A 72089-nucleotide genomic window follows, 5' to 3' on the forward strand; every position below is an offset into this window, starting at 1 on the left:
AAGAGATAAAAAATCTTAACCAACCCATCACAAGCACAGAAATCGAAACTGTAATGAAAAATATTCCAACAAACAAAAGCCCAGGACCAAATGGCTTCACAGGTGAATTCTACCAAACATTTAAAGAAGAGCTAACACCTATCCTACACAAACTGAGAGGAAGATAAAGTGTCAAACTCGTTCTGTGAGGCCACCACTACCCTAATACAAAATCCAGACAAAGATTCCACAAAAAAAAAGAGAATTACAGGCCAATATCACTGATGAAAATAAAAGTAAAAATACTCAACAAAATTCTAGGAAACGGAATCCAACAACATATTAAAAAGATCATACATCATGACCAAGTGGACTTTATCCCAGGGATGCAAGGATTCTTCAATATTCACAAAGTAATCAATGTGATACACCACATTAAGAAATTGAAGGATAAAAACCATATGATTATCTCAATAGATGCAGAGAAAGACTTTGACAAAATTCAATATCCATTTATGATAACCCTCCAGAAAGCAGGCACAGAAGGAACATATTCCAACATAATAAAAGCCATATATGACAAACTAACAGCAAACATTATCCTCAATGTTGAAAAATTGAAAGCATTTCCCCTAAAGTCCGGAAGATAACAAGGGTGCCAAATCTCACCACTACTGTTCAACATAGTTTTGGAAGTTTTAGCCAAAGCAATCAGAGCAGAAAAAGAAATAAAAGGAATCCAGATTGGAAAAGAAGAAGTAAAACTCTCACTGTTGCAGACGACTTGATCCTCAGCATAGAAAACCCTACATGCTGCTGCTGCTGCTAAGTCGCTTCAGTCGTGTCCAACTCTATGCGACCCCATAGACGGCAGCCCATGAGGCTCTCCCGTCCCTGAGATTCTCCAGGCAAGAACACTGGAGTGGGTTGCCATTTCCTTCTACAATGCAGGAAAGTGAAAAATGAAAGTGAAGTCATTCAGTCGTATCCGACTCTTCGTGACCCCATGGGCTGCAGCCTACCAGGCTCCTCCATGGGATTTTCCAGGCAAGAGTACTGGAGTGGGGTGCCATTGCTTTCTCCGAAAACCCTACACAGAATACTGCAAAATAAAATTACTAGAGCTAGTCAATGAACATGATAAAGTTGCAGGATATAAAATTAACATACAGAAATCCCTTGCAGTCCTACACAGTACCAATGAGAGAACAGAAAGAGAAATTAAGGAAACAATTCCATTCACCATTGCAATGAAAATAACAAAATACTTAAGAATAAATCTACCTAAAGAAACAAAAGACCTATATACAGAAAACTATAAAACATTGATGAAAGAAATCAAAGATGACACAAATAAATGGAGAAATATACCACATTCATGGATAAGAAGAATAACTATAGTGAAAATGTGTCTACTACCCAAAGTGATCTATAGATTCAATGCAATCCCTGTCAAGCTACCAACAGTAATTTTCAAAGAATTAGAACAAATAATTTCACAATTTGCATGGAAATACAAAAAACTTCGAATAGCCAAAGCAATCTTGAGAAAGAACAATGGAACTAGAGGAAACGACCTGCTTGACTTTAGACAATACTACAAAGCTACAGTCATCAAGACAGTATTGTCCTGACACAAAGACAGAAATATAGATCAATGGAACAAAATAGAAAGCCCAGAGATACATCCACGTACCAATGGACACCTTATGTTTGACAAAGGAGGAAAGAATATATGATGAAGAAAAGACAATTTCTTTAACAAGTGGTGCTGGGAAAACTGGTCCACCACTTGTAAAAGAAATAAACCCGAACACTTTCTAACACAATACACAAAAATAAACTCAAAATGGATTAAAGATCTAAATGTAAGACCAGAAACTATAATACTCCTGAGGAAATTATAGGCAAAACACTCTCTGACATATATCACAGCAGGATCCTCTATGACCCACCTCCCAGAATAATGGAAATAAAAGCAAAAATAAACAAATGAGACCTAATTAAACTTAAAAGCTTCTGCACAATGAAAGAAACTATAAGCAAGGTGCAAAAACAACTTTCAGAATGGGAGACAATAATAGCAAATGAAGCAACTGACAAAGAATTAATCTCAAAAATATACAAGCAACACCTGCAGCTCAATTCCAGAAAAACTAATGTGGATTGGCCAAAGAACTAAACAGACTTTTCTTCAAAGAAGATGTACAGATGGCTAACAAACACATGAAAAGATGCTGAACATCACTCATTATCAGAGAGATGCAAATCAAAACCACTATGAGGTACCATGTCTTGCCCCTCAGCATGGCTGCTATCCAAAAGTCTACAAACAATAAATGCTGGAGACGGTGTGGAGAAAAGGAAACCCTCTTACACTTTTGGTGGAAATTCAAGCTAGTATAGCCACTATGTAGAACAGTGTGGAGATACCTTAACAAACTAGAAATAGAACTGCCATACTACCCAGCAATCCCACTGCTAGGTTTACATAAGGAGGAAGCCAGAATTGAAAGAGACACGTGTACCCCAATGTTCATTGCAGCACTGTTTATAATAGCTAGGACATGGAAGCAACCTAGATATTCATCAGCAGAGGAATGGATAAGAAAGCTATGGTATATATACACAATGGAATATTACTCAGCTATTAAAAAGATCACATTTGAATCAGTTCTAATGAGGTGGATGAAACTGGAGCCTATTATACAGAGTGAAGTAAATCAGAAAGAAAAACACCAATACAGTATACTAATGCATATATGTGATATTTAGAAAGATGATAACGATGACCCTATATGCCTGACATCAAAAGAGACACAGATGTAAAGAACAGACTTTTTGACTTGGTGGGAGAAAGCGAGGGTGGAACGATTTGAAAGAATAGCATTGAAACATGTATACTACCATATGGGAAATAGATTGCAGTCCAAGTTCGATGCCTGAGACAGAGTGCTTAGGACCGTTGCACTGGGACAACCCTGATGGATGGGATGGAGAGGGTGATGGGAAGGGGCTCAGGATGTGGGCCACATGTACATCCATGGCTGATTTATGTGAATGTATGGCAAAAACCACTACAATATTTTAATTAGCCTCCAATTAAAATAAATAAGTTAATTTACAAAAAATATATTTGCTATATTCATTTTATTTTTTTTTACTTTCATCTATTTCTATTTATACTCAAAGTACATTTTCAGAAAATGTTGAAAATGATAAACATAGAGGGAAGAATATACATGAAACATCTCATAACTTGTGGGGGAAAAAAAAAAACATCATATTACTTGAAGAATTATGTTTAACTTCAATCAAGATAGTATTATTCTAATTAAAGATTTCTCAGCTTTACTGATAAAAAAGCAGTATTTTACAATATATTTTCTTTTTGTTGTTGTTGTTTAATTTTATTTTATTTTTAAACTTTACAATATTGTATTAGTTTTGCCAAATATTGAAATGAATCTGCCACAGGTATACCCACGTTCTGCATCCTGAACCCTCCACCCTCCTCCCTCCCCTGCCCTCCATCTGGGTCGTCCCAGTGCCCCACCCCCAAGCATCCAGTATTGTGCATCGAACCTGGACTAGCGACTTGTTTCATACATGATATTATACATGTTTCAATGCTATTTTCCCAAATCTCCCCACCCTCTCCCTCTCCCACAGAGTCCATAAGACTGATCTATATATCGGTGTCTCTTTTGCTGTCTCGTACACAGGGTTATTGTTTCCATCTTTCTAAATTCCATATATATGCTTTAGTATACTGTATTGGTGTTTTTCTTTCTGGCTTACTTCACTCTGTATAATAGGTTCCAGATTCATCCATCTCATTAGAACTGATTCAAATGTATTCTTTTTAATGGCTGAGTAATACTCCATTGTGTATATGTACCATTGCTTTCTTATCCATTCATCTGCTGATGGGCATCTAGGTTGCTTCCATGTCCTGGCTATTATAAACAGTGCTGCGATGAACATTGGGGTACACGTGTCTCTTTCCCTTCTGGTTTCCTCAGTGTGTATGCCCAGCAGTGGGATTGCTGGGTCATAAGGCAGTTCTATTTCCAGTTTTTTTAAGGAATCACCACACTGTTCTCCATAGTGGCTGTACTAGTTTGCATTCCCACCAACAGTGCAAGAGGGTTCCCTTCTCTCCACACCCTCTCCAGCATTTATTGCTTGTAGACTTATGGATTGCAGCCATTCTTACTGGTGTGAAATGGTACCTCATAGTGGTTTTGATTTGCATTTCTCTGATAATGAGTGATGTTGAGCATCTTTTCATGTGTTTGTTAGCCATCTGTATGTCTTCTTTGGAGAAATGTCTATTTAGTTCTTTGGCCCATTTTTTTGATTGGGTCATTTATTTTTCTGGAGTTGAGCTATAGGAGTTGCTTGTATATTTTTGAGATTAGTTGTTTGTCAGTTGCTTCATTTGCTATTATTTTCTCCCATTCTGAAGGCTGTCTTTTCACCTTGCTAATAGTTTCCTTTGTTGTGCAGAAGCTTTTAAGTTTAATTAGGTCCCATTTGTTTATTTTTGCTTTTATTTCCAATATTCTGGGAGGTGGGTCATAGAGGCTCCTGCTGTGATGTATGTTGGAGAGTGTTTTGCCTATGTTCTCCTCTAGGAGTTTTATAGTTTCTTGTCTTACGTTTAGATCTTTAATCCATTTTGAGTTTATTTTTGTGTATGGTGTTAGAAAGTGGTCTAGTTTCATTCTTTTACAAGTGGTTGACCAGTTTTCCCAGTACCACTTGTTAAAGAGATTGTCTTTAATTTATTGTATATTCTTGCCTCCTTTGTCAAAGATAAGGTTTCCATATGTGCGTGGATTTATCTCTGGGCTTTCTATTTTGTTCCATTGTTCAATATTTCTGTCTTTGTGCCAGTACCATACTGTCTTGATAACTGTGGCTTTGTAGTAGATCCTGAAGTCAGGCAGGTTGATTCCTCCAGTTCCATTCTTCTTTCTCAAGATAGCTTTGGCTATTCGAGGTTTTTTGTATTTCCATACAAATTGTGAAATTATTTGCTCTAGCTCTGTGAAGAATACCATCGGTAGCTTGATAGGGATTGCATTGAATCTATAAATTGCTTTGGGTAGTATACTCATTTTCACTATATTGATTCTTCCAATCCATGAACATGGTATATTTCTCCATCTATTAGTCTCCTCTTTGATTTCTTTCACCAGTGTTTTATAGTTTTCTATATATAGGTCTTTGGTTTCTTTAGGTACATATATTCCTAAGTATTTTATTTTTTCCGTTGCAATGGTGAATGGAATTGTTTCCTTAATTTCTCTTTCTGTTTTCTCATTATTAGTGTATAGGAATGCAAGGGATTTCTGTGTGTTGATTTTATATCCTGCAACTTTACTATAATCATTGATTAGTTCTAGTAATTTTCTGGTGGAGTCTTTAGGGTTTTCTATGTAAAGGATCATGTCATCTGCAAACAGTGAGAGTTTTACTTCTTCTTTTCCAATTTGGATTCCTTTTTTTTCTTTTTTGCTCTGATTGCTGTGGCCAAAACTTCCAAAACTATGTAAAATATATTTTCTTAATTATTGTATTCAGAGAAAACCTTTTAAGATTATGTCTAAATACAACAAATTGATTCTTAAATATTATAAAATAATTTATACTTAAGTAAATAATTCTTTAGTGGTTTATACTGAATACACATATTATTTGTAGATGGTTTATCGATTTTAAAGTCAGTATAAACATCAACATCAATTTTTAAATAAAAAAAGCACAGTACAATAGTCTCCTTATATTACAACATATATAAATTGTAAGAGAGTCCCCATTAATATCCCATTTCAGTTAATTTTATGAAAACGAATGTGTTTAATTGAATATTATTTTTTTAATACTGTGTTGACTTTTGCTAGAGTGTAGGGTAACAGAATCAACCAATTTCTTACAGCACATAAAATTAACTTTTCCAAGTGAGTCAGATGTGTTTTACATGTGCAATTAGATTCTCATTGATAGTATAAGGGAAATTTGAAATCATTCTTAGGCCTATGTGTAAGCTCTCACAAATTAGACTGGCCTGGTTTAGCATGAGTTATTTGGAAGCTTATGTAATCCACTCTGAATTTCAAGTGGAATCTAAATATCTCAATTCTCAAAGCTCTCAGGAAGTTTAATGTACCATAACAAGCACTGTTTTGACTAATTGGCTTCATTTTCAGGTGCCAGTGGGACTTATGAGGGAAGAAAGTATACATTTGCCAGGGCTCAAGCCAATGGAAGCATTCTAGTCTAATGTGATAATGAATCAGCTCATGGTTACTTTGCCCAAATGGAAGGATTTTCACCTCTGAAGATTCACAGCATAGTAACCAACTGATCAGCAGTACATGAAAGTTTCAGTATTCATTGAAACTTTATACAAATATACAAACGAGGATGTTCTCATGTTATATTGAGACCACCACACATTTCCAGCCTTGTAAACAGCCATGAAATTAAAAGACGCTTACTCCTTGGAAGGGAAGTTATGACCAACCTAGATAGCATATTCAAAAGCAGAGACGTTACTTTGCCAACAAAGGTCCGTCTAGTCAAAGCTATGGTTTTTCCAGTGGTCATGTATGGATGTGAGAGTTGGACTGTGAAGAAGACTGAGCACCAAAGAATTGATGCCTTTGAACTGTGGTGTTGGAGAAAACTCTTGAGAGTCCCTTGGACTGCAAGAAGATCCAACCAGTCCATTCTGAAGGAGATCAGCCCTGGGATTTCTTTGGAAGGAATGATGCTAAAGCTGAAACTCCAGTACTTTGGCCACCTCATGCAAAGAGTTGACTCATTGGAAAAGACTCTGATGCTGGGAGGGATTGGGGACAGGAGGAGAAGGGGATGACAGAGGATGAGATGGCTGGATGGCATCACTGACTCAAGTGGCGTGAGTCTGAGTGAACCCAGAGAGTTGGTGATGGACATGGAGGCCTGGCATGCTGCAGTTCTTGGGGTCACAAAGAGTCAGACACGACTGAGTGACTGAACTGAACTGAAACAGCATCTGGGGCTCAGGGAAGAGAAGAAAGGGGATGATTTACATCGGACTCAGGCAAACCAAATTAAATGGATAGAAAAAGAGAGCAATGGCAAGCTAAGTATTGTTAGCAATGATGGCAATAGAAAATGAACATGTATAGTCACTCTTATATACATTTTACACTATCCACTTCCTTAGGAACCAACACTTCTGTGGATTACAACAGCTGCCCTTTTTCCAATCAGGATGACTGTGTCTTCGTAGTTTTCAACCACTGGTCCAAACATTTTTCATGGGAACTAAGAAATAGGATTGTGTTTCAATAGTTGGAAATTCCCAGGATAATTCTGAAAGGCTGGGGAAAGGAGATGTGGAGACTGAAATTACAAAATTTCTGCCAGCTATTCAGTAAAAGTAGTAAGAAACTACTACTTTCAGATCTATATTTATCAGTTTTTAGCTTTTTGATACTATGTTCCCCTGAAATTTTGAAAGCATTTTAAGACCTTGATGTGAAGACAAGAATAGATTATTTTAGAATAAAAATGTTTGCTGCTGCTGCTGCTGCATTGCTTCAGTCGTGTCCGACTCTGTGCGACCCCATAGATGACAGCCCACCAAGCTTCCCGTCCCTGGGATTCTCCAGGCAAGAACACTGGAGTGGGTTGCCATTTCCTTCTCCAATGCATGAAAGTGAAAAGTGAAAGTGAAGTCACTCAGTCGTTTCCGAATCTAGCGACCCCATGGACTGCAGCCTACCAGGCTCCCCCGTCCATGGGATTTTCTAGGCAAAAGTACTGGAGTGGGGTGCCATTTCCTTCTCCAAAAAATGTTTGAGACAGTCCAAATAATACTTATCCTTTAAAACCAGTTCCAATTTCTTCTTCCCCAAGAAAGACTTCCAAGACACTTTAGCCCAAATGCATATGTCCTACTCTGAACCTCTCCAGAACCTATTTCCTTTATTACTCATTGTGATACAAGTGATTAATCACATTCAGTTCAGCTCAGTTCAGTCGCTCAGTTGTGTCTGACTCTTTGTGATCCCAAGAATTGCAGCATGCCAGGCCTCCCTGTCCATCACCAACTCCTGGAGTTCACTCAAACTCACATCCATCGAGTCCGTGATGCCATCCAGCCATCTCATCCTCTGTCATCCCCTTCTCGTGCCCCTAATCCCTCCCAGCATCAGAGTCTTTTCCAAAGAGTCAACTCTTCACATGAGGTGGCCAAAGTACTGGAGTTTCAGCTTTAGCATCATTCCTTCCAAAGAACACCCAGGACCGATCTCCATTAGAATGGACTGGTTGGATCTCCTTGCAGTCCAAGGGACTCTCAAGAGTCTTCTCCAACACCACAGTTCAAAAGCATCAGTTCTTTGGTGCTCAGTTTTCTTCTCAGTCCAACTCTCACATCCATACATGACCAATGGAAAAACCATAGCCTTGACTAGGCGGACCTTTGTTGGCAAAGTAATGTCTCTGCTTTTGATTATGCCATCTAGGTTGGTCATAACTTTCCTTCCAAGAGTAAGTATCTTTTAATTCCATGGCTGCAGTCACCATCTGCAGTGATTTTGGAGCACTACCCCCCCCCCCAAAAAAAAATAAAGTCTGACATTGTTTCCACTGTTTCCCCATCTATTTCCTATTGCCTTTTAGCAATTCAACTTTTTCTTGATTTCTGTTCTTTTAAATAATTTTAACTTTTCACATGTCTATATATAACTCTAGATGATAAGCTCCTTGAGACTTTCATTCTTATACATCTTAGCATCTCTCCTGATACTTCCCAAAAGATTTACATATACAGAAGCTCTTAGTATAAGTGTGTTAACTAACTGGGGATAATCAAAAATTAAGAAAAATGGAAACCACCAAGGAGTAAAATTCCACCAGAAATTCTAAAGAAATTGAACCAGATCAGAAAGGTGAAAACACAAAACACTGATGAATGGACTTTTGTGTCTCAGTTACTTTCTTAAATATATTCACATTTTGTGTTAGTAATATTGTGTGTGTGCTAAGTTGCTTCAGTCACCTCTGACTCTTTGTAACCTTATGGATCATAGCCAACCAGGTTCATCTGTCCATGAGATTCTCCAGAAAAGAATAATACTGGAGTGGGTTGCTGTACCCTCCTTCAGGGGATCTTCCCAAACCAGAGATTGAACCCATTTGTTGGCGGGTGGGTTCTTTACCACTCACACCACCTGGGAAGTTAGTAATATTATCACATTCAGTTTTAAGTTAAGTTAGTTTCCTTTAGAAATAATCTTGAGGCAAGTTGGACACGCCATTAATTGATTATAAGCTCTATTTTAATCATCCTAACGCTTTTCTTTCCCCCAAATCATATTCATGTCTTAAATTGAAACATGTTTATTACCATAGGTAAAATAGATGACCAGTGCAAGTTTGATGCATGAAGCAGGGCACTCAAAGCCAGTACTCTGGGACAACCCAGAGGGGAGGGCGGTAGGATGGGGTTCACGATCGGGAGCCACATATGCACCCATGGGTGATTCATGTGGATGTGTGGCACAAACCACCACAGTATTGTAAAGTAATTAACCTCCAATTTAAATAAATAAATTAATTTTTAAAAAGCCAAATTTATTTTCTGTTTTTAAATAAACTTGAGCTTCCTTTGAAAAACAAGGAGATCAAACCAGTCTATCCTAAATGAAATCAACTCTGAATATACGTTGGAAGGGCTGATGTTGAAGCTGAAGTTCCAATACTTCAGTCACCTGATATGAAGAGCTGATTCTTTGGAAAAGACCCTGAAGCTGGTAAAGATTGAGGGCAGGAGGAGAAGTGGGTGGCAGAGGATGGGATGGCTAGATAGCACCAGTGACTCAACGGACATGAGTTTGAGCAAACTGTGGGACATAGTGAAGGACAGGGAAGCCTGGAGCGCTGCAGTCCATGGGGGTCACAAAAAGCTGAACATGACTGAGCCCCTGAGAAACAACAGCAACAATAGAGAGCTTCATTTGTTAGGCCAGGAATATTAAAGACAGAACTCAATCAAATTGTGTTAAATGTTCAACAAAAAAACTGAATTGGATTTTAATATTATTCAGCACTTTTAAACTCTCATTAAGCACCAAGATTGTGTGTGCTAAGTGCTTTACATGTAAAATTCTTTTTCATTTTAATAATATCACTTTGAATATAATTACTGTTATTAATCTCATTTTAGAGATTAAAAACTGAGTGCAAGGTCATACAGACAGAAAATCCTAGAGATAAGATTTGAATTTTAATCTGTCTAACCAAAGATACCAAATGATGGCATCTTAGCTATGTTGTCATTCTAGAAAGACTAAACAGAAATCATAGTCATATGTCAGAACATAGCTATTCATGACCTAATTGAATGAATGATTTTGAACAAGCTGAGAAAAGCAAAGACATGAAACCAGGCCAATCACTAATGGGACACATGGTGTTTGAGGGATTGGGACAGATGAGACAGACTTAGCTATAGGTGGTAAGAAAATTTAGTCTAGAAACATAATGTGCACCAAAAGAATATGGTCACAGAAAATAGGAAGTTTAGGTAAAATAGTATTACTTATCTCAGGCTGGCTGTGAGGTATATGTGATTTAATATTTTGAAAGTACATAGAATAGACATTAGATAATAGTTAGCAGTAATAAATGTTATCCCTTTTACCAGCAATATTATATAAATCCAATGCATACAGTAATCAGAACAGAAAGGGGGATCTTGTTGGCTGTAAAATTGAAAGTCCAGAAAACTAGCTCAAAAAAATCTATGAATTAAGTTTATATCCTGAAACTTTACTATATTAATTGATTAGTTCTAAACTTTTGTGGTGTCTTTAGGGTTTTCAATGGAGAAGATCATGATAACTGAAAAGAGTGAGAGTTTTACTTCTTTTCCAATCTGGATGCCATTTATTTCTTTTTCTTTTCTGATTGCTGTGGCTAAAACTTCCAAAACTATGTTGAATAGTAGTGGTGAGAGTGGGTACCCATATCTTATTCCTGACTTTAGAGGAAATGCTTTCAAATTTTAGCCACTGAGGATAATGCTTGCTGCAGGTTTATCACGGATGACTTTTAATATGTTGAGATATGTTCCTTCTATGCCTGCTTTCTAAAGAGTTTTTATCCTAAACCAGTGTTGAATTTTGTCAAAGGCTTTCTCTGCATCTATTGAGATAATCATATGGTTTTTATCTTTCAAGTTCCTAGTGTGGTGTATGACATTGATTGATTTGTGAATACTGAAGAATCCTTGCATCCCTCGTATAAAGTCCACTTGGTCATGATGTACGATCTTTTTAATATGTTGTTGGATTCTGTTTGCTAGAATTTTGTTGAGCATTTTTGCATCTATGTTCGTCAGTGATACTGGCCTGTAGCTTTCTTATTTTTTTTTTCTGGCATTTTTGTCTGATTTTGGCATTAGGGTAATAGTGCCCTCATAAAATGAGTTTGAGAGTTACATTCCTCTGCAATTTTCTGGAAGAGGTTGAGTAGGATAGGTGTTAGCTCTTCTTTAAGTTGCATTCCTATACACTTACAATGAGAAAACAGAAAGAAAAATCAAGGAAACAATTCCATTCACCATTGCAACAAAAAGAATAAAATACTTAGGAATAAATTTACCTATATAAACAAAAGAACTAAATATAGAAAAGTATAAAAAACTGATGAAAGAAATCATAGATGAAACAAATAGATGGAGAAATATACCATGTGCATGGATCAGAAGAATCAATATAGTGAAAATGAGTATACTACTCAAAGCAATCTACAGATTCAATGCAATCCCTGTCAAGTTACCAATGGTATTTTTCACAGAAATAAAACAAATAATTTCACAATTTGTATGGAGAATACAAAAACAAACAAACAAAACAAACAAACAAAAAAAAACTTGAATAGCCAAAGCAATCTTGAGAAAGAAGAATAGAATTGGAGGAATCAACCTGCCTGACTTCAGACTATACTATAAAGCTGCAGTCATCAAGACAGTATGGTCCTGACACAGAGACAGAAATATAGATCAATGGAACAAAATAGAAAGCCCAGAGATACATCCATGCACCTATGATTAACTTATATTTGGCAAAGGAGGCAAAAAAAAATACAATGGAGAAAAGATATTCTTTTTCACAAGTGGTGCTGGGAAAACTGGTCCACCACTTGTTAAAGAATGAAACTAGAATACTTTCTAACACCATACACAAAAATAAACTCAAAATGGATTACAGATCTAAATGTAATACCAGAAACTATAAAACTCCTAGAGGAAAACACAGGCAGAACACTCTGACATAAATCACAACACTTCCCAGAGTAATGGAAATAAAAGTAAAAATAAACAAATGGGACCTAATTAAACTTAAAAGCTTTGGCACAGTGAAGGAAACTATAAGAAAGGTGAAAAGACAGCCTTCAGAATGGGTGAAAATAGCAACAAATGAAGCAACTGACAAAGAATTAATCTCCAAAATATAAAAGCAGCTCATGTATCTCAATACGAGAAAAAATAAATGACCCAATCAAAAATGGGCCAAAGAACTAAACAGACATTTCTCCAAAGAAGACATACAGATGGCTAACAAACACATGAAAAGATGCTCCAAATCACTCATTATCAGAGAAATGCAAATCAAAACCACGAGGAGGTACCATGTCACGCTGGTCAGAATGGCTGCCATCAAAAAGTCTACAAACAATAAATGCTGGAGAGGGTGTGAAGAAAATGGAAACCTCTTACACTGTTGGTGGGAATGCAAACTAGTACAGCCACTATGGAGAACAGTGTGGAGATTCCTTGAAAAACTGGAAATAGAACTGTCATATGACCCAGCAATCCCATGTCTGGGCATACACACTGAGGAAACCTGTATTGAAAGAGACACATGTACTCCAATGTTCATTGCAGCACTGTTTATGATAGCTAGGACATGGAAGTGACCTAGAATTCCATTGGCGGATGAATGGATAAGTTGTGGTTCACTTCAGTTTAGCCACTCAGTCATGTCCAACTCTTTGCAACCCCACAGATGCAAAGGAAGCATGCCAGGCTTCTGTGGCTGTTTGGGGCCAGCGTGAGGCACTCCACCCATGGCAAAGGTCAAGAGGAAGGAGGCTCGACATACACAAAGGCGGGATCGAGCCTCAGGAGTCCCCCTGGAAATTCTTGAGCATCTACCCCCAAAACCAGAGTCTGCCTACTTTACTACTTTGTGCTCTCACCTACACCTCTGACTTTACGGGGGGCTATCCCCCACCACCTCTTTCGGAGAAGGAGTTAACTTAGAGTTCCAGTTAATAAAAACTCCTGGGCGTGACAAAAGTGTTTTAACATACAAACTCCTCTGAAGATTCTCTAGCCTGCCTGACAGGCATGTCTGGCCACATGTGATTGCTCACAGCCTCCCAACCGTGAGAGGCACGAGATGCTTTAAACCTTCTAAAAACAGGTTCTTTAGAAAAGTTAGAAAACCATTAGTATAAGTATAGTGGGCAGATTAGAAACTGTATTGGTGAAGGGTTTTTCATTTGTTGAGCCAATGTTTGTTGCTAAGTCTCCACAGCTCCTGCCCTTACACACATTAATGAATATACAGAAGAAATAAGTATTAACCTTTGATATTAATCATGTTAGACCTTAGGCTAAGTAAATTATTTCCTTAATTAAAACCCACTACACCCTCACTCTATAGGAATGTAACTTTATCTGGTACCTTTGGAAGGTGGAGTGTTTTTTAAGAATAATCACCCCTGGAGAAATAAGTGTCCTGGTTGACTGACCGCTGTCACAAGGAGAGGGTCATAAATTGTCAGCAGTCCCCCTGGCCAGAAGATGATGTAACACCCATAAGATCTCTGTATACATTTGTATGAAGCACCTGACTTTAATAAAAGTCAGGGCTGCTGACCCCATGTGACTTTTGCATACCATCTCAGTGTATAAAAGTAGACCATGGAAAATAAAGAATTGGGATCAGTTTCTCGAAATACTGGTCTCCTCATGTTGCTCTGTCTCTCAAACTCTGGCTGAGTCTCCATCTGGAGCATGGAACCCACCAAGTTTACTAATTTTGTCTGGGCTTCTAAGATCCAACCGGGGAGGCCTCAGTGTCTCCTCTCCTTCGGGAGAACAGAAGGATGCCCGTGGCCTACGTAAGTGGTGCAAACTTCTTGTCTTGAAGTTTTATTGGTCTCCCGAGTAAACCAAGCTACTCAGCCTCTTTTCTCCACTGAGTTTTCCTACTGAGCTATCCTTATTCTATTATTCTTTACATCTCTAATTAATGTCTAATTGAAGCTATTGTATCCTGATCCTCGCCGACGCCATCCCCGCTTCGAACTCCCTGGATCAGCCGGGGCTGGACCTCGGCATGTGGCCATCACCAACTCCTGGAGCTTGCTCAAACTCATGTCCATAGAGTCATTGATGCCATCCAACCATTTCATCCTCTGTCATCCCCTTCTCCTCCTGCCTTCAATCTTTCCCAGCATCAGGGTCTTTTCCAATGAGTCAGTTCTTTGCATCACGTGGCCAAAGTAATGGAGTTTCAGCTTTGGCATCAGTCCTTCCAGTGGATATCCAGGGCTGATTTCCTTTAGGATTAACTGGTGGATCTTCTTGCAGTCCAAGGGACTCTCAAGTCTTCTCCAACACCACAGTTCAAATGCATCAATTCTTTGATGGTCAGCTTTCTTTATATTCCATCTCTCACATCTATACAGGACTTCTAGAAAAACCATAGCATTTACTAGACAGACCTTTGTTGGCATGATGCCATGATCTTAGTTTTCTGAATGATGATTTTTTAAATATAACTTTATTTTAATTTGAGGCTAATTACTTTACAATATCATATTGGTTTTGCCATACATTGGCATGAATCCACCACGGGTGTACATGTGTTCCCCATCCTGAACTCCCCTCCCACTTCCCTCCCTATCCCATCCCTCGGGGTCATCCCAGTGTACCAGCCCCGAGCATCCTGTATCATGCATTGAACCTGGACTGACGATTTGTTTCATATATGATAATATACATGTTTCAATGCCATTTTAAGCCAGCTTTTCCACTCTCCTCTTTCACTTCCATCAAGAAGCTCTTTAGTTCTTCTTTATTTTCTGCCATAAACATGGTGTCATCTGGGTATCTGAAGTTATTGATATTCCTCCCTGCAATCTTGATTCTAGGTTGTGCTTCATCCAGCTCAGCATTTTGCTTGATGTATTCTGCATATAAGTTAAATAAGCAAGGTAACAATATACAGCCTTATTATAATATTTTTTTAAAATTTGAAACAAGTCTGTTCTTCCATATCCAGTTCTAACTGTTGCTTCTTGACCTGTGTGCAGATTTCTCAGAGGCAGGTCAGGTGGTCTGGTATTCCCATCCCTTTAAGTATTTTACACAGTTTTTTTGTGATCCACACCGTCAAAGGCTTTGGCATAGTCCATAAAGCAAAAGTAAAGAGAATAGTACTCAGCTATTAAAAAGAAAGCAATTGAGTCAGTTCTAATGAGGTGAATGAAACTGGAGCCTATTATAGAGAGTGAAGTAAGTCAGAAAGAAAAACACCAATACAGTATACTAAGGTATATATGTGAATTTAGAAAGACAGCAATGATGACCCTATATGGAAGACAGCAACAGAGACACAGATGTAAAGAACAGACTTTTGGACTCCGTTGGAGAAGGCGAGGGTGGGATGGCTTGAGAGAATAGCATTGAAATATGTATATTACACATGTGGTTTAGATGACCAGTCCAAGTTTGATGCATGAAATAAGGCACTCAAAGCCGGTGCACTGGGACAACCCAGAGGGATGGGATGGGGATGTAGGTGGGAGAGGGGTTCAGGACAGGGGGACACATGTACACCCATGGCTGATTCATGTTGATGTATGTCAAAAACCACCACAGTGTTGTATTTAGTCTTAAATTAAAACAAATAGTATTCCTCTGGACAAGTTACACTGACCAGGGCAAAATTATCTTTGATCATTGCATATTTTAAAACACATTCAAAATTTAAACAAACATATTTGGAATGGATATCATGTTACCTTTTACTGATATCCCTCTAAGATATATCCTTTATTTCAATTAATATATCTTTTATATTTTAAAATCTATCCTCATATCTTACTTTCCCCCCAAGTATTTATCTTTACTGAAAGCTATACATGGGGTTTCCCAGGTGGTGCAAGTGGTAAAGAACCCACCTGCCAATGCAGGAGATGTAAGAGATGCAAGTTCAACCCCTGGACTGGGAAGATCCCCTGGAAGAGGGCATGGCAATGCACTCCAGTATTCTTGCCTAGAGACTCCCATGGACAGAAGAACCTGGTGGGCTACGGTCCATGGAGTCACAAAGAGTCAGAGTCAGACACGACTGAAGTGATTTAGCATGCACACATGCAAAGCTACATAGCATAGTAAGGAATTACTAACATTGATGGTGGACATGGCATTTTGCATAAAGATGTGATGGAGGAGATGATAGGTGGGCTATATCTTAAAGGAAGAATTAGAAATATTTAGGTAGAGTAAGGTAGGATCTTGGTGAAATTTTAAAGAAATGTATGAGCAAAGTTGGGCTTCCCAGGTGGCGCTAGTGGTAAAGAACCTGCCTGCCAGTGCAGGAGACAAAAGAGACATAGATTCGATCCCTGGGTTGGGAAGATCCCCTGGAGGAGGGCATGGAAACCCACTCCAGTATTCTTGCCTGGAGAGTCCCATGAACAAAGGAGCCTGGCGGGCTACAGTTCATAGAGTTGCAAAGGGTCAGACACGACTGAGGTGATTTAGCATGCATGCATGCATAAGCAAAGTTACTGGAGTAATAAACACTGTGTTTTAGTGCTGTTGGAGCGTTCATTACAAGGCAGGGAATAGCAAGGGATGAATCTGTAATGATAAAGATAGTTCTGATTATGAATAATCTTGTATCCTCTGTTAAGGAACTTAAATCTAAGACTGTGATAGAAGCTCTTTGAAGAGTTTTAGTTTCAGGATGGCTGTAGTACATTTATTCACTCTAGAGACTATGGGTATGGTTGATGAGAGAAAAGTGTATGAAAAAAGAAAAACACATACTGAGGTATTTGCCTTGGTCTAGGAAATGGGAACCCACTCCAGTGTTCTTGCCTGGAGAATCCCAGGGATGGGGAAGCCTGGTAGGCTGCCATCTATGGGGTCGCACAGAGTCGGACACGACTGAAGCAACTTAGCAGCAGCAGCAGCAGCAGCAGCAGCAGCAGGACAACAAAAGCTCTTTGAGGGTCTGAACTAAGTAAGGTAGTGGCTGGAGAGATAAATGATGAGAACCAATCAATTAAATTCAATATTACCTGGTAAATAATCAGATTTGGATGTTGAGGGGAAGCCAAGAGTCAAGAAACATTCCAGTTTTATTGGCTGAGTAACTGGGTGCATGTGGTACCTTAACAGAGATGGGGGAATTGTTCAGAGAGGAATCAGTTTAGTTGAGAGACAAGTTCGGTTTTAGAATTATTGAGAAGGCTGGGGGAAGCTTCTAGCAAGAAGTAAATTAAATAATTTAAAAGCTTAAAGAAGTTTAGGCTATGTATAATCATTTAGGAGTAAATTTACTACTCATGGAAAGTAGCTACAAAAATGAAAGTGAAATCAGCCAGAGATACTACCCATCAAATGAAGGCCCAGGAGTTTTCCTCTGCCATGGAAAATTGACAGACAAAGAAAGAGAAGCTTCTGAAGGACATAGTGATGGAAGAATAGAAAAGTAAGAAGAACAGAGCTTAAAAAAATAATTTGAAGAAGGAAGAGATAATACCAACACTAAAAATAAATGAAAGTAAAGGTATATGAAAAATACCATTAGATTTGTCAAGGAAGAAGTCATTGATGATTCCAACTCAGGCGATTTTGGAAAGATGATGAGAGGAGAAAAGCAGATTGCAGGGCCTGAGGCATGATTGGGGGATAATAAATACATCATGTGATTGGAAGATAATAAAAACATCAAAGGAGTGTGGAGAAATATTGGGTAGGGGCATATGATGTCAGGCTAGGTTTCTTTCTTTCAGAGTGAGAAATACATCTTATGTTTATAGGCTTGGAGGAAAAAATCCTTTAGGGAAAAAAGAATAGCTTGAAAAGAGGGAAAAAGAAAGGATGACTAGAAGAAAAGTCTTAGAGCAGTGGGTGGGGCTAACCACACAGATGGAGTTTCTAAATATAAAAAGTTCTTATTTACCATTGAGACAGGAGGGAAATAGATGATAGAGTTGGAACTAAGTAAATTTTTAAAGGATGTTAATCGAAGGTAATTATATTTGATAACCTCAATTTTATTGTTGCTATAATTGAGATTATATGGTTATTTTTGAGACAAATTCCTGAGGATTCCCGAAGGTTGAATATGATGTTTAATTGAAAATGAGAAAGTTTTAATAGTCATTGTATAAAAACTGATGGGAACTGATTAAATATAAGTAGAAAAATCGTTAATGATACCATCACAGCAGATGTTAGAAACTATGAATTTGCAAAGTGCTAATGCTCAAACTACCCCACAATTGCACTCATCTCACACGCTAGTAAAGTAATGCTCAAAATTCTCCAAGCCAGGCTTCAGCAATACGTGAACCGTGAACTTCCAGATGTACAAGCTGGTTTTAAAAAAGGCAGAGGAACCACAGATCAAATTGCCAACATCCGCTGTATCATCGAAAAAGCAAGAGAGTTTCAGGAGAACATCTACTTCTGCTTTATTGACTATGCCAAAGCCTAGGATCATAATAAACTGTGGAAAATTCTGAAAGAGATGGGAATCCCAGACCACCTGACCTGCTTCTTGAGAAACCTGTATGCAGGTCAGGAAGCAACAGTTAGAACTGGACATGGAACAACAGACTGGTTCCAAATAGGAAAAGGAGTACATCAAGGCTGTATATTGTCACCCTGCTTATTTAACTTATACACAGAGTATATCATGAGAAACACTTGTCTGGAAGAAGCACAAGCTCGAATCAAGATTGCCGGGAGAAATATCAATAACCTCAGATATGTAGATGACACCACCCTTATGGCAGAAAGTGAAGAGGAACTGAAAAGCCTCTTGATGAAAGTGAAAGTGGAGAGTGAAAAAGTTGTCTTAAAGCTCAACATTCAGAAAACGAAGATCATGGCATCTGGTCCCATCACTTCATGGGAAATAGATGGGGAAACAGTGGAAACAATGTCAGACTTTATCTTTTTGGGCTCCAAAATCACTGCAGATGGTGACTGCAGCCATGAAATTAAAAGACGCTTACTCCTTGGAAGAAAAGTTGTGACCAACCTAGATAGCATATTGAAAAGCAGAGACATTACTTTGCCAACAAAGGTCCATCTTGTCAAGGCTATGGTTTTTCCAGTGTTCATGTATGGATGTGAGAGTTGGACTGTGAAGAAAGCTGAGTGCTGAAGAATTGATGCTTTTGAACTGCGGTGTTGGAGAAGACTCTTGAGAGTCCCTTGGACAGCAAGGAGATCCAATCAGTCCATTCTAAAGGAGATCAGCCCTGGGTGTTCTTTGGAAGGAATGATGATAAAGCTGAAACTCCAGTACTTTGGCCATCTCATGTGAAGAGTTGACTCATTGTAAAAGACTCTGATTCTGGGAGGGATTGGGGGCCAGAGGAGAAGGGGACGACAGAGGATGAGATGGCTGGATGGCATCACTGACTCGATGGACATGAGTCTGAGTGAACTCCGGGAGTTGGTGATGGACAGGGAGGCCTGGTGTGCTGTGATTCATGGGGTCACAAAGAGTCGGACACGACTGAGCAACTGAACTGAACTGAACCTGTATGAATGCATGCTTTGTGTAAGAAATATCCAGTTGCCTAAATATAGAAAAATCATTATGGCATTGAACCAATTTTAGGGTTTTGATGACTGTTTGGAAGATTTGGGATAGAAGGGAATCTGTTGTTATAGAAATGGTTCAGATGATCAATCATCGAGTCTAAGATGGGTAAGGAAGGAAGAAAGGTCTTAGGTACTATATTCTGACAGAAATTGGTAGGTTCATGGAATGAAGTGTCAAGTGGAGATCAAGAAAAGTGGAAGTGAGATTATAAAACACCTGAAATAATTAATGATTGTCATCAGTTTGATATTAGAGTTTAGGGTTTTAGGGTTTGATTAGTTTCACTGGATTCTAAGATTCACCATATTTCCCCAGGAAGGAGTGCTGATGCAGGGGAAAAGTGAGGATTTTTGACGTTTCAAAGAGTTATGGTTCAAGATTATTAAACGATTTCCTCCATGTACATTGAAATCTCCTGGAATCACCATAGAATTTATCTAAAGAAAATGACTGATAAAAATTCCCCAAATAATCAATAACTAAGGGATATTGACTGGAAGTTGATAGTTATTAGCGACCTTAGTTAATAATGGATCTTACAGCCAAGTGGCATCCTTGATAGAAATAAGGACATGTATGTTACAGCGGAAGAACATGGCCAGAGTGTCTCCAGGGAGACAATCTCTCCTGAATCCATGGACTATGAAATGTGAAAGAATAAGTAGCTTCTGCAGATGAGAGTTACCCTGGAAGGAGAGTCTGCAGGGTTGAGCTAAGTGCTATTTGAGATAGGTATATGCAGAAATTATTCTGGAGAAAAGCTGATGACATAAGGAAGTTAGTTAACAATAGATGAAGATTCTTGAAAATACAGCTAAGAGAATAAAGAAAATTTACTTTCTGGTGACTCAGAAAGTAAAGAATCTGCCTGCAGTGCAAGAGACCCGTGTTGAATCCCTAGATTGGGAAGATCCCCTGGAGAAGAGAATGGCTACCCACTCCAGTTGTTTTGGCTGGAGAATTACATGAACAGAGGAGCTTGGTGGGCTGTAGTCCATGGGGTCACAGAGAATCAAACATGACTGAACAAGTAACACTTTCACATTTTTTTCTCACAAAACTCGTGGAGTCACAGGAGGATGAGATTCTTGTGTGAAATACAGAGTGTTTTCCCATAGATGCCCTGAGAAGTAGTACTGAGAACCCTTAATGAATTTGATCAAATCCAAGTAATTCACACTTCCTGAGCTACCTCCTCATCTTTTTGCCATAATTTCTTTGCATTGTTACCAACCTTCTCCTTTCCTCTTAGAAGCCTGTCTAAGAGGAAAGTGATCTTCTATTACATTACAAGTAATCTATTTGTGTTTCTGACTATAACTATTCTTAATTTCTCTGAAATTTCCTTCTGTTAATTATGTCTTGTTTCTCTTACATTTCAGTCTTTCTTACTTTACTCATTTTGTTTTTCCGCAAATTGTTGTTAAAGAGACATGTTGATACCTCCTTAATAGTACCTTCTTTCTAATCTGCCACACCTTCAAGCTCCCTAGAGAATGGTTGATTTCTCTTTCTTACTTAGGTCATGTTTCTTGACTATGTATTTTCACATATGCTTTCCCCGCTTCTTCATCAGCTGCTGCTGCTAAGTAGCTTCAGTCGCGTCCAACTCTGTGGGACCCCATAGACAGCAGCCCACCAGGCTCTGCTGTCCCTGGGATTCTCCAGGTAAGAACACTGGAGTGGGTTGCCATTTCCTTCTCCAATGCATGACAGTGAAAAGTGAAAAGGAAATCTCTCAGTCGTGTCCGACTCTTCACGACCCCATGGACTGCAGCCTACCAGGCTCCTCCGTCCATGGGATTTTCCAGGCAAGAGTACTGGAGTGGGGTGCCTTCACCTTCTCTGCTTCATCAGCTACTAAGCTTTAACCCTCTACAGTTTGACATCTATTTCCAGCAATTTGTTTTAAATGATTTTCTCCATGGTTATCATTTGCTGTATCTTTTTACACTTTTATCCTTGTTATGTCCTTGTGTCTGCCATTATTAATCTTTTTAGCCTCTCTAATACAGTAACTCTCCTGATTCTTGTTCTACCCCTTGACTGCACTTCTGTTTCCTTTCTTTATTCCTACTTCTCATGTTCTCAGTTTCTTGACCGTATGTTATCCTACATTCTGTCATCTTTATGACTTTGTCCAGAACTTCTAATACCTAGTATAATGCCTGGAACATGACATGCATACAATAAATACCTTTAAAAGAATTAGTGAATCAAAGAACAGTGAAGTATTAATATACTACAGTGACTTCTCAAACTATCAGATTTCTTTATCTGACATACCTATAGAAGAGTATTGTTGCAACACTTCACAAATTTAGGTCCAAACCTAAAGTTAGGCTCCTTCTTCTCAAGAATTCTTCTATTTCTGTTAATATATCATCATTTCATTTTAGAAGCTGGGAATATCAGCTTCTTTCTTTAGTTTATTCATTTCTTTTACTTAATTCATATGGCGATTTTCCAAGCATTATATGTAGGGAAAACTCTATCCTTGCTCTCAAAGAAGTTCATAGGCTTTAGAACCAAGAAAGAGCAATTCAAATCCCATCTCAAAAAATAACAAACTGTGTGACTTTGATCAAGTTTCTGTGAGCTTTAGTTTGTTTATTTCAAAAATGTGAGAGATTGACCCACTGTCAAGAAACAAAGCAATCAACAGAATCAAACTCAGAGATGCACAGATGTTGGGAATATAAGGCAGGAAATTTAAAATAATAATTTCTGAGATTCCTTCTAGCCCTAAAATTATGTTTGTATAATTCCATATATTGTACATTGTGATTTATTTTTCTCATCCATGCCTTCTTCTCTGTTTCCAACCTTTTTCTACACGTCAGCCTCTTCCTACTCTAACTTATTCCATATGTTACCCCTGAAGACATCTTCTTAATTCATTACTTAAACATTACCTTTGTTCAGAATTTTTTGGTCACTCCTAAAAATTAAACCATATATTAACCTTTTAACTAGACATTTAAGATCTCTATAAACTAACTTCAAACTTTCCAACATTTTGCCATATTTGCTAATTTCAGAAAAAATTGAAATGAGAAGTTAAAAAACCAAAGTTATAGTAACAACCTCCCAGAAATTTGAACTACACAGTTAACCAACTTGAATTAATATAATATATTCTCAACAAATAGAGAACATAAATGCTTTTCATCTACAGATTAAACATGTAAAATTTTGCTACTGATTTTAATTAATATGTTCATAGGGTATAAATTCAAAAGTGTGTATAGTAAAAAAAAAATCTATTGCCCTTATTTATTCAAGCATCTAGTTCTCTTTTCCTGAATGAACCATTGTTACCAGTATCTCTATTTTTGCAGAGACGTTCTATGCATACACAAACAAATATGTATTTGTATTATAGGTAATAATTTTTTCTAACATATTCTGTGCACTCTGCTTTTTTATTTTTAATCCTTATTCTTTTAGTATTACTATTGAAATCCTAACATGTGCCCTTAACAAAGTAATACTAACATTGCTACCTTTTTTCCTAACCAAATCAAAACTTTAAAAATCAATCTGATTCACAGCCACACTCCTACCATTTAAAACATTACTGCCACCAATGGTATTCTTCACAGAGCTAGAACAAATAATTTCACAATTTATATGGAAATACAAAAAACCTCAAATAGCCAAAGCTATCTTGAGAAAGAAGAATGGAACTGGAGGAATCAACCTACCTGACTTCAGGCTCTATTACAAAGCCACAGTTATCAAGACAGTATGGTACTGGCACAAAGACAGAAATATTGATCAATGGAACAAAATAGAAAGCCCAGAGATAAATCCACGCACATATGGAAACCTTATCTTTGACAAAGGAGGCAAGAATATACAATGGATTAAAGACAATCTCTTTAACAAGTGGTGCTGGGAAATCTGGTCAACCACTTGTAAAAGAATGAGACTAGAACACTTTCTAACACCATAGCCAAAAATAAACTCAAAATGGATTAAAGATCTAAACGTAAGACAAGAAACTATAAAACTCCTAGAGGAGAACATAGGCAAAACACTCTCCAACATACATCACAGCAGGAGCCTCTATGACCCACCTCCCAGAATATTGGAAATAAAAGCAAAAATAAACAAATGGGACCTAATTAAACTTAAAAGCTTCTGCACAACAAAGGAAACTGAAACAAAGCAAGGTGAAAAGGCAGCCTTCAGAATGGGAGAAAATAATAGCAAATGAAGCAACTGACAAACAACTAATCTCAAAAATACACAAGCAACTCCTACAGCTCAACTCCAGAAAAATAAACGACCCAATCAAAAAATGGGCCAAAGAACTAAATAGACATTTCTCCAAAGAAGACATACAGATGGCTAACAAACACATGAAAAGACGCTCAACATCACTCATTATCAGAGAAATGCAAATCAAAACCACTATGAGGTACCATTTCACTCCTGTCAGAATGGCTGCGATCCAAAAGTCTACTAGCAATAAATGCTGGAGAGGGTGTAAAGAAAAGGGAACTCTCTTACACTGTTGGTGGGAATTCAAACTAGTACAGTCACTATGGAGAACAGTGTGGAGATTCCTTAAAAAACTGGAAATAGAACTGCCTTATGATCCAGCAATCCCACTGCTGGGCATACACACTGAGGAAACCAGAAGGGAAAGAGACACGTGTACCCCAATGTTCATCGCAGCACTGTTTATAATAGCCAGGACATGGAAACAACCTAGATGTCCATCAGCAGATGAATGGATAATAAAGCAATGGTACATATACACAATGGAGTATTACTCAGCCATTAAAAAGAATACATTTGAATCAGTTCTAATGAGATGGATGAATCTGGAACCTATTATACAGAGTGAAGTAAGCCAGAAAGAAAAACACCAATACAGTATATTAACGCATATATATGGAATTTAGAAAGATGGTAACAATAACCCTGTGTACGAGACAGCAAAAGAGACACTGATGTATAGATCAGTCTTATGGACTCTGTGGCAGAGGGAGAGGGTGGGGAGATTTGGGAGAATGGCATTGAAACATGTATAATATCATGTATGAAATGAGTCGCCAGTCCAGGTTCGATGCACGATACTGGATGCCTAGGGCTGGTGCACTGGGACGACCCAGAAGGAGGGTATGGGGAGGGAGGAGGGAGGAGGGTTCAGGAGGGGGAACACGGGTATACCTGTGGCAGATTCATTTCGATATTTGGCAAAACTAACACAATATTGTAAAGTTTAAAAATAAAATAAAATTAAAAAAAAAAAAAACACATTACTGCCAGGATTTTACCTCTGCTTCTCAATTAAAAATTATTATAATTACTGACATTTTGTTAATTCAGGGTTCATTTCTATTTATCTGGATTTTTAAAACTCTCTCTGCTCTCCTTTTTTTCATCCCTTTCTTCTGGGATTAATTTCTCTATTTTTAGGTATACATGTTTTAAGAAGTTTTTTCAATGAAGAACTGGAAACAGGCTTTGATTCTCTGCATATATTTTTGTTTATTCATTCCTGGTGGAAAGATTCACTTTATATAAAATTCGAGAATGATTTTTGTTTTCTCTTAGCCCCCTTAGAATGTTAGTCTAACAACTTCTGGTTTCCAACTTTGCAGAAAAATCTCTCCCGCTTATTTAAATTTTCTTTAATTTTCAGCAGTTGTTATGAGTTGAATTGTGTTCCCCAAATATGTTCTTAAAGTCCTAACCAGTACCTTCAGCTGTGACTTTATGGGGAAATAGAGTTTTTACAGAGGTAATCAAGTTTTCCTGAGGCCTCAAGGGCAAACCCTAATCAAATATAGCTGGTGACCCTATAAAAAGGGGAAATTTGGACATGGAGACAGACATGCAGAGAGCAAGACAATCTGAAGACATTCACAGAGAAAATGACCGTGTGACTGGAGTGATGGAGCTACAAGTGAAAGAATCCAAAAGCTTGGGCAAACACGAGAAGCCAGAAGAAACAGGAAGTATTCCTCCCTAGGAAGAGACTGAGCACATCAGAATGAGCATGGCCCTGCTGACACCCTGATTTTGGACTTCTACCCTCCAGAACTGTGAGACAATAAATTTCTGTTGTTTTGAACTTCACAGTGTTCGGTACTGTGTCACAGCAGCAATATGAAACTCATCCAGCGGTGTGCTGTGGTGTGGGCCATACATGCTTTATACATTTCGTGTTAAATGTATTCCTAAATATTTCACGTGTTTGGATATTTTTGTAAATGATAGTGGTTTTGAAAACAAGTTTCTAATTTTTCATTGTTCATTTTTGTATGTTGACTATGTATCCTAGAGTTTTGCTAAATTCATTGATTAATCAGTCTTAATAACTTTTTTATAGTTTCCTTAAGATTTTTAATTTCCATGATCATGTTACATCTTGCTTTCTAGTCTGTATGCCTTTCATTTATTTCCTTATATTTTACTAGTACAATATTGAATCGAAGCGGGTTGTAGTGGACATCACGGGCTTGTTCTTTCTTGTAGGGGGAATGCATTCTGTATTTAATAATTAAGGGTTGTGTTAGCTGCAGGTTTTTTGTAAACACCTCTTACCAGTTTCAAGAGGTTTCCTTCTTACTAGTTTCCTGAGACATTTTGTCGTAATGGACGTTAAACTTTTTTAAATGATTATTTATGTCTATTAAAATAAGTAAAACTTACGTATATACATGAAACAACTTCAGTAACCATTAATTAGAGCTAGAGAGAAAAATCAACAAATTTACAACCATTAAAAGAAAGTGCAGTATAGTTCTCTCTTAATCATTTATTGGTCAAGGAAACCAAAATTTAGGGACAATACAAAATAAACCACGGAATTAACAAATTTATCTCATGGTTAAAGAACTCTGAACTTAACATTTAACAAATTCATATTCCTCTCTTATATACAAGAAACATTTTAAAGAATTATTAATATACTATTCAATAATTCATTTTTTGACAGATTTCAAAGAATTGATATGATTTAGGCTAATCAACTATGTCAATTTTTAAAGAAAGAGATATATTATACCCATACCCTTGATAAATTTTAAAAACAGACACATACTATAAAGAACATTTTTTTTTCAAAATCTGTTATATCTGCATCTGCCGTGGATTAATCAGTCAATAGTGTCTTAAATTTAATCAAATACGGAAATATCTTCTAGACCCATGAAGAAAATTTAATGCATATTTACATACAAATATTTGTGTGATGCAAAGAAGTACTCAGGGGAATGCTTACATTAACAAAGTGTTCAAAGCTCTGCTTTTGAATATGCTCTCTAGGTTGGTCATAACTTTCCTTCCAAGGAGTAGGCGTCTTTTGATTTCATGGCTGCAGTCGCCATCTACAGTGATTTTGGAGCCCCCCAAAGTGGGGTCTGACACTGTTTCCACTGTTTCCCCATCTATTTCCCGTGGGGTGATGGGACCGGATGCCATGATCTTCATTTTCTGAATGTTGAGCTTTGGGCCAACTTTTTCACTCTCCTCTTTCACTTGGATCAAGAGGCTTTTTAGTTCCTCTTCACTTTCTCCCATAAGTGTGGTGTCATCTGCATATCTGAAGTTATTTATATTTCTCCCAGCAATCTTGATTCCAGCTTGTGTTTCTTCCAGTCCAGAATTTCTCATGATGTACTCCGCATATATGTTAAATAAACAGGGTGATAATAATAAAAAAAAAAAAGACAAAGCTTGATAATTATAATGTACTCATTCAGTTTTTAGGAAAGAGAATCAGGTCAGTTCAGTTGCTCAGTCTTGTCCGACTCTTTGCAACCGCATGGACTGCAGCACACCAGGCTTCCCTGTCCATCTCCAACTTCTGGAGCTTGCTCAAACTCATGTTCATCAAGTCAGTGATGCCATCCAACCATCTTGTCCTCTGTCATAAAAATCCAAGGAAAGAAGGCCTTAAAGTAAGAGCAAAAATCAATAAAACAAGAAACAAATTTCTAGTTAGGATTATTAAGCCCAAAATTTAATCCTTTAAGTGAATTACAAAATAAACCTCTGATGAAATTTATGGCAGATTAAAAAGAAGGTACAGTTAGTATTCAAATGATAATATGATTGATATATCAGGAAATACATTAAAAAATAGAAGTAGAAATGTTGTAGCAAAAAGTTTGAAAACTTAAAGTGAAGAAATTCTTTTAAAATATATGATTTACTGCACCTTGAATTAGTACATCATTCTACATCTACTACAAAATGGAATTCGTAATTTAAAATATTCCCACAAAGGAATGGTAATTTTATAGATAAGTTCTATCAAAATTTCAAAGAACAGAACTTTTTAATCTACAGATTAATCTCCCAGAGATTAAAATAGGACTGGTTTTCTATATTTAGTTGGGCTTGTGTAACTTTGATTTTAAGCCGAAAGGTTAGTACAAGGAAGGAAATGGGCCAGAATCAATTGTAAATAAAAATTGAAAATCGTTTATGAAATATCACTGAACTTACAAGATTTTCCTCAGTCTGATAGGATGTAAATCAGCAGATATCACTTTTAATGGAGAAATATTAGATAAATTCTATTTAAAATCAGAATTAGAAAGAAATGTAAAAGTTCTTTTTCTTTCCAGTATTGAACTTACTAGCATAAAAAGACAAGAAAAAGGAAAAAGGCTTTAGGACTGGAAAGAAAGATTGTCTCCATAGGAAAATACTAACAAAACCATTAAAAATAAGGGGGGAAGGATATCCAAGGTGGCTCAGTGGTAAAGAATCTGCCTATCCATGCAGAAGATGTGTGTTCAACCCATGGGTCGGGAAGATCCCCCGGAGGAGGAAATGGCAACCTACTCCAGTATTCTTACTGGAAAAACCTCATGGACAAAGGAGCCTGGTGGGCTACAGTCCATGTGATCACAGAGTCGGACATGACTTAGCCACTGAGCATGCACACATGGTTAGTGCACTACTACTACAAGGAAAAAAGAGACTTTAACAAGTTGGCTGATTATCATTGTTTTACAATAAAACTGCATTTCTGTTTTAGAAAACATCATTTTAATAGCATTTCTAAAATCAATAGAAATGATAAGATACAAAGGATAAATCCAACAAATAAGGAAAATTTGAATGACCAAATTTAAAAAATTTCAGAGAGATCCTAAAGGCAACTTGAATGAAGAGAATGCCATATTCATAGCTTGTAAAACAATGCTGTAAAATGTGTCATTTCTCCCTAATTGACATTTTGATTTAATTTATTTATTGTCAAAATCCCAATAGAATGTTTTTTGTGCAGTTTGATAATCTGAATCTAAAATTTAAATGGAAGAGCAAAGACTGAAGGAGAAAGATCAAAGATATGAATAATTAGGTGAATTATTTGCATTTCAATATATAACATTGTAATAACAAGGATAGTGAGTTATTGGTTTATAGATAATTAGCTTGTACAAGGAAAACAAGTAGAGCACCAAATAAGTCCTAGCAGATAGAATACATTTATTTATAACAGAAGAAGTAACATTGCAGATCATTGTGGAAAGAGGATGATTAAATAAACAATGCTGAGATATGTGTTATCCATATTAAAAAAGTAAATTTGCATCCATATCTCCTGTCATTCACAAACTCATTTCAAGATGGACAAGGATATAAATGCACAAAGCAACATTTTTAAACTTTCAGAAGGAAATAAAAGTATCTCTGTACTTGTATATAAGCTCGGGAAATTTCTTAAAGGAGACCCTGGAAACAGTTTTAGAAGAAAAGATTGATATATTCAGTGCCATTAAACTTAAGTGCTTGAATTCATCAGAATATGAAAAGACAAGATCCACATAGAGAACATAACTGCAATATATTTAACTTCTGTAGGACTAATATCAAAATAAATCAAGGCTTCCTTCAGGAAAGTAATCAAGAGTTGAAAGGAAGTAGCATTTACAAGCCACATGTATGCCCTACCTCCAACTCCAACCCCTACTGTCTCACACACACAGGACAACACACAAAGGCTAATAAAATGAGCTACATTCTTATGTTGGTGTCATTCTTATCTTACATTAGAGGCAGATCTGATCCTTGACCAAGACAAAAATTATGTAATCTTTATGCTCTATGCTGAACCAGTAGCATTAAAATAATCATTGCTTTTTCCTTGATCATTTACAAGGTGAAATCTTACTACCAGCAGAGCAATTCTTAACTCTCTCCTCCATAGCCTCATATGTGTTATCCTTCCTTTCTCATAATTTTATTTACAATGTCTGTCCTGATTCTATAACTCCTTTTGTGACCATTCTGTTGAGATGTTGTCAGATAACTGTGGTTTCCATATTAACCAGTGCTATAAGACCCTCTGTAGAAGGACATGGCAACCCACTCCAGTGTTCTTGCCTGGGAAGTCCCATGGAAAAAGGAGCCTAGCAGGCTATAGTCCATTGGGTCACAAAAGAATCGGACATGACTTAGCGACAAAGCAACAATAAGAGCCTCAGATTCAACTGGGTCTAAAACGTTATGACATATGGATTTGTAAGGAAAATAGTGATGAGTTAATTCAGTGGGACCACATGACCAAAAAAGACAGGTATTTTCTACCTAACCACTAAAAGGAGAAAAACAAGAACTGCCATTCCTATCAAAAAAAAAAAAAAAAAAAAAGACTCTTCCTCTCCCAAGAGGGCAGGGATTACAACAAACAAGCAAAATATAGAGAGAGTGTATTTCTAGGGGGCGGTTGCAGATGTTGGAAGACATTCCTTGAAAAGAATTGCATCAGTGACTGAACAGTTTAATTATTGCTATTTTACACAACATTAGCTTTCAGTGTTTTATAAACCTTACATGAAAGCATTTATTTTCTGATAAGAGTTTCATCTAGGTAATGAGTAATGTGTTGTGTAAGTAGACAGACAAAACAAGTCCTCTTGAAATAGAAACACTGTCTTCATTTGTCATTAAATATTTTCTGATACCAAGAAAAAAAAAGAAGTGCTTTAGTAAAAGATTCTCAGAAAAGGTTACAAAATTATAATGTTTTTATTTGTATATGTGATATATGTCATAGTTAAGTGTGAGGGCAATCTGCTTTAGCCATTTAGTCAATCAAACTCTCCTTAATTCAGTTTAATGTGATTTTTGCCATAGCATGATTAACTTTTAAAGTTTTGTTACAGATTTGTAAGGAAAACACACACAAGACTATTGAATTATAATAATTATTATTATTCTGTCTTAAGTTGTTTCTTAGAAAATATAACACAGTTCACACTGCATAAGTTAGTTTGTGGATGATTTATTTCTCATATATTTCTTAAAGCAACAGAGAAACAACTAAAGTAATAGTAAAGGAAGGATGTTTAAGATGTCTTAAATTATTCTTCCTCTCCATAAACGTGAAAAATAAAGAATTGGGTATATTTAATTCATTAGTCATGCATATTAGAAAAAGACACATGAATGTCTTTGACTATAACATTGTTTGTATTTAGAAATTTGCCTAGATTTAAGTGCATTTGTCTAAAAGCATCTAAAACTGATTGAGCTATTTTTGACTTGGCTTTTCATTCAATAGATTTTTATCAATTAGCATGAAATCACTAACATATTATTTAATGTTTTATACTATTTCAAACTTTAATCCTTTTAGGAACTTTATCTTACACTTTTAAAAATAATATCCTCACATAATGAAATATACGTGAAAATGAGTGTTTGTGAGTTTAAGATGACTTTTCTTGTTTTTTATTTTCAAGTGTTCCCCTCAAAATCCTTTCATTCGCTTTTTAGGTTGGTGAGGATTTTTCTTTTCCTTAAATGATCAGCGATTTTAATTATTGCTATTGCTTGCTTCGTAGGATCAAAGAGAATAAGTGATAGTGAGGTCTCTGATTATGACTGTGATGACGGAATTGGTGTAGTATCAGGTAAGAATTTTATAGTAATAAGAAGGAAGTATAATCATTATTTACCAATGAACATGTAAATAGATAGACAGAAAAATATAATGAGTTACAAAGAACTATCCTGTTTATCCCCCACCCCCAAAACAGCTTTACGGCAGTTTAAACTGAATAATTCCAGTTGCTGGAATACCTGTATGGATTGTTAGATTGAATATTCTTACTGAAAGATGTCTCATAAGTACTTACCAATTTTCTATTTTTAAATTACTAAACAATAAGGATTTCATTATAAGTTTGAGAAGTTACTGTATAACTAAAGCTTCTTTATATTTCACTAACAATGTGGAAAAAATCTTTTACAATCACAAACAGCCACATGTATCAAATATTTGAATGCACTTTTTAAAAATTTTGTACATTGTTGCTATGTTAAATATCAGGTACAGCTGCATTTTGAAATTGTGATATTGTAGTTTTAAAATATTGCCTCACTTATGGCTAGAAATTTGTCTGATGATTTAATAATTTAGCTAAGTAGCTATTTTTAATAAATTTTGGAAATGTTTTTAAATATAATATACTCTATTATAAAAATGTTTGATTCTCTTCTGCTTAAAGGTTAATTAGCCTAGCAAATTTCATAAGCATAGCCAATTTTATCATGAACAAAATATTTATGTTCTGTTGTACGTAAGATGTGCTACAATTGCATCAGTGACTGATAATTTTTATTGGACAAATTTTGATAGAGTATGAGTCAGTTTGCTTGCTTTCAGTGTGCTGCATTTAAAAAACTCAATACAATCCTTTTAGCCTTTATTTTTTGCACTAAGCTGAATAATATATTAATTCACTAAGACTACAAAAATATTTTTCATGTTTTATCATTTGTGAATTGAATCTTAATAAAGTCATATTTCTCATGATACCTTGCTTGGAGATTGTTAGCATTTTCCCCTACTTGTATTCTATTCATTTATTAATTGACTTTTCAACTTCTTCTCTTTATTAAATATCTAGCCACATCAGATTTTTTACCCAAATATTTTTTTTCAGGTCATTAAAGCTCTTTGTCTTGATGTCATTTGGGGCATATCTCAGTTCTTTTATTTTTCTACTTCCAGGATGACAAAAAAAGATTGTTATTTTTTTTCCATTTTATTAAAGAATATATCTTTTGAAAAAAAATTTTTCAGGAATCATTCATTATTTGGGTTACTACTTTCTGGAATAATCTTTGCTATTGCAGAATATTATTTAGCAAGCCTACACAATACAAAGTATTTATCCTGGACTCATTATTGTTTACCACCATAAAACATCATTGTTTCTTATCTCAGTATTATTAACTTTTTTTGCTATATGGTGATTCATTCAATAATCCATTGAGGGAAAAAATATACTGCTGTATAATATCCTCTGTGTTGCTATTTTGTTTTTTCTTCTTTTTTTCTCTATTATAATTTTTATTTATTTATATATTTTTAATTTTATTTTATTTTTAAACTTTACAATATTGTATTAGTTTTGCCAAATATCAAAATGAATCCGCCACAGGTATATCTGTGTTCCCCAGCCTGAACCCTCCTCCCTCCTCCCTCCCCATACCCTCCCTCTGGGTCATCCCAAGTGTAATTTTTGAGATAACTTCAAATACTTGGAATCAAAGTTTAAATGTTTACTTCAAGTGATATTCAGAATGTGTTCTAATATTGTTTATTTCTTAAAGAAATATCTATATAGACTATAGAAATTGGGCTTCCCAGTTTGCTCAGTGGGTAAAGAACCAACTTGCCCATGTAGAAGGCACAGGAGACTCAGGTTTGATCCCTGGTTTGGGAAGATCACCTGAAGGAAGGCATGGCCACCCACTCCAGTATTCTTGCCTGAAAGTAAAAGTTAGTCACACAGTCATGTCCGACTCTTTGCAGTCCCATGGACTGTAGCCTGCCCGGCTCCTCTGTCCATGGAATTCTCCAGGCAAAAATACTGGAGTGGATTGCCATTTCCTTCTCCTGGGTATCTTCCCGAACCAGGGATTGAACCTGGGTCTCCTGCATTACAGATTCTTTACCAACTGAGTCAACTTTACCATTCTTGCCTGGAAAATCCCATAGATAGAGGAGCCTGGTGGGCTACAGTACATGGGGTTGCAAAGAGTTGGACATGAGTTAAGCAACTGAACATGCATGTACTATACAAAGTAGGAACTTTTTGTTAGGTTAATTATTCTAAATATTTATAGTTGTTGAGAACTATTTGAAGCTCTTCTGGTCAATGAAGAGATGAAAATGTTTTTAGAATAAGCTTAATTCTTTTTGAAGATTACTAACTGTGTAAAAAAGTGAGCATAATAGCTGTCTAAATATTTGAATATTTGTCATTCCTTCTCAATTTGTGTTTATAAAATATTATTTTATGTTAGCATTGTGCTTTATTCATTGTGCTTTACATTTACTATATTTAAAGCCTTTCACTAACATTTTATGTTTTTCAGTAAATTACAAAATACTAAAAATCTTAGTGTGTGGATAACTGTAATCTTAATATTTCCACCTTTAGATTATCGACACAATGGTCGAGATCTTCAAAGCTCAACATTGGCAGTGCCAGAACAAGTAATGTCATCATACCACTGTTCACCATCAGGGTCTCCACACCGAGTAGATGTTATAGGAAGGACTAGATCTTGGTCACCCAGTGTCCCTCCTCCACAGAGGTAAGACAGCATAACATTTTATAGGATGATATTATAAGCCTATTTATCTTAAAATATTATTAGAAAATTATAAAGATAGGTTCTTACAGAAAAAATTTATTTAGGGAAAAGCATATATGCTAGTCAATAGCCTATATAATGAGAGTAATACAAAATATGGGCTACTTTGTAACTTTGGATGACCTAAATATGATTTTATTATAAGTTCATAGTCATAAAGAAGATACAAATTCCAGTCTCATATATATATTGAGCAGATCTAGTTAGACCCAAGTAATTGTACTCATGAATGATATTGACATTTTAAGAAATAGGAAAGAATAAACATTTGTTGGAGCAATACAATTAAGAACAATCATGAGAAGACTAAAAGGAAATGCATGAGCAGTGGGAAGAATTGTTTGGAAATCTACAATTCCAGGACTTATATTTAGAGGAAAATTCTAATCAATCCAGTTAAGTTATAGAAATGCTTATTGGAGTAAGAACCATGGAAATGTTTCCGAATCAATCCAATTAAGTTATTGAAAGGCTTATTAGAGTAAGAACCAAGGAAATAATGTTTCTGAACAGGAAATATGTGCATAATTTCACATTTTATATACTTCAATGTTTAAGGCAATTTGAACCCTTAGAATTACAATCTTAGAACACTTATTTTAAATGAGTAATGGAGTTATTTTTAGATATTTAAACTTAGAATTTTAGGTTGTCATCTTAATTTTATACATGGCATTAGACTGTCTAAGAGAACAAGATTTATTATATTTATAAATTTAACTTATTTAATTAGAAGGATATTAAGTACTTAAATGTTTATTTAGACAATTAAAGAGAAAATTTAACATTAAATTTATAAACATAGTTTAAAATATTTGAAAAAGAACATTTGAAGATTTAGGTAAGATTGTAAATGGGACTAAAATTATTAAAAGTCTTCTGAAAAGTAACTGTTTAAATGTGGTAGACTTATCAGTAGAATAATAAGATTTGTAATTTGACATTTAAAGTGTAAGAGAGAATAAGATTTTAAATTTGTAGTTTTAGTAAATTAAGTCATTTCTCATTAAAAAAAAAAAAAAGAATTCTTGACTTATCAAAGAATGACTATTTGAACACACCAGTAGAAAATAGGCATGGATTTTAGATTAGATTCACCTGCACTTAACAGAAAGCCTGTATGGAAAAGAATGTGCTTAGTCACTCAGTCATGTCCAACTCTTGGGACCCCATAGACTGTAGTCTGCCAGGCTCCTCTGTCCATGGGATACTCCAAGCAAGAATACTGGAATGGGTTGCCATTCTCTCCTCCAGGGGATCTTCCCAACCCAGGAACTGAACCCAGGTCTCCTTCATTGCAGGCAGACTCTTTACCGACTGAGCTACAAGGGAAGCCTGTAAGATTAGTAAACAACCCAGGCCAAGAATGGTAGCTTAAAAAAATAGTCATTGATCCGTTATAAAAATATCAGTTTAGATTTAAAAAATAAACAATTATTATCCCTAAAATAAGATGGCAAATATATTGTCTATAAGCAACATGCTGAACTCATTTTCTCCACACAAATCTATACTTCCTCCTATATTTCATATTTTATTATCACTGCTATACACCTGGGCTGCTGCTGCTGCTGCTAAGTCACTTCAGTCGTGTCCAACTCTGTGCGACCCCATAGACGGCAGCCTACCAGGCTCCTCTGTCCATGGCATTTTCTAGGCAAGAGTACTGGAGTGGGTTGCCATTGCCTTCTCCCATACACCTGGGAGTCATCCATTAATAATTTTCATAATCCCTATCTTCATTCCCATTGATATTGCCTTAAATTTATGCCGGACCTCTTATGGCTTCCTGTGCGGCACTAGTGGGTACTTACCAGTGTAGGAGACGTAGGAAAGGTAAGAGATCTGGCTTCCATCTCTGGCTTGGGAAGATCCCCTGGAGGAAGAAATGGCAACCCACTCCAGTATTTTTGCTTGGAAAATCCCATGGACAGAAGAGCCTGGAGGGCTACAGTCCATGCAAGTCACAAAGAGTTGTACAGGACTGAAGCAATTTAGCAGGCACACACCTGTTACAGCAGCAATCTCCTAATTTTATTGTCAATCTCCAGGTGAAATTTATAGATTTAGCCAGAAGTGCAATTAGTTAAAACAAAGCAAAAATCTTGAGGCTGACATTACAGTGATCTTTTGTCTTTTTCTACTGTCTTTATTAAAAAACTTTATTTTTTAGTATAATTTATGGTTTATTAAGATATTTAATGGATCTTACTATTTCAGTCGAAATGTGGAGCAGGGACTTCGAGGGACACGCTCTGCTATAGGACATTATAATACAATTAACCGAATGGATAGACACCGTGTCATGGATGACCATTATTCTCCAGACAGAGACAGGTAAATTTAATCAAATACTGTGAGACCATATTATAATTGCTGCCTACAGGAAGAAAGATTACCATAAAATGTTTTCATCCTGAACTTGGGTATTTCTTAGTTTTTGAAACCATGTGCTTCGTTTACAACCTCTACATTAATTCTTATGACTATCACATCATTTTAAAAAATTAAAGAAACAAAAAACAACCTTTTGTTTGCTAAGAAAAAAAATTAATTTTGCTCTTGCAGTTTTGGTACTTTGCTAAATCAAGCCAGTTAAGTTAGTGAACTTGCACATGAAATTATAATGACAATCATAAGGAAAACAGGATGTTTTGTTATTTTTACTTTATCATTACCAAATATTATATTGAAAAATACTTTCATGAGACTGTAGATTTAAAGTCTTTTACATTCATCTGGTAAATCAGTGTGACTTTTTATATATAGTCATGTTGAGACAAGTCTGGTTTGTTTAAACAGACAGAAAAACTGATTCATGAAGAGGTTTTTCCTCATGGCTTTCAGTAAACCAAAACAGCTTAAAGAATTATACTTGTTGACTGCTGTGCTTGGAAGACTTCTCTGAATTTTCTCTATTAAATGTGATATACTTAGGCATGTTTCAGTACATATGTTAATTACTAATAATTTTTTTAACCAGCTAATTGATTAATCCTCTAGTACATTATTTGATTACATATGAAATGAAAAATGCTATGGTATTTCCTCAAAACTACCAAGTGGGTTTAAGATAAGGATTAGAATAGAAAGCTTAATTTGCTGTTCAGAGAATATTATGATGAAATAACAAGGGAACTCAGAAGTCTCTTTATATGCATCCTAAACTAATTTTAGTAAAAACACTGGGGGGAAGGCTGGAGATTCAATCAATTGATATGAAATTTTTTGTCAATACTTATAAATTTAACTGTTTTGTCCAAATCTAGTCTAAATCTAACTCAGTTCATACTTATAACATTGTGTTGGAGTACACTTTTCCAAAAGAAATATAGGGAATATCTTAGTCTTCAATAGTGTCAATCAGCTATTGGCTTTTGTGTCTGAGATCTAAGAAGAAATAGGAAGTGAATAAATTAATATCTTAGTGTCAAATGAAAGTTAGTGTAGTGTTTTATTTATTTTTAATTTATTTGGCTTTTTCATAGGGGTTTGTGTCTTTAAGTAATTATAGGCATGTTACCTACAGAAATGGATACTTATCAAGTACAATAATAGTGAAAAAGCTAACTATATTAGAATGATTAGGAACGCATCATATTAGGATGGATGAATGAGTTTTCCATTACCTAGTAGAATTTTTAAAAATTGATAATATCTTGAAATTTTTCATGTAGTGACTCATAAACTCCTTGTTCACATTGAAGGCGTGTTAAGCAGATGATGAGGGAGGAAAGTCTGAAATGACTTTAAACCCTCCAAGTTTATGTAATATGAACTAGATATGTTCTCTGAAGGCAATATGGTCTGGGCTAAATCTTGCAGGGAAGAACAGAATAAAATTGACCTCCAGAATTATAAACACAAATAGTCACTGTCATGACAAGCACATAATATTTTATTGATATTTTGAGACAAAGAGCCCTAAGATTAATGACCTGAAAAATGCTATTCAATCCTTAGTATTAATTAATATTTGAATTAGTCATGATTGAAATGTCATATTTTATTGTTTACTTTATAACATTATGAATCTTTTAATTTGGCAAAAACTTTCAAGTAATTCAGAGATTTTGTGGGGACATTGATCCATGTGATTTCATTACTGTTTTAGAGTCTTGTACATTACCAGATCATAATTACTCTTCATTGTGAGCTGTTTTAAATCCTTTTAGAGATAAATAAAATGGAATTTCATTTAAATAGGCCTATAAAACCATTTCTATATTAATTTTGAGTATTTTTGCAATCATTATTCATTAATATGAAGAATCAAAAATGAAAAGCACAGTATGATCCATGAAAATAGTCTATCACATTATTAAACAATGGGTTCTTAATTTCTGTTTCATCCTAATATTCTAAAAGATTTTACATAATAGAATGCATATGAAGGTATTGTTATTTTTATGTACTACTTATAATAGATGGTAAGAATACTCTAATCCTCCTACAGTGAATTTTCATGAACTGCATTTTATAGAGTTGATAAATAATACTGTTGATTTAAAAGCCTAAAAAATAATTTCCTTTGAGATGATAAGTAAAATTTAGTTATTTTGAGTAGTGTGTTAATCTTGCTTGTCAGTAAGAATTGACACACTGGACTAGAATATTTCATGAAATGTATTCTTTTTCATGGGATTTGGAATGAAATGGCATTGGGCTTGAATTTAGAGTTTTTTACCACTTGATCCCTGCAAATCAAAGATACACAGGGATCAAGTGGTAAAAAACTCTAAATTCAAGCTGTATACCTGTGGTGGATTCATTTTGATATTTGGCAAAACTAATACAATTATGTAAAGTTTAAAAATAAAATAAAATTAGAAAAAAAAGAAAAAAAATAATTTACATTTTAATGTGCTCATCAATTAATAGCAGAGAAAAGGCAAGTCAGTCAATTCAGTTGTTTTTTTTAAAAGTGGCTTGTAGAGGATGTAGGATATATGTTGGACCTTGAAAAATGAGCATGTTTATTTAGGCAACAACAAAAGATACAGAGGCAGAATATACATATACTATCATAAAGATCCAGTAAGAAGGATGAAAGACTAGGGGACATACCTGAAAATTATGAATAAAGATAATAGCTTAAAAAAAAAAAAAAAGATAATGGCTTTTACATCGGCCATGTTGGGTGATAAATGATGCAACCCCATGGACTGTGGCTTGCCAGGCTCCTCTGTCCATGAAATTCTCCAGGCTAGAATATGGTATGGGTAGCCATTCCTTTCTCCATGGGATATTCCTGACCCAAGGATGGAACCCCAGTCTCCCACATTGTGGGCAGATTCTTTATTGTCTGAGCCACCAGGGAAGGCCCAATAAATGATACTATATGATATTAATTTATAGCACCTGGTTGGGCTTCCCAGGTGGTGCTAGTAGTAGAAAACCCATCTTCCAACACAGGAGACATAAGAGACATGTTTGATCCCTGCATTAGGAAGATCCCCTGAAGGAGGATATGGCAACCCACTCCTGTATTCTTGCCTGGAGAACCCCATGGACAAAGGAGCCTGTTGGACTACAGTCTCTAGCATCACAAAGAGTCAGACATGACTGAAGTGATTTAAACATGCACACACACACTTGTTTAAACTTACATGGTGTAAGAAAGAGATATCCTTTTATTATAGATTATATAAGAAGAATTATACATAGGATTTTGATTGGATCTTTATTTCTCTACACATCTCATTTTATTAGTACTAGTCAAATTCCTTTTCTTTTTTGAAAAGAAAGAAGGTTTATTACAAGTAATTCAGAAACTTCCATACAGCAATATTAAATAAAAATGATTAATGTAATAGTCGTCTTCCTCTTCATTCCTCCTACTTTTTTGTATCATTATTTCTCTGGTAAACCCTGATAACTACTAAAACAAGAACATCGTTTTCTGGAACAAACTATGTGACTTTAGTGTTAGAAATCATTTCAAGAGCTTATTTATTATAGAAGTTAATTTACTACTAGAATAAGTATAGAGTACTAGATGCTATTTCTATAATATATCATAGATATCTTACAGTACACATTTTTTATGTCTGTCATAGAGACAGAAATATATTGGTTGCATTTAATTCCATAGAGTATACTTTCAGCCTAATAAGGAAGAAAAATAATACTGGCAGAAGATATATTACTTCTTAAACTTTTTTCTTCTGTTCATTTCAATTAATGCATTTATATTCTATAATATTTTATAGAATAGGGCATATTTGCCCTATTATATGAATTTCTGAAATACTTCAAACACATGCAGTTTTACTATTCTTTAACAGGCTGTCAGCTACCAGAAATTACCAAACCATTTCAGTTATCAGCTATGAGAGAAATACATCTCTGAAAGTTTGAAAACATAGAGAAAGTAAATGAAAAAGAAAAATCGTACAAATTAATGCAACTTTTTATTTATTGTATTTCAGGATTAAAGTTTTACTTTTTAAATCATAGTATATTTTAGGAACTATAAAGTATCAAAATAGTGAAATGTTAAAAACAGTTTGGTATTAAATTGAGATTGTTGGAAATTTAGCTTTCAAAATCCACAGATTACTTAAGAGTGAGATTTTTATCTCCTCTTTTTTACAGTTCTTTTTGTGTATCTGGTAGTTCCTAAAAGGGAACATGGGGTCGCAAAGCATCGGACATGGCTGAGTGACTGAACTGAACTGAACTGAACTGAAAAGGGAATATTCAGGCTAATGAAATACAATGGAAGGATAATTCATTATAAATATAGTTTTGTTTTATCTTCAAAAATTAAATTTCTTAGTAAGAATCAAAGTGTATAAGGAAATTAGATCAATAATCTTTTTTAGTTCTTTGGATAGTCAAATTTTTTATCAGGATTTGAGAATCTATAAGTTCCTTTATTAATCTTTTTTTTTAATTTAGTCACATTTTGTGGCAATGGATTAATTTCCAAAATATACAAGCAGCTCATACAACTTAATACCAGAAAAACAAACAACCCAATCAAAAAGTGCGCAAAAACCTAAACAGACATTTCTCCAAAGATGACAGACAGATGGCTGGTAAACACATGAAAAGATGCTCAACATGGCTCAGACTAGAGAAATGCAAATCAAAACTACAATGAGATATCACCTCACACCAGTCAGAATGGCCGTCATCAAGAAAATCTACAAACAATAAATGCTGGAGAGGGTGTGGAGAAAAGGGAACCTTCTTGCACTGTTGGGGGTTAATGTAAACTGATGCAGCCACTATGGAAAACAGTATGGAGATTCCTTAAAAAACTACGAATAAAACCAATGTAACTGGTGCATTGACCCACTAATCCGCCTCCTAGGCATACACCCTGAGGAAACCAAAATTGAAAAAGACACATGTACCCCAATATTCATTGCAGCACTGTTTATAGTAGCTAGAACATGGAAGCAACCTAGATGTCCATAGACAGATGAATGGATAAAGAAGCAGTGGTACATGTATACAGTGGTATATTACTCAGCCATAAAAAGGAACACAGTTCAGTTAGTTCTAAGCCTATTATACAGAGTGAAGTAAGTCAGAAAGATAAAAACAAATATTGTATATCAATGCATATATATTGAATCTAGAAAGACAGTACTGTTTAACCTATTTGCAGAGCAGCAATGGAGACACAGACATAGAGAACAGACTTATGGACACGGGTGTGGTGGGAGGAAGGAGAGGGTGGAATGTATGAAGAGCATAACATGGAAATATGTACATTACCATATGTAAAATTTATAGCCAATGGAAATTTGCTGTGTGACTCAGGTAACTCAAACTGGGGTTCTGTAACAACCTAGAGGGGTAGAAGGGAGTTTCAAAAGGGAGGGAACATAGGTATACCTATGGTTGATTCATATTGATGTTTGGCAAAAACTAACACAATATTGTAGAGCAATTATCCTTCAATTAAAAATAAATAAATGTAATTTTTTTAAAGAAGTAAAGGGGGGTTAGACCAAAAAAAAAAAAAATTGAGTCATGTTTTGGTTTCCTGTTTTATTCTTTTGCAATGAGTTAAAGTTCTGCTCAATTATTTTAAAATTTCAAATAAATTGGATTAAATGCAACATTTAAAATAACTTACTTTAACTCCTTATTTACATTTAGGACATATTTATTGCATAGATTTTATACTGTCCATTAATTTGGGCAGAAAAGTAAGCATACTTTAATGGATAAGTATAAATAAAATGTTTTTAAATTTCTCTAAGTGGATGCAGCAAATGATTCTGTATCTTAGGTGAATTTTAGGGGACTTACTAAAATAGTATGGTTAATTTCTGTAATATTCACAGATGCATTTTTATACTATTACTCCAAGGGGAGTCATGACCAGATTATGTTAAGAGGTATAACATGTCTATGGAAAAGCATATAGTCACTGTTCTCCAGAGAAACAGAATTGTTAGGCTGGATAGAGAGAGATTGATAATAGATAGATAGATAAATATATAGATAGGTGATAGATTTATTATGAGGAATTGGCTCACATGATTATACAAGCTGAAAAGGTCTACCGTCTGCTGTCTGCATGCTGGAGACTTGTGAAATGGTGGTATAATTCAGTCAGAGTACAAGGCCTGAGAACCAGGTGAGCCAGTGGTGCATTAATCAATCTCAGTCAGAGGGCCAGAGGGCTATGAGATGTCAAGCTCATGCCTGATGTCCACCCACACTGGGGTGGGCAGTGTACTGATTACACTGAATCAAATGAGAATCTCATCCTGAGACACCTTTACATACATTCCCAGAAATAATGTTTAAGGTGAGCACCCCTTGGCCAGTTAAGTTGATACATAAAATTGACAATCACAAAAAGGGAAATAAAACTGTTGCATGATGATGATGATTCCTGTATAGTGTTTTCTTTGGCTTTACAGAGATGAAATTAATTATAAGCTTCTCAAGGAAAATATTAAAAGATGGGTGATTTTATATATATATATATATATATATATATATATATATATATATGAATATGAAAATTTTAACAGCTTTGAATTTCACACATTTTTGTTACCCTTAAGTAATTTTCAGAGACAGTCTATTCCTTTTTAATGCAGTAAATCCCAACATCACTACTGTTGGGTATTCTTTATACTCTGTGTAAAGCCAGAAAAAATCTTTTTGATACTGTTTTCCTTATTTCTTATACTGCATAGGTTTTTAATCTTTTGTTTACAGTTCTAGAGTGTTTCTGGGATTATATGAATGACTGCTGTCTTTAAACAGTAGGTTCCACATGAAAAGATCATAATTCTGCTTTACTTTTGAGTTCAACTCAAAGTATATTTATTGAGTGGGTTACGCGTTCTGCACAAAGATTTAGAGTAGGCATTATCCTGGTCTAGATAAGCACGTGATCCAATTGATTATACCAAGTAATTACACAATATAGTAACTAGTTATAAAACGTAAAAGACCATGAGGCCTAAGCATAATAGTATTAGAACAGATTGGAGAGGAAATGACTTGCTTGAATCTATTGGAAAGTGCTTCTCAGAGAAGTTGGACTTTAAAAATTAGAATTTTGAAAGGCAATGAAGTGGAGACAGAGAGGGAATGATGGACAGGACATTCTTGGCAGAGTGTGGAGCATGAGTGTTGAACATTAACTTAGTCTGAAAGTCAGGAAAGTATGGAATATATTTAGACAATCTTAGTCTGCTGAACCTAGATAAAAAGTCATGGTATGGGAAAAGAGACGTAATAGGAGATGAAGATTGAATGTAGCTTAGAAATGATGAAAGTGAAAGTGGAGAGTAAAACAGTTGGCTTAAAGCTCAACATTCAGAAAACTAAGATCATGGCATCTGGTCCCATCACTTCATGGGAAATAGATGGGGAAACAGTGGAAATGGTGTCAGACTTGATCTTTTTGGGCTCCAAAATCACTGCAGATGGTGACTGCACACATGAAATTAAAAGACACTTACTGCTTAGAAGAAAAGTTATGACCAACCTAGATAGCATATTCAAAAGCAGAGACATTACTTTGCCAACAAAGGTTCATCTAGTCAAGGCTATGGTTTTTCCTGTGGTCATGTATGGATGTGAGAGTTGGACAGTGAAGAAGGCTGAGCGCCGAAGAACTGATGCTTTTGAACTGTGGTGTTGGAGAAGACTCCTGAGAGTTCCTTGGACTGCAAGGAGATCCAACCAGTGCATTCTGAAGGAGATCAGCCCTGGGATTTCTTTGGAAGGAATTATGCTGAAGCTGAAACTCCAGTACTTTGGCCACCTCATGCGAAGAGTTGACTCATTGGAAAAGACTCTGATGCTGGGAGGGATTGGGGGCAGGAGGAGAAGGGGACGACAGAGGATGAGATGGCTGGATGGCATCACTGACTCGATAGATGTGAGTCTGAGTGAACTCCGGGAGTTGGTGATGGACAGGGAGGCCTGGCATGCTGCGATTCATGGGGTCGCAAAGAGTCGGACACGACTGAATGACTGAACTGAACTGATAGTGGCAGTAAAAAAGGAAAACAAGGGATGAACCTGAGTTATTTAGGCATTAGAATGAGCAATGGTTATAAATCAGTTGAATGTAGAAAATAGGGAAAATGGATAAGTTAAATTTTGAGACTTTATAGCTTGGTTTATTAAATATTTAAATTCTCAGTTTCAACTGAGATTACAAGAAAACGAATAGCTAAAGTGTTATATTAAATTCCAAAGAGGATTAAAGAATTATAGTTAACTACTAGGAGGCTCTTTAAAATGATAGGGTTCTAGATTCTAAAGATATGTGAAGGACTGCTCTTGTAGATAAGGATGAAGCCAAATGGGCAGGATCTAGGCTTCTTCCTCCCTCTGTAGATAGTGCCATTCTGATTTTATTGGATTCCTAAATATTGGTTTGACATGAATTTTGTATGAAAAAAACAAATGTTCTTCTGCTTAAAACGAACGTTGGAAAGCTACTTCTCCAGCTGTCTTACTTACAGTTGCAGCCCCAGATGTTCAAATTGGCCAATGTCTTACACATCTCACAATTAGCATGTGTTTTTCTGAAATGCTTACATGACACTCAAGCAGCCATATGGAGATCTCAGGAAGCTGCTAGAAATGTGAAACCCAAAGAGAAATCAAGGTTAAACCAAAGTGAGCATTTACACTATAAAAACAAATAGTATTATCCAGAAAGAATGTGTTTGAGTATGAAGAAAGTCAAGGAAAAATCTTGGGAAACCACTGCCTCTGAGGAATAAAAGAAAGGGAATCAATAAGTGAAATGGATAAGGAAACAGTTAGTAGGCAGGAGACCAGGCCAATGTGTACATGTTAAGAGCCTGTGTTTTGGCTAAAGGAAGCCCTGAGTTTAAAAGCCAGTTGTGCTCCTTACTTTACAGCTGTGCACAAGCACTCACAACCAGTTTTCTCTGACTGTGGGAATACTAGACCCTATCTCAAAGGTTTGTTACGAGTAATGAGACATAGACAAAGCTTTAATGGAGTATGTGGCACATAGTTAAGTGTTAATAGACACTATTAAAGAATCCGCCTGCCAATGGAAGAGACTCAAGAGACAAGGGTTCAATCCCTGGGTTGGGAAGATCCCCTGGAAGAGGAAATGCAACCCACTCCAGTATTCTTGCCTGGAAATTTCCATGGACAGAGCAGCCTGGCGGGCTATAGTCCATAGGGTAGCAAAGAGTCAGACAGGACTGAGCTCACACACAAATTTGTAATAGCCTGAGAGAACAATGTTTCAAAAACCAAGAGAGTGTCAAGAAATAGAGGTTGAAAATCAGTGTCTAAAGCCATAGATAAATGGAGCATAATGAAGATGAAGAAGAAATTAAAGGATTTTTTAGAATTTCACAGATAAAACTCACAGAATACCTTGAAGAGAATAGTAGAGGCAGGAGTCAAATTACAGTAAATTTCAAGCATGACTGAAAAGTGAGAAAGTGATAGGAAGAATTGTAGATACATCTAAAAGACTTTTTATAATGAAAAAAGACAGAGAGAGGAAGGCAAAGTTATTGAAGTTTATTTTGAGAATTAAATGTGATTGTGGAAGGGAAGGCATGAGACAAAAATGAATGAAGCAAGGCCATATGGTAAGTAGGATTACAAGTAGAGGAATTTCTTCCTTTTTTTCAGCTATACAGATAGGGAATTAATGTGCTGTGCTCACTCTCACTATAGTTTCAGAGTGATTTGGTTCTTTGTGGCCACTTTTATCCTATTAGTTTAGTTAATTGAGAGTTGATAATGAAAGAGCTTAGAAAAAATAATTGAAACTAGTGGGTAAATACCTAAGATTGAATTCATTTAGACAAATATGGAAGGAAACATAAGAGATAGTATCAACAGTAAATTCCTAATAACTCAAGTTTTGTGATGTCTTTCTGTACATGTATCTGAAATTTAGTGCCTTCAGTTTACTATACGGCAGTGGTTATTGCTATGTTTTATTTTCTTTTACAGTCTATTTTTCTATTATTTTGTATTTTATAGTCTCTTTTTCTATTATTTTGCTTCAATACTAAATAACTTTTGTTTTTTTTTATTGTTAGTGTTTGTCATCTTTCTTATTGCTGTATATTACTTTCACACTCTTTTTTGGTTGCAATGATTATACATTTATCTTACAAAAATGTGAAAAATAGTTATATACCTATCCTTATAATTGGGTAAGACCTTTTTTAAGGTGGATGGCATGAATGAGATATTATTGACTATAGAATTCTTATGCCAGTATCTTTCCACTTAAACATAAATTAAAATCACGCATCACATTAGTTTTTTAATGCCCTATGTTTTCCTTAGTTATCAATAAGTAGTTTGCTTCATATTATTTATTCTTTCAGTGAACCAACATAGATAGAGCCAGTCCTTGAACAGCTCTAGGCTGATTATCAATTTCATATTCTTACTCAGTTTCTCAACCTCAGCCTAGCTGGGCTATTTTGAAAGATAGATTTCTGAATTGTCTTTTGTACCATAATTTAGTTTGTGGTCAGGGCACACAGTATCACTGATGTTTATATTAAAGGAAAACACAGGAAAATCAGTTTTAGAAAACAAATTATCAAATAACTTACTCTAAGATTTGTTTTCACTTAAGTGATTCAAATTTGTGAGTCTAGTGTATACTTACTCTGGAAAAATTGGATAGACATTGTAAGAATGCAGTTCTTTAGTTGCTTTTAATAATATTATCTTTTATTATTATTAGCTTGATTCATACAAAAGCATGTCTGCGTGTTTCAAAGCATAGTAGTAAAATTAACATTTAGGAATCTACTACCCATACCAAGAACCAGAATATATAGTTAACATTCCTTCATCTACCTCTAGGCTTCTTGCCTATTGCATTCCTATTGTATTCCACAGAAATAGTAAATACTGTAGTGAATTTTCAGCTTAACATTTCCTTCATTTTTTTTTTTTAAGTGACTTTGATCATTGATTTCTCTCTGCTAACTTTCTGAGTTACTTAGTTCTTCTGATTCCCACTTTAGTCCACTATGAGATTCTGGGGATTATTGAAGATACAAAAACTCATCTAGTCAGCTATCCCTTCTCCTTTATTTATTACCATAATGTTTAATGCATCTTGTTTAACCCCTGTACCTTTGTACATATTGCAGCTGAACACAGCCATGCATTTCCCTTGCGTGTTGATATCATCTGTTGACTTCTTGATTATACTATTTTATTTACTGAAGATTTAAGCATGTGGCTTTAGTCTTCCTGTTTATCATAATTCCTGCCATGTACCTGAATGATGTTGTGTGTGTTTGCACTCAGTCATGTCCAACACTTCTCAACCCCATGGACTGTAGTCCACCAGGCTTCTCTGTCCTTGGGATTCTCCAGGCAAGAATACTGGAGTAGTTTTCCATTTCCTTCTCCTGGCAATGTTAGCACTCACCTGAATGATCTATTTAACACCCACTCACTTCCTTGAGTATCTCAAATTGGAGTTAGTGAGCTTTACTCTCAGTTCTGCTTTAGTTACTTATTCCCATGGCCATGCTCTGAATATTATCATCACTTGAAACTGTTCTACTATTGAAATGTTTTAAAATTAATTTTTATATAATTTTAAAGATTACTTTCCATTTATAGTTATTGCAAATGCTTCACTCTTGGACAATAACTACACATGGTTCTTTCTTATTCTTTCACTGAGTTACTTTTAACTCACTGATTCTTTTATCCACTCTGTTTTTATCCACCCTTTACCTTTCCCAATTTGCCTCCACTTTACTTACATATTTGGAGGTTGAATCCATTCTTGGCAACATACTCAGTTCAGTTCCCTTGCTTCATTGTTCTTCTTTTACATTTTTGACGAAGTCCAAGTCTGGAGTAATCTCTTTCTCTTGACAAATGGTTTTGATCTAAATTATCCAAGTTATCTCTAATTACCTACTGAAGAAAAAAATGACTGAACATTCAAAGGAAAAGTGACCTCTTTATTGAGGATTGTGAAAAGAATAAAAAGAAATTGGCACCAACTTTCTAAGCATTCAGTTTCCCAGTCTATATTTCAAGGTGGCATTTACTGTCATGGTCTGGGAATTCCCCTTCTGTGAATAAATATGTGTTAATAGTTCCAAGTGGACCATTGTTTGGCTGTCTAAAATCTGGAATTTTCTGAATGGAATAAATGTATAATAGTTAACTCAACATGGCATCCTCAGTATGTGAAGAATCAGAACCACTGGCCTCTCTACTACACATTTGTAAAATAAGTTTGGAGAGTCTTGGAAAACCAGTTCAAACAGACACTGGAATGTCTGGAACCATACCTGAAGGTAATCGTATGGGCATGGGATTGCTAAAGTCAGATGTCATCAAATGGAGCTCACATTAACCAAGCAAGCAGAAAATGCAATTGCAGACTGGCAATAACTTTTATTGATCAAACACAAACAGAATTCAAAAAGTCAAATTTACCCCTTGGAGTGCTGAATATAGAAAATGCTATCATAAAAATAAAAATCTTGTATTTGAGAGATTGAATGATTTTTTTCCAAAGATCAATTAAAATTTTAATAAATGTACAAAGACATAATCAGCCTTCTTTTCATTGAGGATGGAAGCTATTTTATATTTTTAAAAATTAATATAAAGAGAAATGGAATCAAGAGTCTGTAATTCTTTTTTTTTTTAAGAGTCTGTAATTCTAATTTTTGCTATAATGCTATGACTTTGTGCATAGCAGAGACATTACTTTGCCAACATAGGTCCATCTAGTCAAAGCTATGGTTTTTCCAGTAGTCACATATGGATGTGAGAGTTGGATTATAAAGGAAGCTGAGTGCTGAATAATTGATACTTTTGAACTCTGGTGTTGAAGAAGACTCTTAAGAATCCCTTGGACTGCAAGGAGAACAAACCAGTCAGTCCTAAAGGAAAGCAGCCGTGACTATTCATTGGAAGGACTGATGCTGAAGCTGAAGCTCCAATAATTTGGCCACTTGATGTGAAGAACTGGCTCATTGGAAAAGACCTTGGTGCTGGCAAAGGTTGAAGGCAGAAGGAGAAGGGTATGATAGAGGATGAGATGGTTGGATGGCATCACTGACTCGATGGACATGAGTTTGAGCAAGCTCTGGGGATGGACAGGGAGGCCTGGTGTGCTGCAGTCCATGGGGTCACAAAGAGTTGGACCCAACTGAATCACTGAATAGAACTGAACTGATGACTTTTTGCAAGTCGCTTGAGCTCTGCTTCCCCACTATGAAATAAGAATAATAAAACTTGAACATTCATTTCTATTGAAGAGTATTATTTAAAATAAAAGAATCTAAGTATTTATTTTTCTAAGGTCCAACCATAAATTAAATAAAACCTCAGAATGTTGTTAATTTTTCAAGCATGCCATGGGTACATGGAAAAGGAGTCATTATATCTTTCAAATTTGCATTTTTTTTTTCTTTTTAAAAATGTATTTATTTTTAATTTAAGGATAACTGTTTTACAGTATTGTGTAGGTTTCTACCAAGCATCAACATGAATCAGCCATAGATTTACCCATGTTCCCTCCCACTTGAACATCCCTCCCACCTCCATCCCCATTTCACCCATCTAGGTTGCTACTGAGCCCTCCTTTGAGTTCCCTGAACCATACAGCAAATTCCCATTGGCTGCCTATTTTATATATGGCAATGTATGTTTTATGATGTAAATTTAAATACGAAATTCAGTTCTCACAGAAAAAGAAGTATCAATTCTGGAGTGGCAAAAGGTGAATTGAGTTAATGGATATTCTGGAAGAAGTAAGTCACAGAGAAATCACCAACCATTCAAAAAGCATCTAATTTCAGTTTTCACTTGGTGGAAAATTTTCCTTTCAAAAACTGCTAGGAAAAGTAAATTCTTTCAACTATCAGGTATCAATATGAGGAAGGTGTAATTAAAAAAAATAGGGAGAAAATGAGGATGAGCTTTCTTCCATAATTGAATGAACAATTATGTCTTTCAAGGCTCAATAGGGAGAATTCAACTCAGTAACTATCAACTGCAAACCTGTGATTCTAGAGACTCATATGCAGTCCTTGAAAAAAGACAGATAATAAAAAATGGTTTTTATTATAATTTGTACTTATGCTTTGAATTCAAAGCACATAGTGTCCTTTGAAAATCCCACAGCATTATTATAAAGTGGAGTGAAATATTTTATATGAAAATAAACAAAAAATATAGATGTCTTTCATTTCTTCTTAGTATATGGTAATGGTTTTCACCTCAAGAAACTCATTGTGTTCAATTTGGGATTCAGATATACATCTATGGTTGGCGTATGCTGCAGACTGATACTATGTCTACTTTCACAAGGTATTGAAGCTTCTATGGGGAAAAAACATCTCATGGAAAAAGAGAAGACATAAAACTTTCACCAAGGATAATAGGCCAGCATAAGATGAAAGAGATTGTTTTATATGCAACGGGGTGATTAGTTCAGATTTTTTTCCTAGTTGGTCTCCATCCTAGGATGAAGAGTATCTTGAAAGTGTTCTTCCTCACCAACCACCTCCACTTCTTTTGACTTCAATATGGCTTCTCCAAGGAAGAACTTTCTGGTCTCCTTGCCCCTAGTATCAGTCTCATAGCACCAGTCTTCTCTACAGTCTTTATTTTAGTTGTAATTTGGAATTTATCTGTGTATTTCTTTTATTAATATCTATTTCCCCTGCTAGGTTGTTGCTCCATGGGGGCAGAAACTATGTAGATTTAGGTTTAATATTGTATCTCCCATGTCTAATGTAGTACCTGGTACTTCTCAACATTCATTTAATTAACAAATAGGCCAATATTTTACCATATAGAAGGTAAAATTTAAATAACTCATTTCATAAAAATTCCTGAAAGTCATTAGAAACTGCAAGGTAATGGCAGTGTATTCAGTAGTAGGGGTACTATAAGCTTCATTGGCAACATAACCTAAAAACAACATTCAGCATATTTGACTTCCAGCTATCAGCATACTTAATAAAACCTGGGAAATTAATAACCTGGATGGAGACATTGGTGCCTTAAAATTGGAATTCTACATGAGAATCAAGTGAGCTAAATTCATGGACACTTGCATGCCACTCTTCATATTGTCTATAAGTAGCTGGGAAACAACCTTAAAAGTTGAGTTTTCACTCTAGAAACTGCAAGTGGAACCATATTCAGTGAAATACAGTTTTATTATGTTTTTTTTTTTTATGACTCAAATTTTTTGCCTCTCAATTGGTAGTGTTTGGAAGCTTGAGTTATAAGAAGCATAACTACTAAAATGTTCATCAGAAATTTGACTGCAACCCTCTAAAAACAATACTCATAAACTTAGCTCATTCCTTGACTATATTGTATTTCTTTACTAAATATTCTGTATTTATTGATCAGAACAAAACAAATGAGACATATGTGTTGGTAAGTACAGTGAGCCCATAACTCTATGATGTATATGACTAAGTGTGTTGCCATTTCCTTCTCCCCAGTCAGAATGGCCATTGACAAAAAGTCCACAAACAATAAATACTGGAGATGGTGTGGAGAAAAGGGAATCCTCTTACACTGTTGCAATTGGACTGTAATTGGTGCAGCCACTTTGAAAAAGAGCATGAAGATTCCTTAAAAATAACTAAAAATAGAGCTCCTATATGATCCAGCAATCACACTTCTGGACATATATCTGGAAAAGATGAAAATTATAATTTGAAAAGATACATGAACCGCAATGTTTATAGTAGCACTGCTTACAATAGCCAAGTAACAGAAGCAACTCAAGTGATCATCAACAGACAATTGGCTTAAGAGAAGGTGGCATCTGTACAATGAAATATTACTTGGCCATAAAAAGAATCAAATATTGCCATTTGCACCACATGGATAGATCTAGAGAATATTATACTAAGTTAAGTCAGACAGATAAATACAAATGTTATATGATATCACATATATGTGGAATCTAAGAAATAATACAAATTAATCTATATATGACACAGAAATAGACACAAACATAGAAAGCAAACTTAAAGCTACCAAAGGGGAAAAGAAGAAAGGGAGGAAGGTAATTAGGTGTATGAAAATAACAGATAGACATCACTATACATTAAATACATAAGGAACAAGGATATAGTCTGTAACACAGGGAACTCTAATATCGTTTAATGGAAAATAATCTGAAATTATATACATACATACATATATATATATATATATATAAATATATAAAGAGAGAGAGGTATATATCTATATATATATAATATACATATATATGTATATATGAAGTGAAATATGAGAAATCTGCATGCAGGTCAAGAAGCAACAGTTAGAACTTGACATGGAAGAACAGACTGGTTTCAAATCAGGAAAGGAGTACGTCAAAGTTACCCTGATTATTTAACTTAAATGCAGAAAACATCTTGCAAAATGCAGGACTGGGTGACGCATAACCTGAAATCAAGATTGCAGAGAGAAATATCAATAACCTCCAATATACAGATGACACCACCTTTATGGCAGAAAGCGAGGAATAACTAAAGAGCCTCTTGATGAAAGTGAAAGAGGAGAGTGAAAAATTTGGCTTAAAATTCAGCATTCTGAAAACTAATATCATAGCATCTGGTCCCATTCAGTTCAGTTCAGTTCAGTTCAGTTCAGTCACTCAGTCGTGTCCGACTCTTTGCGACCCCATGAATCACAGCGCACCAGGCCTCCCTGTCCATCACCAACTCCCGGAGTTTACTCAAACTCATGTCCATTGAGTTGGTGATACCATCCAGCCATCTATCCTCTGTCGTCCCCTTTTCCTCCTGCCCCCAATCCCTCCCAGCATCAGGGTCTTTTCCAATGAGTCAACTCTTCACCTGAGGTGGCCAAAGTGTTGGAGTAATAGATGGGGAAACAATGGAAACAGTGAAAGACTATTTTGGGTGGCTCCAAAACCACTGCAGATGGTGACTGCAGCCATGAAATTAAAAGATGCTAGCTCATTGGAAAAAAAGCTATGACCAATGTAGACAGCATATTAAAAAACAGAGACATTACTTTGCCGACAAAGGTCCATCTAGTCAAGGCTATGGTTTTTCCAGTGGTCATGTATGGATGTGAGAGTTGGACTACAAAGAAAGCTGAACACCAAAGAAATGATGCTTTTGAACTGTGGTGTTGGAGAAGGCTCTTGAGAGTCCCTTGGACAGCAAGAGGATCAAACCAGTCCATCCTACAGGAAATCAGCCCTGAATATTCATTGGAAGGACTGATGCTGAAGTTGGAACTCCAATACTTTGGCCACCTGATGCAAATAACTGACTCTCTGGAAAAGTCCTTGATGCCAATAAAGATTGAAGGCAGGAGGAGAAGGGGATGACAGAGGATGAGATGGTTGGATAGCATCACTGACTCGATGGATATGAGTTTGAGTAAGCTTTGGGAGTTGGTGATGGACAAGGAAGCCTGGAGTGCTGCAGTCCAGGGATTGCAAAAAATTGGACACTACTGAGCAGTTGAAGTGCTATATGAGATATGAAGTGTGAAAGTTGCTCAATCATGCCTGATTCTTTGTGAACTCATGGACTATACAGCCAATGTAATTTTCCAGGCCAGATACTGGAGTGGGTAGCCTTTCCCTTCTCCAGGGGATATTCCCAACCCAGGTATCCATCTTAGGTCTCTCACATTGTAGGTGAATTGTTCACCAGCTGAGCCACAAGAGAAACCCAAGAATAGTGGAATGGGTAGCCTTTCCCTTCTCCAGCAGATCTTCCCAATCGAGGAAACAACCCAGGGTGTCCTGCATTGCAGGCAGACTCTTTACCAACTGAACTATCAGGGAAGTGAATATATATCTATATCTATATCTATATCTATACCAAATTGACTTATAATACATTTGTAAAAGTGTTATTGCAAAATGTTCTAATTAATTTTTATTCAGTGATTGTGATTTTAAATGGAACTGACTTTCTTTGTTTCTTTTTCCACAAACAGTTTGAATTGAAAGCTTTTAAAAATGGAGTGCCTTTTCTCCTTCAGTGGAATTATTATTACTTTTCAAGATTGCTTAGCTGCTTTCAAATGGCCCAGGGAAATACTGTAAAGTACTTTCTGGGTGACTCAATGTCTTTTATGCTTTTAAGAAAAAAATAACAATTCTTGTTGAATATTTATCCATCAAAGTTTTGAGACAGAAATTTAGAATAACATTGATATCAAATCTTTACCTTAATATTAGATGGAAGAATTTCCCCTTCATTTACATTTTAGAAATGTAGATCCAACTTTACAATGTTTCTGTTTTGCCTCCAAATTAAATTATTCACTAGGAAGGTTCTGTGGGTTGTTATTGTTGTTCAGTCACTAAGTTGTGTCCAACACTTTGTGTCACCATGAAGTAAGTGCAGTATGCCAGACTTCCCTGTCCTTCACTATCTCCCTGAGTTTTCCTCAGACTTATATACTTTGAGTCAGTGATATCATTCAACTGTCTCATCCTCTGTCACCCCCTTCTCCTCCTGCCCTCAACCTTTCCCAGCATCTGGGTCTTATCCAATGAGTCAGCTCTTCACATCATGTGGCCAAAGTATTGGAGCTTCAGCACTAGTCCTTCCAATGAATATTCAGAGTTGATTTCCTTTAAAATTGACTGGCTTGATTTCTTTGCTGTTCAGTTCAGTTCAGTTCGGTTTAGTCGCTCAGTTGTGTCCGACTCTTTGCGACCCATGAATCGCAGCACGCCAGGCCTCCCTGTCCATCACCAACTCCTGGAGTTCACTCAGACTCACGTCCATTGAGTCAGTGATGCCATCCAGCCATCTCATCCTCTCTTGTCCCCTTCTCCTCCTGCCCCCAATCCCTCCCCACATCAGAGTCTTTTCCAATGAGTCAACTCTTTGCATGAGGTGGCCAAAGTACTGTAGTTTCAGCTTTAGCATCATTCCTTCCAAAGAACACCCAGGGCTGATCTCCTTCAGAATGGACTCTTTGGATCTCCTTGCAGTCCAAGGGACTCTCAAGAGTCTTCTCCAACACCACAGTTCAAAAGCATCAATTCTTCGGCACTCAGCCTTCTTCACAGTCCAACTCTCACATCCATACATGACCAATGGAAAAACCATAGCCTTGACTAGACGGACCTTTGTTGGCAAAGTAATGTCTCTGCTTTTGAATATGCTATCTAGGTTGGTCATAACTATCCAAGGAACTGTCAAAAGTCTTCTCCAGCACCACATTTCAAAAGAATTGATTCTTTGGTGCTCAGCATTCTTTATGGTTCAACTTTCACAATCTGTCCATGACTACTTGAAAATCCATAGCATTAACTGTATGAACCTTTGTCAGCAAAGTGATATCTCTGTTTAGTTTTGGCATAGCTTTTCTTCCAAGGAGCAAGTGTCTTTTAATTTTGTGGCTGCAGTCACTATCCATGTTGATTTTGGAGAAATCAATGAAAATGAAATCAGGCACAGTTTCCACCTTTTTACCAGTCTATTTGCCATGAAGCGATAGGACTGGATGCCATGATCTTTGTCTTTCCAATGTTGAGTTTTAAGCCACCTTTTTCACTTTCCTCTTTCACTTTCATCAAGAGGCCTTTTAGTTGCCCTTTTCTTTTTACCGTAAGAGTGTTGTGATCTGTATATCTGAGGTTATTGCTATTTCTCCCTGCTATCTTGATTCCTGTATGTGCTTCATCCAGTCCAGCATTTTGCATGGTGTACTCTGCATGTAAGTTTAATAAGCAGGGTGACAATATACAGCCTTGACTTACTCCTTTCCCAATTTAGAACTGGTCCATTTTTCCATGTCCAGTTCTAACTGTTTCTTCTTGTCCTGCATTCAGGTTTCTCAGAAAACAGGTAATGTGGTCTATTATTCCCATTTCTTTAAGAATATTTCATAGTTTGTTGTGACACACACAGTCAAAGGTTTTAGAGTAGTCAATGAAGCAGGAACAGAGTTTTGTAGGGATTCTCTTGCTTTTTATATTTCCAGAATATGTTCTAAACTTCATATCTGGTTCCTCTGCCTTTTCTAACCCCAAATTGTACATTTGGAAGTTCTCGGTTCACATACTGCTGAATCCTAGCTTGAAGGATTTTGAGCATGATCTTGATAGCATAAGAAATGAGTGCAATTGTGCAGTAGCTTGAATGTTCTTTGGCATTGCTTCTCTTTGGGATTCAAATGAAAACTGACCTTTTCCAGTCCTGTGGCCACTGCTGAGTTTACCAAATTTGCTGGCATAATGAATGCAACACTTTACCAACATCACATTTTAGGATTTGAAATAGCTCAGCTGAAATTCCATCACCTCCACTAGTGTTTTTTGTGGTAAAGCTTATTAAGGCCCACTTGACTTCAGACTCCAGAATGTCTGTCCTTAGATGATTGACCACATCATCGTTGTTATCTGGGTCATTAAGAACTTTTCTGTACAGTTCTGTGTTTTCTTGCCAACTCTTCTTAATCTCTTCTGCTTCCTTTAGGTCCTTGCCTAACAAAGGACCTAAATAATTTCTCTAGAGTCATATATAAAATGAAGCAACAGCTATCATTTCTTTCTAGATTTAGCAAATAAGAGATTAATGAATAATACTTGTACTTTAAGAATGACTAAAGTAGTTTCAAGGTCTCCAATACATTGGAGGTGCTTAATGAGTGAAAAATTCCAAAATCTGTAGTACTGTTTTATTTCAACGGAAGAAGGAAAAACATATGGTGATGCCTTGATGTAAGATGTATTTCTTTGAATTCATGCTTTTTAATGTCAATACAGACAGATGTATATAGAGATAAATGTAGATCTGTGTATTCACACATATGTTGCTATGCACAACTATATTTCCCAACTCTGTCCACCAAGAGGATCTAGAGTCAATGACAGTTAAAGTAGCAATGAGCACAATGAATACCCAAATCTTTGTTTCCAAACAGAATTCTTCAATTAAAGGAACCAAGGCTCCTTGATTATGTGGTTTATTTTAGGACTGAAAGAAAGGAAAATACAATATGAGCCTGGAGCATCTTGTGGTGTTATAAGGTAAGGAAATGCTGATCAAGTACAATGATAACAACAAAAATAAAGGGACAGAGAAGCTGATCTGAAAGAGCTCCCAGTGACCAAAACTGGAACAGTTTGAACAACAAAATAAATAATGATAACCTTAGATTACAACCTAAAGAATAAGCATCTATTTACTGTACAGTGATATAAATAATTAGATAAATAAAAGAATGAAAGATACAGTGCTTTTTTATAGAAGTATTTCAGTTTGTAAATGTGGAAAGAGAAATGTAAAATCACCATCAGAATATCTGAGTAAATAACTATTAAAAAATGTTAAAGTTGGTGAATAAATATTTAAGAGAAACAAGATATTAGCACAACCTCATAATATCTCTCCAAATGTATTTATTAATTACAAAAGAAGAATCACTTAACTGTGGAGAAACCTAACAGACCTCACCTTAATCATGTGACCAAAGTTTATACCACCCTTAATAAGACGTTATAACATCGTATACCTACTGATATGATGCACTGATAAGGGCTCAATATCATTTCTATGGCATTCTTGCCCAAAATCCATAACCTCAATCTAGTTATAAGAAAACATTACAAAATCCCAGATTGAGGAATATTCTACAAAATACATGATTAGTACTTCTGGTGATCATCAAAGCTATGAAAAATTAGGAAAGAAGGAAAAATTGTCATAGGTCTGCTGCTGCTAAGTCGCTTCAGTCGTGTCCGACTCTGTGCGACCCCATAGACGGCAGGCCACCAGGCTCCCCCGTCCCTGGGATTCTCCAGGCAAGAACACTGGAGTGGGTTGCCATTTCCTCCTCCAATGCAGGAAAGTAAGAAGTGAAAGGGAAGTCGCTCAGTTGTGTCTGACCCTCAGCGACCCCATGGATTGCAGCCTTCCAGGCTCCTCTATCCATGGGATTTTCCAGGCAAGAGTACTGGAGTGGGGTGCCATTGCCTTCTCCGTGTCATAGGTCAGTGGAGACTAAAGAAACATAATAGCTAAGTACATTATAGAAAGGATCCTGTAAGAAATAAATAAGATAAATGGAAGAACTTGAATATCCTCATAAAGTCTGTAATTTATTTAATAGTATAGAAACAATGTTAATTTGTTAGATTTGATGATTGTAGCATGGAGAAACTGAGTGAAAGATATGCAGTAACTATATGCTTAACATTATTTAAAGTTTTTTTTGAAATGTTAACTGTATTTCATTAAGCTATTTTATATCAATAAACTTTTCTCAAGTATTAGAGATTATTGTAGTGTGTTCCTAAAGATTTTTTTCTTTTAAAAAATCACAGCATATTTTTTGAAATTCAAAATAAGTTTTCCCTTTTTTACATATTTTTCCAACAAGATTTGCAAAACATATTTTGTAAAAATAAGAAAACCTGGTCAAGACCTTCAAAAACTCTAAACTGTTATACAAGCAGAAAGAGTTAGTGTTTTTTCACATACTTTCTCTCTAATGAGAAATGGAAATGTGCCTACCAGCACCACTATACACCAAATGACAAAATAAGTATAGGCTAATTTGTTGCACATTTCATGTTGTGTCATTTTTGTCTGTGGCTTCTATGACTGAAGGCAGAGGTTATATGTCCTTAAGTTAATCATGAAGGATTCATTGCCACAAACAATGGGGGGGGGGGTGGAAATACAGACATATGCTTTATTAATTACACTTTGCAGTCTTTCCTGTAAACAAGCTTAACAGCATCAGCTAAGAAACCACACCAAAGAAACACTATTTGGGCCAGAGCAGTTCTCTCACATCTGTGAAGTTCGGTCTTAAAAAAAGGTCAAAATTCTTAGTGATTTGACTTTATTACTGCCTACCAATCACATTGGTTCCAGACAGCCAAAGGTTTGTAAGCAGTGGGCACTCACTATATGTTTTGGGTACACGAAGGTCAATATTGAGATTCTTTTTGTGCAAAAATTCTCCTCCATCCTGGATCTATTGCCTGTACTTACCACCATCAGTGAATGATTATTTATTGGTCTACTAGTCATGGAATTTTATTTAGGTTAATGCTGTCTGTGATATATACACACACACACATACTTGGTAATATATATGCAAATGTTTTATAGTTTATATAAAGTATATGTAAAATCCCATATAAAAATGGAGAATTTATAATCTCTCAAAGCATTCATTTGAATGATTGGTCTTCACAAAAACCTGGTATTATTATCTTAGTTTTACAGATAATGAAGCAGAAGATCAGGGACATGAGGTACTTATAAATTGCTTAAAGCCACATTGTATGAAATTGAACTGGGATTAATGTTCAGATATTTAGATGACAAACTCATTGCAATGGAACAGAAAATGAGAAAATGTTTTCGGAGCCTTTACCCTTGTCCTTTTCCATCTCAAAATGAACTCAGTTCCTCAACCAGAGAATGTGAAGAATTACTGACCTTGAAAATTACTTTCTCTGAGACAGTGTTAAATAATTACCAAGTTTAATGTCTAAAACTATGTCTTTTCTTCTCTCCTAACTGCCAAAGATATTCTTCACAATTAACAGGACAAAAGGAAAAAAGAGGACTAAGCAAGAAGTTCCTGTTTGTGCTATTTTTCTTGTCCAAGCTAAAGATAAAAATGCTTTTCTCACAATGCATTTCCTCAACTTAGTGGTCATTAGTATTTGTATTATAATTCAAAAATAATGAGCTATATTGACTTCTTGGAATTCACTGGGAAAGCTAAAAGTGACCTAAATTTAAATTCAACAAAATAATGTACTCTAGAAATCAAGCTATGGTCCAATAAGCAAAGTTTTACCAAAAAAACAAACAAACAAACAAAAACTTTGGTATATTAGAGATTTTTTTTTTATAGATTTAAGTAGCATGTTTTTTTACTACTTACACCATCTACATTATTATTATCCACATGTATATTTACTTCTCAGTAATAGTTATTTTGTCATTGAACAAGTTTTTAATTGCAAATGCCCAATTAGACATAAAAAAAAAAAAAGATTTTATCCAGGTAGCTTTGCTCCTGCTCAAATCACATGTACTCTGATTTTACTTTTGAACATATTCAAAGATACGTTAATCAAATAGTAATAACTACCATGTATTAAAAGTTTACTAGGAGCTGAGTTGGGGCCTAGTTATTTTCAAAACTCCCTAGCTCATTCAGCTGCATACTGATGGCTGGAACCAAAGACTTAAGTTATTTAAGGCACATCTTCTCTACAAAGTTTTATTTAATTACTTAATTTCATATAGCTTAATCTCTTTGAAAATAATGGTTTTAATTGTCTCATGTATATTAGTTTGTTCTACTTAGAATATAAACTTAATGTGAATATTAGCTTACTTTTTTTTTTCTCTCTCCACCATAGCATGTAGATAACTAACATGTATTGACTTCTTACTTTGTGTCAGATGCTGTTATAAGGTGCTTTTATTTATGTTATTTCATTTAATCCATGAAAAATGATGTGAGAAAAATATTATTGTTTCCAACTTTAAAAATGAAGTTTAAATAAGTTCAAATACATTCACCTAAGGATATACAGAGAGACTGTAGGCCACAGAAACCTCAAACTAAAATTTGATCTAAGGTTTGTCTGGCTGTAGTGCTCCTTCCACAATATCAGTGAATTTCACCTGTTTCCTTAGTAGTGAATATCTATCTGTCTTTAATAAAATATCTAGCACAAAATATCATAGCATAAAACAGCAAAACATAGGCTTACCCTCATTCAACAGAATTGATGTTCTGACTCTATTTACTTAGCCATGTTTCCCCTTCTACTCAGCCTCTGTAACTCACTCTCAGGTTGATTCTGAAATGATGCCTTGGAATCTCCTTGGACTCTAAGAAGCACAATTCCAAAATAATGCAACACTGCTCCCCATTACTGAGCACACTATAGGGACTCAAAAAAAATACTAACTATATTTAGATTGGGCTTCTCTGGTGGCTCAGCAGAAAATAATCTGCTGCAATGAAGGAGACCCGGGTTCAGTCCTTGAGTCCGGAAGATCCCCTGGAGGAGGGCATGGCAACCAACTCTAGTATTCTTGCCTAGAGTATCCCATAGACAGAGGATCCTGGAAGGCTGAAGTCCGTAGGGTCGCGCAGAGTCGGACATGACTGAAGCAACTAAGCAGCAACAGTACAGAGAAGTTTAAATAAAGAGCAGAGAAAGACTATTTTTCTGAAGAAAGATTAAGGTAAAAAGATAAACAAACAAATGAAAAAGAGTGAAAGATATCAGGTTAAAAGACAAGAGATAGGTGAATGGGACAGAAAATCTTAGGGGTTTTTAGCTTTATAGAGTCAACAATAAATGAAAAATAAGTGGCCTAGCTTTTCTGGGAGATCTTTGGGATTGAATCAGTCCTTGGAAAGCTCTAAGCAATTCTAAGCACAGACTCTTGGCATAGTCAACTATGTCAATGATATTTAGTCATCACATGTTTTAGAATAATGTAGAGAAAGTCCCTCCAGGAGTTTCTTGGGTTAAAACAAAAGTAAATGGCTAGAACTGTCAGCCATATATTTTCTTTCTGACAACTGCTAGGAGATCCTGTCTGTACCTGGAAAAATGTAAATACTTTTTTTGTTTGCCATCAAAAACACTAACCCCTTTGGACATGTCAAACAAATGGCTGGCCTAAGTTGCCATTTGAACACATCCTTGAGAATATGTGATAAGAGAAACTGATTCAACTTGAACTTTTATCTCTGCCTAAGAACTCAAGAGCCTGTGCAAAATCCTGTTGAGTGTAAAATATGAGACAGGACTAGTGTCATCAGCAAAGAATATCACTTCAGACTAGTCTTCCCTATCACAAAATTTTGGTTTTCCATGACTAGACTAGAACAGAGATACCTAGTTTTGGATTTAGTGTTGGTTTTAGTTGAGAAGATATTGGGTAATTCTCCATTTTAATTTACTCTTAATAACTTCAATAATAGCTTTAATATAATATTTTCCTAGAGAGATAATTCTCTCAAAATATAAACATTTAAGACATCAAACAAATTTCAGAGATCCAGAAGTGAAATAGCTTGAGAGATTTTAGATTAAGAAGCTTCCCTGATGGCTCAAGCAGTAAGGAATCTGCCTGCATTGCAGGACACACAGGAGACATGGGTTCAATCCCTGGGTCAGGAAGATTCCCTGAAGGAGGAAATGGCAGCCCATTCCAGTATTCTGGCCTGGAAAATTCCATGGACTGAGGTGCTTGGTGGGCTGGACACGACTGAGCATGTGTGCATGCACTTTCAAATTACAGCTTTGGATACCATAGCTTTGATTCAATATTTTAATTAGGTCATTGTCAGTGTTATCAATAATACACTTTAGTGTAATCAAAGACCTCAGTTTTGGTTTAGATATTACATGATAAGTTCTGTTGTACTTAATATGAGGCAATACATACGTGTTTTCTTGAATTATTCATAAGTCAGTGGCTTATCTATAATTTATTTGACATTTTATATTGAGTGCCTACAGTGTGCTAAGCACTGTTTTATTGTGGATAATTAAACCCAACAGTAAATGAAACAGAGAAGATAACTGCTCACAAGAAACTTCGATTTTTCAAGGATGGACAGACATACATAAATAAAATATTTAAATAAACTTCAGATTGTTATAAATGCTAAAAACAGGCACACAGAGATAAACCTGAAGGATACTTTAGATTGTCAGAGAAGGCTACTACAAAGAAGTGATATCTAAACAGCAAAAATGTTTTCAAAGCACAGATATTATTTAAAAAAAAACTTTTTATTTTGTATTTGAGTATACTCAATTAACAATGTTGTATTTTCAGGTGAACTGTGAAGTGACTTAGGCATACATGTATCCATTCTCACCCAAACTCCCCTCCCATCCAGTCTCTTGCATAACACTGAGCAGAGTTAGCAGTGTGTACATGTCCATTCCAAAATCTCTAACTTTCCCTTTACCCCATCAATCCCACCAGTAATGATAAATTCTTTCTCTAAGTCTGTGATTTTGTTTCTTTTTTGTAAGTTCATATGCATTGTTTCTTTTTAGATTACACGTGAAAGAGATCGTATATTATATTTCTACTTCTCTGTTGACTTACTTCATTCAATATGAGAATCTCTAGGTCCATTCATGCAGGGCTTAATAGTCAGCTGCCTGTTACTCTGGCTAAGCTATGAGAAAATAATCATGGGAAAAAAATAAAAGCAAAATATAGCAATACAGCATAACCCAAATAAAAGTACACTGAGTTGATTACTTGAGGTCTTCATATCCTGCTAAGCTAAGGAAAAATATTGTGTGGACCTTGGAACGCCAGGTCAGCGCAAGTTCAGAACGTTGCTTGTGCACACACTAAGATGTTTTCCCAAGGCATATGTGGATCTATGGCCTCCAGCTAGGTGATAGCCTTTGTACAAGAAAATAACAAAGATAGTTTAAAGTAATCAATAAAATGGGAGACATGACCAGGGACAGAGGAGGCTGACTTCATAGTAGCACAACAGATACTTTCTGCTTGCCAAGACACTAAATAAAAGTGATGTGGCTCTGAGTAAGAGGGCTCTTGATCCGAGAGGTCTTGAGTTCCCCAGTTCCATCTTTAAAACTTTAATTCTGTCTCTAGTTTCTTTTTCCCAAACTGTGCATCAACAACTTTCAGTCCCTACCTGCTGTGGTGGCTGCAGCACATTATGCTGATGCAAATGGAACTATTTCATTCTTTTTAATGATGGAGTAATAATCCATTGTATAAATGTACCACATCTTCTTTATCCATTTGTCTGTCAATGGCAGCTTACGCTGCTTCCATGTCTTGGCTATTTTATACAGTGCTTCAATGAACACTGAGGTGCATTATCCTTTCAGATCATGTTTTTCTCTGAATATAAGCCCAGAAGTGGAACCAGAGAGTCATATGGTAGCTCCCCAGGTTGGGAAGATCCCCTGGAGTTTAAATAGATTATATTTGTTTATTTTTCTCTTTATTTATGTTATTCTGGTAGACAGATCAAAAAAGATATTGCTGCAATTTATGTCTGAGTGTTCTGCCTATTTTCCCCCAGGAGTTTTGTAGTTTCTGGTCTCACATTTAGGTCTTTAATCAATTTTGAGCTTATTTTTTTGTGTGTATGATGTTAAATAATGATATGATTTCATTTTTTAACATGTGGATGCCTATTTTTCACAGAACAATTTGCTGAAGGGACTGTCTTTCCAACATTATGTAGTCTTGCCTCCTTTGTCATAGATTAATTGACAATACTTCTAGGTTTTCTATCCTGTTCCATTGATCCATATTTCTACTTTCATGCCAGTACCATACTGTTTTGATGACTGTAGCTTTGTAGTACAGTCTGAAGTCAGGGAGCATGATTCCTACAACTCCACTTTTGCTTCTCAAAATTGTTTTGGCTATTTGGGATATTTGGTGTCTCCATACAAATTTAAAGTTTATTTGTTCTAGTTCTGTGAAAAATACTGTTGGTAATTTGGTAGGGTTTGCATTGAATCTGCAAATTGCATTGGGTAGTATATTCATTTTGACAATATTGAATCTTCCAATCCACAAATATGGATATCACTCAATATGTTTGTGTTTTCTTTTTCTTTATCAACATCTTTTAGTTTTCACAGTGCAGGTTTTTTGTCTCCTCAGATAGGCTTATTTCTAGGTTTTTATTTTTTTTTCTTGTAATAATAAGTGGAAATGCTTCTTTAATTTATCTTTCTGATCCTTCATTGTTTGTGTATAGAAATGCAACAGATTTCTGTGTATTGATTTTATGACCTGGAATGTTAACAAATTCATTGATATTCTAATTTTTTTTTTTTTTTTCTGGTAGCATTGTTAGGATCTTCAATATATTCTATCATGTGATTTGTAAACAGTGACAGTTTAGCTTCTTTTTCCAATTTGGACTCACTTTTCTTCTTTTCCTTCTCTAATTGGGGTCTCTAGGACTTCCAAAATTATGTTGAATAAAAGTGGTGAGACTGGACATCCTTGCTTTGTTCCTGATTTTAGAGGAAATACTTTCAGCTTTTCATCATTGAATATGATGTTAGCTGTAGGCTTGCCATGTGCGTGTGTGCTAAGTCACTTCAGTTGTGTCCAACTCTTTGTGACTCCATGGACTGTAGTCCGCCAGGGAGTCCATGGAATTCTCCAGGGGGAAAAAAATTTGGAGTGGGTTGTCATGCCCTCCTCTAGGGGATATTCCCAACCCAGGGCTTGAAACTGCATCTCTTATGTCTCCTGCATTGGCAACCATGTATTTTACCACTAGCATGACCTAGCTTGTCATATATGGCCTTTATTTTGTTGACATATGTTGCCTCTATGCCCACTTTCTGACGAGTTTTAATCATAAATATGTGCTGAGTTTTGTCAAGAGTATTTTCTGCACCTATTCAGATCGTCATATGGTTTTTCTTTTTTAATTTGTTGATGAGGTGTATCACATTGATTGGTTTGCAGATAGTGAAAAATCCTTGCATCTCTGGGATAAATCTCACTTAAATGGTGTATGATATTTTAATGAATTTCTAGATTCAGATTTCTACTATTTTGTTGAGGATTTTTGCATCTATCTTCATCAGTGTTGTAAAGTGAAAATCTCTCAGTCATGTCTGACTCTTTGCAACCCCATGGACTATATAGTCCATGGAATTCTCCAGGCCAGAACACTGGAGTGGGTAGCCTTTCCTTTCTTCAGGGGATCTTCCCAACCCAGTAATCAAACTCAGGCCTCCCGCGTTGCAGACAGATTCTTTATTGCCCTGTAACTTTTGTGTGTGTAGTATCTTTGTCTGATTTTTATATCAGGGTGATGGTGACCTCATAGCCTGAGTTTGGAAGTTGTTCTTCTTCTGTAACATTTTGAAAGAGTTTCAGGATAGGTGCTAACTTTTCTCTATATGCTTGACAGAATTTTCCCGTTAAGCCATCAGCTCCTGGAGTTTTGTTTGTTGGGAGTTTTTTACTCATGGTTTCAACATTAATGCTTGTGATTTGTCTGCTCATATTTTGTATTTCTTCGTGGTTGAGTCTTGGAAAACTGTAGCTTTCTAAGAATTTGTCCATTTCTTCCAAATTGTTGATTTTATTAGCATATGGTTGTTCATACTGGTTTCTTATGAACTTCTGCATTTCTGTGAAGTCAGTCATAGCTTCTCCTTTTTCACTTTTAAGTTTACTGATTTGAGTCATCTCGTTTTTTTTTTTTTCATGATGAGTCTGGCTAAAGGTTAATCAATTTGGTTTATCTTTTCAAAGAATCAGCTTTTAGTTTTGTTGATCTTTGCTGTTGCTTTCTTTGTCTCTATTTAATTTGTTTCTGCTCTGATCCTAATGATTTATTTCCTAATACTAACTTAAGGTATTATTTGTTCTTCTAGTTGTTTTGGTGTAAGATTAGTTTGTTTATTTGAGATCTTTTGTGTTTCTCGATGTAAGGTTTTATTCCTATAAACTTCCCTCTTAAAACTGCTTCTGTTGCATCCCATAAATTTTGGACCTTTGTACATTCTTTGTAATTTTCTCTAGATTTTTTTAAAATTTTATCTTTGATATCTTCAATGATCCATTCCTTGTTTAGTAGTATATTGCTTATCCCCCATATGTCTGTGTTTTTATAGATTTTTTTTTCTTGTAGTTTATTTCTGATCTCATAGTCTTTTGATCAGAAAAGGTGCTTGATATGATTTCAAATTTCTTAAATTTCCTAAGTGGCCCCGTATGCAGTCAATCCTGGAGAATGTTCTGTGTGCACTTGAGAAAAATGTGTAGTCTGCTGATTTTAGATCAGATCAGATCAGATCAGTCACTCAGTCGTGTCTGACTCTGCGATCCCATGAATAGCAGCACGCCAGGCCTCCCTGTCCATCACCAACTCCCAGAATTCACTCAAACTCACGTCCATTTTGTAGGTGATCCCATCCAGCCATCTCATCCTCTGTCGTCCCCTTCTCCTCCTGCCTTCAATCCCTCCCAGCATCAGAGTCTTTTCCAATGAGTCAACTCTTCGTATGAGGTGGCCAAACTACTGGAGTTTCAGCTTCACCATCATTCCCTCCAAAGAAATCCCAGGGCTGATCTCCTTAAGAATGAACGGGCTGGATCTCCTTGCAGTCCAAGGGACTCTCAAGAGTCTTCTCCAACACCACAGTTCAAAAGCATCAATTCTTTGGCGCTCAGCCTTCTTCACTGTCCAACTCTCACATCCATACATGACCACAGGAAAAACCATAGCCTTGACTAGACCGACCTTTGTTGGCAAAGTAATGTCTTTGCTTTTAAATATGCTCTCTAGGTTGGTCATAACTTTCCTTCCAAGGAGTAAGCGTCTTTTAATTTCATGGCTGCAGTCACCATCTGTAGTGATTTTGGAGGCCAGAAAAATAAAGTCTGACACTGTTTCCACTGCTTCCCCATCTATTTCCCATGAAGTGATGGGACCGGATGCCATGATCTTCGTTTTCTGAATGTTGAGCTTTAAGCCAACTTTTTCACTCTCCACTTTCACTTTCATCAAGAGGCTTTTTAGTTCCTCTTCACTTTTTGCCATAAGGGTGGTGTCATCTGCATATCTGACGTTATTGATATTTCTCCCAGCAATCTTGATTCCAGCTTGTGTTTCTTCCAGTCCAGCGTTTCTCATGATGTACTCTGCATATAAGTTAAATAAACAGGGTGACAATATACAGCCTTGACGTACTCCTTTTCCTATTTGGAACCAGTCTGTTGTTCCATGTTCAGTTCTAACTGTTGCTTCCTGACCTGCATACAAATTTCTCAAGAGGCAGATCATGTGGTCTGGTATTCCCATCACTTTCAGAATTTTCCACAGTTTATTGTGATCCACACAGTCAAAGGCTTTGGCATAATCAATAAAGCAGAAATAGAAGTTTTTCTGGAACTCTCTTGCTTTTTCCATGTTCCACCAGATGTTGACAATTTGATCTCTGGCTCCTCTGCCTTTTCTAAAACCAGCTTGAACATCAGGAATTTCACAGTTCACATATTGCTGAAGCCTGGCTTGGAGAATTTTGAGCATTACTTTACTAGCGTGTGAGATGAGTGCAATTGTGCCGTAGTTTGAGCATTCTTTGGCATTGCCTTTCTTTGGGATTGGAATGAAAACTGACCTTTTCCAGTCCTGTGACCACTTCTCAGTTTTCCAAATTTGCTGGTGTATTGTAGATAGAATATTATATAAATACCAATTAAATCCATCTTGTTTAAAGTGTCATTTAAGGTCTTTGTTTCCTTATTACTTTTCTGCTTCAATCTGTCCATTGATGAAAGTGGGATAATGAAGTCCTCCACTATTATTTGTGTTACTGTTGATATTTCCGTTTATGATTGTAAGTATTTGCCTTACATATTGAGGTGCTTCTGTGTCAGGTGTATATATATTTGTAATTGTTACACCTTCTGCTTTGATTGAACCCTTGATCATTATGTAGTGTGTTTCTTTGTCTCTTATAGCAGTCTTTGTTTTTAAAGTTTATTTTGTCTGAAATGAGAATTGTTACTCCAGCTTTCTTCTGATTTCTGTTTGCATTAGAATACTTTGTCCCATTCCCTTGCTTTCATTCTGTAATCATCCTCGGCATAAGGTGGATCTCTTTTATGCAGCGTATATATAAGTTTTGCTTTTGTATTCATCCAGCCAATTTATGTCTTTTGGTTGGTGAATTTAATCTATTTACATTTAATGTAATTATCAATATGTGTAACCTTACTACTATTTTCTTAACTGCTTTGGGTTTATTTTTGGAGGTCTTTTCCTTCTCTTGTGTTTCCTGCCTAGAGAGGTTCTTTTAGTATTTGTTGTAAAGCTGGTTTGATGGTGTTGACTTCTCTTAACTTTTTCTTGTCTGGAGAATTTTTTACATCTCTGTCAAATCTGAACTGGAGACTTGTTAGGTAGAATATTCTTGACTGTAGGTTCTTCCCTTTCATCACTTTAATTATATCATGCCATTTAACTTCTGGCTTGTAGAGTTTCTGTTGAGAAATCAGCTGATAAACTTCTTGGAGTTCCCTTGTATTTGTTATTTTTCCCTTGTTGATTTTAATATTTTATCTTCATCTTCAGTTTTTGTCTGTTTGATTACTATGTGTCTCGGTATGTTCCTCCTTGGGTTTATCCCTCCTTGGACCCTCTGCACTTCCTGGGCTTGGTTAACTATTTCCTTTCCCATGTTTGGGAAGTTTTTAGCTATTAACTCTACAAATATTTTTCTCAGGTCTTTTCTCTCTTCTCCTTCTTGGATTTCTATAATGAGACTGTTGGTACATTTAATGTTATCCCAGAAGTCTCTTAGAGTGCCTTCATTTTTTTTTTCATTCTTTTTTCTATATTCCCTTTTGAGGCAGTGATTTCTGACATTCTGTCTTCCAGGTCACCTGTCCATTTTTCTGCCTCAGTTATTTTGCTACTGATTCCTTCTAGCATATTGTTCATCTATGTTTGTTCTTCAGTTCTTCTAGTTCTTCAGTAAACACTTCTTGAATTTCCATTGTTCTTTTTACAAGATATTGGATCATCTTCACTATTATTATTCTGAAATCTTTTTCTGGAAGTTTGCCTATCTCCTATTCATGTAGATCTGGGATCATGTTTTTCTGGGTTTTATCTTGTCTATTCATCTGGGACATAATCCTCTGCGTTTTCATTTTGAGTAACTTTCTGTGATTGTTATTTTCATTCTGGAGCCTGCAGGGTTGTCACTCTTCTTGATTCTTCTGTCTGCCCTCTGGTAAATGAGACTAAGATGCTTGTGCAAGCTTCCTGATGAGAGGGACTGGATATGGGAAAATATGTGTCTTGCTGTGGTGGGCAGGACCATGCTTAGCAAAACTTTAATCTGATTGTCTCCTGATGGGTGTGCCCCCTCTCTGTTACTTGTTTGACCTTAGATAATCCAGTTCTGGAGTTCACAAGCTGTGTGTGTGTGTGTTAGTCGCTCAGTCGTGTCCAACTCTTTGTGATCCCATGGACTGCAGCCTACCAGGCTTCTCTGTGCATGAGATTTTCTAGGCAAGGATACTGGAGTGGGTTGCCATTTCCTTCTCCAGGGGATCTTCCTAACCCAGGGATCAAACCCGGGTCTCCTGCACTGCAAGCAGATCCTTTACTGACTGAGCTATAAGGGAAGGCCATGATGTATTTGGAGATCATCAATGATGATCTCCAAAGGGGAATATGCCAAGGGGCACCTCACAGGATAGCTGCTGTGAGTCACGCCAATCCCACAGCAAGCTACTGCCCACCCATGACTCCTCAGGGAACTCTCCAACCATTACTAGCAGGTAATGGTTCAGTCTCCTGTGGGATCACTGGCCCTTTCCCCTGGGTCCTGGTGTGCAGAAGATTTTGTTTTTGTTGTTGAAGGTTTGAGTCTCTTTCCCCTAGTCCTTTGGAAGCCCTGTAATCAAATCCCGTTAGCCTTCAAAATCAGATTTCCTGGGGATTCCTAGTCTCTTTAACAGATCCCCAGGCTGGGAAGCTTTACTTTGGGCTCTGAGCCTTTATAACAGTGGGAAAAGTTCTTTGGTGTTATTGTTCTCCAGTTTGTGAGTTGCCCGCCCAATGGTATGAAATTTGATTTTATCATGATTGTGCCCCTCCTACCATCTCATTGCCACTTCCCCTTTGTATATGGACTTAGGATATCTTTTTTGGTGGATTCCGGGTTCATCCTGTCAATGGTTGTTCAACAGCTAGTTATGATTTTGGTGTTCTCACAGAAGGAGGTGAATGCACATCCATCTACTCCACCATCTTAAACCAAATCCCAAAGCAAAAATCTTGATTAAGAACAGTCCAGACAAAGGGAACACAAAGTACAAATCCCCTAAGGCAAGAATTAGCTTGGCATGTTTAAGGAAAAATGAGAAGCTTGTATCTTAGGAATATGGAAAGTGAGAGAGAAGGTAGGGTGAAATGAGAGAGGATAGGTAAGGTTAGACTAATTAAGAACATAATATGTTGTTTACATTTCAT

The sequence above is a fragment of the Bos indicus x Bos taurus genome, chromosome X (assembly GCF_003369695.1).
Source record: "Bos indicus x Bos taurus breed Angus x Brahman F1 hybrid chromosome X, Bos_hybrid_MaternalHap_v2.0, whole genome shotgun sequence".
Taxonomy (NCBI): domain Eukaryota; kingdom Metazoa; phylum Chordata; class Mammalia; order Artiodactyla; family Bovidae; genus Bos; species Bos indicus x Bos taurus.